This window comes from Sceloporus occidentalis, unplaced genomic scaffold (genome assembly GCF_023333645.1).
Source record: "Sceloporus occidentalis isolate IW3139 unplaced genomic scaffold, rSceOcc1.0.p SCAF_339, whole genome shotgun sequence".
Lineage (NCBI taxonomy): Eukaryota > Metazoa > Chordata > Lepidosauria > Squamata > Phrynosomatidae > Sceloporus > Sceloporus occidentalis.
In genome coordinates, this window is record NW_028317319.1 from 109302 (window position 1) to 181390 (window position 72089).

Here is a 72089-nt window from a genome sequence, read left to right on the forward strand (position 1 = left end):
TGTATTGCCCCCAGCCAGGCTTCTATTATGTTTTAATTCCCCCATTGTGTATTTATACCATCAGTCAGCCCCTTTTTAGTATAGATTTACGTAATGCCCCTAGCCAGCTCCCCTTGTGTATTAATGCCCTCACAACCTTGTGTCCCTTGTCTTCCCCCACTGTGAATGTATGCCCCCAGCCAGCAGCCCATTTGGTCTTGATTTATATAATGCCCCAGCCTTCTCCTCATTGTGTATTGTTCCCCCCATTGTTTTGAGTACTCATGGCCCCCCAGCCAGCCCCTATTTTTTTTAGAACCATAGTCATTACCTTTTTTCTCTTTCCGGCCTGCTCCGTGCTCTCCTCCACAGCACTGACCGACACATGAGCTATTGACTCTATGAGCCCGCCCCCTCCAGCGTCGCACCGTGTCTTCAAGGGGGCAGGATGAAGAGCCTCACTGAAGCAGAAGCGGCATGGCACACACAAGCCGGCTGCTTAAAGAATTTCAGAAGGCAATTGGAGGCGGGCGTGCGGCCGCATCAAATTGCGAACTTTCTGTGCTCCACTGGCCCGCCGATGGGACAGCGGAGTTGGACAGCGCTAGGGCTATGCGGGACAGCAGGACAGAGCCCCCAAATCAGTACTGTCCTGCCTAAATCGGGACAGTTAGGGGGCCTGCTATACTTTGCCCTTGGATACATCAAATGCCATGTTTCATTTATGCCCAATGTTTTTAGGCAAGGAATTTTCAAGGAATATTTTCATTGAGGGAGTCCCTGATACCTCCTGGATTCACATTTCAACAAAAAGCAGCATCTTAGGGCTAATGAATAGACTATAGAACCTTGATGCTTAACACTCAGCCAGTATCCTAATCAACCAATCTGGATGATCAACAACCCCTACAGATAACCCTGATTTAATTAACAATCTTTACAGATCAACCTTGATTTAATCAACTCACTTGTATCCAAGCAGTCCTCTTATACTACTCGAATAGATTGTAAGCGCGCAAGAGTTGGGCACAACCTTTGGTACCACTATGTGTTAATGTGTGTTATTTTAAATTATCTCACAAAATGCATTGTGTGACATTACACCCTAAATAGAAAGGGTACAATCCAACTTTATATGACATATTGTAATATCTGGAAATACTAATGAGTAGATCTCAACACTTTAGATTTTAACAATCTAACTATATATCATCAAAAACATTGGTCAATGGAAAGTAAAGATATTCTGAATAAGAAAAGCACCAATTGTCAATTGTGATACAAGAAGAAGAAGTTCTAGACTTTGTGATCCTGAGAATCTGCATGGGATCTGAGTTTGATGAAAAAACTCTAAATCTCTGGGTGTAACAATGGGAGATCCCCATCAGACTATTCAGAATTTACATAAACAAAACACACATACAGTATTGACCTAATCTTATGTATGCTAGGTTGAGCCTCACATAAATGTCTTCTATTTTGCTCTTACATTTGATAAAAATACCAAAAATATTTCTTGTTCTGATTACATGCATGTACAACAGAGCTACAAATCTTAAATAAGTTCCACTTTTTAAATATGTTTTATTTTTTTATTAGAAAATATCAGGTAGAAAAGAATTATTTTTTTCAAGACTCTCTGTGATTTTCATGCACACAATTTTGCATAAACGCAGGCACCGCACAGGGTTTGTGTGGAAGTGATACTTTTTTGCCGTCCATAACAAGATACAATGCAAACTGACCATGGGGGAAACAAGGTTTTACAAGAACCATGATGATCATCATGAAACAAAACACAACTTTAAAAAATGTTGTCATTTTCCATTCACCAATTTAAAGTAACTCCTTTCATAATGTGTGTAAAGTATGAAAAGCTTTAAAATAAAAATCCTCTCTTTTAGAATTGTGTTTAAAATAATAGAATGTACTTAATTACATAAAAAGCTTAATAATATCAATTTAACCTAGTTCTGTTTGTGCGGAAGGTTATTTAGCGCAATGGTATATATATGAGGAAAACAGACAAAGACGAGGAGCGGTGAGAAAGTTGACAGTAGCTTGTAAAGGGGATAGAGATGATATAAATTACTAAAACATTCAGAAACCACAACAGCAGAAAGTAAAAATTTGAATTTAAAACAATTGTACTGTGTTAGCATTAAAAGTTTGTTTAAAATATTCTATTTTCCATACATTAAAAGGAATAAGTAATTAAACATTTCATAATGATCCTAACTGAATACATTAATAGGACTGCAAGCAATATTTTATTTTAACAGGCAAAATAAAACTAAAATGTATTTCGGTTTCTTACAATGTGGATTAATACTGTAATTTAAAAATAACCAGAATTGTATACAACTGAAACAAAAATGAGAAGAAAAAATGTTTGATTTTAACTGGCACTTTAAATATAAAATTGGATAGAAAAATGGAATTTCATAAAAAACAGGGCACAAAAAGATTATGGTAAGCTCAACGTATAGCTCCTATTTTAAAGAACACAAACTATAAAGCAAAAGGGCAATGGAATAATGTACAAATTAGCATGAACTCAACAGAAAAAATGTTGCTATAGAAAAACAGTCCCATATGGTAGAACAATACAGTTTAGAAAAGCAAGAAAACAACAAATATATTAATACAAGCCTTTAAACTGACAGAACAGAGGACAATATAAATATTAACAGAAGGGGCAAAGATACGTCTCTTGATCCTAAAAAAGAGAGGAGGGGCAAAATGTATCCTTCTCACAGCTGTGGCTTTAAAACTGTAATACACCTTTTTTTCTGCCACCTGTGCCAGTTCCGCTGTTCTACTCCATGACAGATTGACTAGCTGTCCTGACTGGTCCTGTTTTTCAGCAGGGAGCAGTAGCTGACTTGACTCAGTGGTTTGGCCCCTCCCACTTCTCAAAGGCGCTTTCAAACAGCATTGTTTATATAGCATGGTTACTGTAGCTGACGTACATTGGTTTACTGGCCAGAGCTAGGAAAGAAAAGTAAACATATGAGTGCTGTCATTAATGGAAATAAGTATATTGTGCTTCATAGCAAAGCATCTTAAAGAGTCAAGAACCAAAGACATAACCAAGCATGGCAGTATTCATTCCATTTCTATAAGAACCCAAAAGCAAGCAATTGGCTCTGTCTATAATATAAACATTAGACTTGCGCATTCCAAAAATAAAACAAAAGAAAAAGAAGCAAAGAGCTCTGAATTTTCATTGCTTTCTCACTCTCACTTACTTATTTACATTCTCTCTCACTCACTCTTACACTCTCTCATGCTGTCTCACACTCTTACTTGCTCTCTCACACGCTCTTTCAATGTCTCTCTACCTTCTACCTTGACCGCTTTCCACAGATTCGCTTCTCCTCTCGGTTTCGCAGAGAAAGAGAAACGTTTCTGCAACTCTCTTGTCTCCATCATTCTGGGTTCTTGGAGTACTTCCGCAAAAGGCCAGATCTACAGCTCACCCCACGCGGGCAGCCTCTCCCTCGTTCCTCCAATCTGGGGAGAGGGTGTGCACGGAGGCTCCTCCGCCCTTTCGCGGAAGCGCTCCAGGAGGCCTGGTTAATGGAGCTGATATCAAGGAGTAGGAGACGATTAAAGAAGACAGAGGAAAGATAAACAAGAAGGGGCAAGAGAAGAAGAGCTGCGGAAAAATAGACAGGGAACCGAAAGTTCATAAGAACCATTAGGCCTATCTAGTCTGCCCAGTTTTCCTGCTGTAATATATGCAGAGATAGGGAGTATCCTTATGTATTGTTAGTAAGCATAAAGCAGTCTTAGTTGCCTACAAATACAGTGATGGTCGACGTGATTTACTGTGTAATGAGTGGATATCTCTACATAACCCAGATGCTATGCACAGATAATGCATAGTGTACATGCTGAACATCTGCACACTGGTAATGGACAAACACTATACGTTGATTCTTAGTGTTTTGGAAATGTTCAGAGTAATTTCAATGTATGCAATGCAGGGCCCTTAGGTTACTGATGAATTTATAAAGATGTAACTCAGTGACATTGAACCACTGAGTGAGATGATGAATCCTGACTGCATCATTAGCTGGACAAAATAAATTAAGTTATTGATAAATAATTGTTTATTTAGGAGGTACGTGGCCTAGAGGCAACAAGGCTCTATGGCTGCAACATGTCTGATGGGAGGCAACCCTCTGTTTATGGACTGGTTAAATCATTTTTTTCTTTGTGGACTTTTAGCTTGGTTCTGTTTGAAATATTAATGGAATAACAGAATTGGGTAATATAGTCAAATATATTTATTATCATCATGTTTATTTATATACTGCCAACAGGATCTGTAGCACTGTACAAGGAGGTTATACAGAAAAATGTAAATGTTTGGACAAACTGTCACAGGTGTGTAGGGCCCTACTTGCTAGAGCTATATCTGTTATATAGGCTGTTGTGCTCCCATATTTGGTTTATTACAATGCTGCAAACCTGACTCTGGGTTGACAAAATTATTATTACCTTGTGTCTCCATGCTGTCACATAGCTCTGTCTTGGCCTCCCCATTAGGTCTATAGCCTCCCTTTTGGGTAAACTTGTTGCTCATTGTGGCTGCAGTTACAACAGCCTTGAGGCTGCGCTTGCGCTTGGGGACATTCTGTTCGGGATGGAAAAGGATAACATAGACCTTGGGCATATAGAGCATCCCCAGGGATACTGAGGCACTCAAACTGACTGAAATGGTCAGTGTTGTAGTCTGGATGTGCATCTGAAAACAAGAGATTGAGTCACATTGTAAAATCCTTTAAAAAAAGCATGACTGGAGCATAAAATTCACATGAATGCATTATTTTATCATCAGCTCTGATGACAATTTAGAGGGACCAATATACATACACATAATTTTAATGATTACATGGACTCCTGAAATACAGCATTCCAGAAAAAGGCATGCTTTTCATTTTAATACTAGAAATATCAACAATTATACAGCATTAGAATTTTAAGGGGAAAAAGAGCAGGCAAAGTTAATGGTTAATGGTTAATAATATACACATGCAATGTTTTGGTCTATAGAATAAACCACTTCCACAATGACTGAAACACACTTTGGTGAGCCTGTACACAGTGAGGTATCCTGGCCCTAGGCTTACTAGACCTAGGGCAGCAGGTCCAGGGGGCATCACTTCAGCTGCAAAATGGTCCTATACAAGGGAGATGTTTGATCTCCCCCCACAGGCCTGTTTATGCAATGGAGGCACAGCCTCCATGGACTTCATTAAAAGGCCCTGCATGCCTTTAAGACACAGTGCGCCGGGATATGATGTCATACCCTGGCGCTCCATTTTTTAAAGTAGAGTGATGCCTTTTATTCTATTTGGGATGCCGACCACAAAGGGATCTGGCTGGGGATGCTGCCCTAGGTTGAGCTTAGGGCAACCCCAAAGGTAAATACTTCATTGTGTGTACAGACCTACTTGTAGTCATCATACTCATTACTGACTTATAATACGGAGGTCATGCATTAACTACACTGTGATACAACACTCTGCTACACAGTAGACAAATCCACGCACAAACTTATACTACATAACCCTTTTTTTACCTTTTCAGCTGACTGAGCAGTGCCAAAGAAAATCGGGATGAAGGCCAGCCACACAATGCAGGTGGTATACATGGTAAAACCAATCGGCTTTGCTTCATTAAAAGTCTCAGGAACACCTCGTGTTTTGATAGCATAGACAGTGCAGGTCACCATGAGAAGCATGCTGTAACCCAATAGGCAGATAAGGGACAGGTCCGAGATGTCGCACTTTAGCACCCCTCGTGCTTGCTGTGGGTCTGGTGTGCGTTGGTTCTCATAATCCACCACTGGCTGGGATGGGTTGACCAAAAACCATATAAGGACTCCCAGGAGTTGAACTGAAGAGAGGCTGGCAGTAATAACTAGCTGAGAGGATGGGCTAATATATCGAGGGGCACTGACAGACCTTTTACCTTGCTCAAAAATGCGGTAGATACGATTTGTCTTAGTGAGGAGGGCAGCATAACTGATACTCATTCCCAGACCCAAAAAAACTCTTCTCAAAGAGCATGTGCCATAGCCTGGCTCAGCCACCATGATAAAGGTATTAACGTAACACAGGAAGATGCCAGTTAGCAGGACGTAGCTCAGCTCACGGCCTGAGGCTTTTACAATCGGTGTGTCGTTGTATCGTATGAAGGTTCCAACCACTACAAGAGTTGCTATGATGCCCAGCACAGCCAACAGAAGGGGCACTACAGCCCAGGGTGAGCTCCACTCCAACTTGATTACAGGAATGGGGATACAGGAGGTGTGGTTCACGTTGGGTCGCATGTGACTTGGGCATCTCTTGCAGGTGTAAGTGTCATATTGGTACTGGTAACCATCACATCTCTCGCAGTGCCAACAGCAGTGTATACCTTTAACTACCTTCTTACGCTCACCTGGACGGCAGGGCTGGCTGCAAACAGATGTGGGAATCTGTGGGAAATGGGAGGAGGAAGGGGTACCTGGCCAGTGCATTTGATCAATCTTTTAAAGAGCAAAAGAAGAAGACAAAAGGAACAGACCATGAGTTAATTCATTAGGAAGCAAAAACACATATAAACTAGTATAATGAAATAGGAATGGGAAAGAAGATTTAGGTGAATAAAGTCATTTAAAAACAGTCTGTATATTTTAGCCCTTAATTACCTTCTATGTTCTGTGTCTCTAAACTTCTGATTCCATATAAAAGATAATAGCTATTGACATCACATAGGCTTTTAAAAGTTCAGAGGTCCCTTAATCAGATGTATATTTGATCTGAAGAAGGGGTCCATTAAACTTGTTTTATGTATTGTGTTAAAAAAGTATTTCTATCTAGACTTGTGCAAATGGACCAAAAATGATTCAGACAATTTTTTTAGTCCATTCCTTTCTGGATTATGCATTTTGTTTCCTGTCCTTTTGGGTGAGAGAAAGTGAGTGAAGTGTGAGAACAATGAAATTTTAGAGTGCTCTACTTCTTTTGTTTCATTGGGGGTTCCTCCTCATTTTCAGACATTCGTAAGGTTTAAGGAAATTGGCAAATTTTTTTACAATTCATATGAATCCAAATGCACAAGTCTATTTCTAACTAATAAAAGCACTGCCTTCCACCTTTTTTTTTTTCTTTTTTTTTTTTCAATTCTCCGTTTATTGCACGTATGATAAAATAAACACATCACAGAACATCGGACACAAAGGCACAACATCCGACCAACATGCAAATATAATACAGGTAGAAGACATCAAACGAGGTAAATGCAGGTCAGATATGAAGCGTGCGGATCGACTACACCAAATGTAGCGGGGGATGCAACAATATCGTGGAAACCATGACCTGCCTTCCACCTTTCATTGCTCAATTACCCTTTTAAATGAAGCAAAAATGGAAGAATGTTATTCTCACTCACCTTAAGATGCAGATGATCCGCCCACTGTCCAATAACCTTGTACTCAGTACTGCCATTGTGAATTTGGTACTGGTAGATTTCATAGCGCCCAGGAGCATCACCATTTTCATTAAATGTCACAGGGGTCCCTGCAATGCCTGAAAAATATTAAATAAATAGGTCATCACTGACAGGCATGATTACCAGTACGCTTATCATTGTTTATAATTTACAGTATGTTTTATTTATTTATTATATCATAAAACATCCCTAATATCATGATTGATAGTCACTACATCTATGCATACAGGGTCACTTTAATTAATAAATAGTTTTAGGAAGCAGTTACAGGCATTTAAGCTTTTCACCACTAATGGTATTTAAATGTCCCCTAAAAACTGGGAAAAAATGTCCTATTTGTCTTTAGGTGATCCATACAAATTGCATATTTGTCTGTTTATTTTTATTTAACAAAGGGATATAAAGTTATTTAAGCTATTTCACAATAATACCGTAATTTCACAAAAGGCATAGCAAGAGCTTTTGATGTAAATTTCTCATTATCTTCCACAATATATTGCAAAGAAATCATATTTTGAGCCCATGTACTTGTTACAGGACTGGGACTTCATCTGGGACTGTCAAGCAGAAATGTAAAAAAAAAATTTGATGCATTCCAGATGCAGCAAAACAGAAATAAACATAGGATTTTTGTAATAGACAAAAAAGATGTTGTTTATAGGCATAAGTTAAGAGTTATGATCTGATAAAACCTACAATGTGACATTTCCTCTTTGTCCTGATACACAGTTTGCTTCACTGATGCTGTTCAGTTAAACAAACTGCAGCATCACTAGTTTTATCTTACATATGCGAACTGGGAGGTTCATATATTTTGAATGCATTATGTGATTGCTTCATAGTTCAGAACCGGACCCTGCCAGCACCCAAACTTGTCTCTTAAACAAGCTAATGTCAAATATCACTGTAGAGAGCTTCTCTGCAGACCACGATGAGTCTGAAGGGCTCTAAATGCACAAAACAGGGGGCGTGGCCAACTGTTGGAGAAGATGGCTGCTTGAGACCTGAGCTCCGTCGGTCCCCCGGTATTATTAGCACTGAATCGCTATCATTTGCACTTATGGTGCGTAACAGGCGACAGTCCTCCACCCCGTCGGGGACTGGGGAGGGTGCCATGTCCTCGGCGGCATCCCTTCGGGAGTATTTTCGCACCCCAGCGGTGTTGGCCTCGCAGGCCCCTGACGACCACGAGGCGCCTTCACCCATGGGTTCCCACGATTCCGAGGATAGGCAGGAGGATATAGCTACGGGAGTGCCTGATGTACCTACCTGTTCCGCGGATGTTCGCCAGCTTTTTTCATCGGCTCCATGGCGCGAGGACTTTAGCAAGTTGCTGTCGGAACTGAAACAGACCGTGACCGACGCCGTGGCGGGCATTAGGGCCGACCTGGATGGGCTGGACCGTCGCCTTGCGCTCCGGGAGGCTGATTCTGCTCACCAGGCTCAGAGAACATCTGCCCTGGAGTCCTCTTCTGCCCACCATGCCTTTTATCTGGCCGAATATCGGAGGAGGTTGGAGGACCTCGACAACAGGGGCCGACTCCACAATGTGCGCATTCGGGGTCTTCCGGAGGAGACTACCCATACACCTGAGGATGTTAGGGGTCTTGTGGCCCGCCTGTTTAACAGCCTCTTGGGGAGGCCTCCCGAGGCTGTGGTCTCTTTGGATCGGGCTCACAGAGCTTTGAGACCTAGGGGTCCCCCGACAGCGCCACCGAGGGACATCATTTGTTGTGTTACCGACTTCCAGCTAAAGGAGCAGATTGTGCGGCGTGCGCGGGAGGTGGGCTCCTGGACTTTCAATGGCTCTGCGGTCACCCTATTCCAGGATGTCTCCGATATCACGCTCCAGAATCGGAGAGTGCTACGACCTCTTACGGCTGAGCTCCGGAGTCGTGGCATTCCGTACCATTGGGGTTACCCCTTCAGCCTTAATGTGCGCTCTGGAGGATCTACTTATTCGCTCCGCTTCCATCGCGAGTTGTCGGCATTCCTCCGGGACTTCCACCTACCTGCACTTCGCATCCCGGATTGGAATATGCCTGCTGTCCCGGCGGAGCGTGGTTCTGGCAGCGGAGAAGTGCTTTCTTCACGTCGAGGGGTGAGGATGCTTGACCGTGCTCCCCGCACCGGGCGTCTGAGTACTAGGGCTCCAGAGGCGACGGATCCTGAGGAGTGAGCACCCTGTGATGTGTTCCTGCTGTTCTGTCAGGTGGCGGCCGCCTCCGCGGCTCCGTTGGCAAACCTCCTGGTTGCCTACTCCTGGAACATTTCTCCCCTTACCATTGCCTTTGGACCTGGGCTCCTGCCTTGCCCCCCCCCTTTTTTTTTTTTTTTTTTTGGACCCTGCTTCGTGATTTTGATTGGGCGTCCTGCTCCCTCCTACCTCCCTTGTGGACGCTATCCTGCGTCGAGATTTCTGCACCCCCGTTGGCCGGGTCGCCGTGCGGAACTGTTTATGTTTGTTTTGGGGGGGGTTTTGGTTGTTTTCTTTTTCTCTACGGCTCGGTGGGGGGGGGGGGGTTGTTCAGGTTTACTATGCCTACATTATATTTACTACTGTTGGGCTTTTCCACTTGTGGATACCCCGGGCCTTGTGAAGTTGTGTGGAGTGTCTATGGGCTGGTTATGGGCAATTATCGTTGGGGTGCGGGGGGGGAGGGTTTCGGCACTTTTGGGTGGGGGGCGGCTTGGGTTTTCTGTTCTTGTTTATTTTCCTTTGCGCTAACTTCTTAGTATTGCCCTTTGCCCACTGATGTGCTGCCTTTATGGGACTGTAGCATTCTGCGATCGCTCACTTTTCGGTCATTACGGGTTATGCATATACTTGTGTACTGGGGGAAACATAAACAATATTTTCTTTTACATCGACCTTCTCCTGTCGGCTGTTCTCCTTCGTTTGTGTCTATGTGGCGATTAAAGTTCCGCAACCATGCCGTGATTTCATCTCATTTCGTGCATTTGGGGACATGCCCCCTTGATCGCTAATTGTGCCTTCTTTTAGTTTTGGGGGTGGGGGGTAGGGCTGCTCTGGGGGGGGGATTTGCGTTGATACTGCGATGCGTTACCTTGTATACCGGGGACCGATGGTGGGTCTCGTGTTCTCTTTGGTTACTTTTGTAGTTTTTGTTTTGTTTTTTGCCCGATTCTTTTTTCAGTTGTCACTCTGCCTCTTACCGTAGGCGTCGTGCGGTGCTGGTGGAACGCTGTGGTCCTGCTGTTTCTGGGCCTTCCAGGGTACCCTCTTCCAGCTGATGCCCTAGGTATTCATTTGGAGGGTGGGGATTGTTTCCCCCCCCCTGTATATTTGTTTGTTTGTTCAGTTGTACCTCCTACCTTTCATTGTCTTCGTCTTCCTCTCCTGGTGTTTGTCCCCCCCCCTCCCCTCCCTGTTTGTTTATCTGTCTGTCTGTGTGGTTGTAGGTTGCTTTGTGCCTACCACTTTCTTTGTTTTTGTCTTCCTCTCCTGGTGTGTTTCCCCCTCCCCCCCTTTTTTTGTTGCTGTGGTTCTCTCTCCTTTTCCTCTTCCTTTTCCCTTCTTCCTTTACCTGGGAGATCCTGACTCGCGCTTTGGGGGACGATTTACCTCCCATTGATTTCATCCTGCGCTATGACTTCTCGACCTGCCGATCTTGTTGTGCTCTCGATCAATGCCAAGGGGCTTAATGTCCCTGAGAAACGTTCAATTCTGCTTAGGGATTTAAAGCGTCAACGTGCTTCTATAGCGTTTATTCAGGAGACTCATTTTCGAGAGGGGGCTCATCCTCACCTGAGGTCACGCGATTACCCTGTTGCCTATTTCAGTAACAATCCGCACTCTAAGTCGAAAGGGGTTGCTATTTTGTTTTCTAACCATGTCCCGCTTACTGATGTCACTCATTTAGCAGACCCGGAGGGTAGATTCCTCTTTGTGAAGGGTAAGCTTGCCGATGCCTGGTACACGTTTGCAAATGTCTATGTCCCTAATACTGGGCAGCACCTGTGGCTTTCTAAAACATTTCGAGCCTTGCGCCGATTTCAGGAGGGGCTGTTAATTTTCGGTGGGGATCTCAATGTAGCTCTGTCTCCTCGTTTGGATACGTCCGCGGGGGTATCTCAGACCCCCTCTCATGTCTTAAAACGTATCCACTCTTTGCTCACGTCTGAGCAATTGGTGGATTGTTGGAGGGCCCTTCATCCTTCTGACAAAGATTTTAGTTTTTATTCTAATCCGCACAACAGGTACTCTCGCATTGACTGTCTGTTTATTACTCACTATAATCTCCCTCTCCTGCTTGCTGCTCGATATGGAGCCATTACGTGGTCTGACCATGCTCCCCTGTCCTTGACACTTAAATCCCCCCTGTCCCGGCCAACCCAGAGCTATTGGAGGTTGAACGAGTCTCTGCTTAATGATGCCCTTGCCTCGGAGGATACTGCCGAGACCTTACGCAACAATTTTTTGTCCAATGTGACTCCAGATCTGCCTCTTCCTACTATTTGGGAAGCACATAAATGTGTTGTCCGTGGTCAGCTTATTAGATTGGGGGCTGCTAAGAAGAGAGCCCATGCTCAAAAGCTTAGCGCATTATATCTGCAGATAGAGAGGTTGGAGGGGATTCATAAGGACACGATGGTGGCTGCTGACTTTACGCGTTTACTTGCGCTACGTACGGAACTCGCTGCTATCCTCAATGACCAGGCTCAGAGATCTTTCGTTCGTTTTAAGGCCCTATTTTATGAACACGGGAACAAGCCAGGGAAATATTTAGCCCGCGCTTTACGCAAGAGGAGACAACTTTCCTATATACCTAGAATTCGTTCTGCTGGAGGTATCTTGCGATACCTTCCGTCGGAAATCGCGCACGAATTTGTGGCCTTCTTTTCTAACCTCTACAATCGCTCCCCTACACACGACTCCTCTGGGGATACGGAGACTCGTAGATTGGCTATTGCTCAATATTTATCCCGATACTTACCCCGTCGTCTGCCCACTTCAGACTCTGCGCAGTTGGAGGTTCCGATTTCTCTGGACGAATTGTCTAGGGCGATTAAGCTTTCTAAATCTGGTAAGTGTCCGGGTCCAGACGGTCTCTCTCTGGCCTATTATAAAAAGTTTTTTGATATTTTGGGTCCCCAATTGGTCTCTGTGTTTAATTCTATTTTGAAGGGGGAACGCTTCCATCCCCATACTTTGGCGGCTACGATAGCTGTCATACCGAAGGAGGGTACAACCTTGTTGTAAAATAATAAACTTTGATTTACAAAAAAAAATAAATAAATGCACAAAACAGCAAATGAAAAGAAAAATAGCTGGACCATGGAGGAGGGGAGTATTCTTCTATAGTAGGGGTGTCATAAACATTGTCCATTTAAGCTAAGAGAACAGTACTATACAAAAAGTAGTTACTGTAAGTAGAAACAATACAAATAACACTTCACTGAATAATACAATGTGAAAATAATGAATATCATTTTATTAACCCCTTAAGGACAATGGGCGGTCCCATTGAAAACAATGAATTTTGAGCCCGTACATGTACGGGCTGTGTCATTAAGGGGTTAATCACCATACACTGTAGCCAAATTACAAATGATACAGCCCATCATATTCATTGCATTTGTATCTTAACAACAGATCGACAAGGGCCATGTATCTGCCTCTTCGTGTGTATCTGTAGTCTCTTCAAAATGATTTCACTTTGGGCTTCATAGCGCATAGAGGGAAGGGCTCGCAGCCTAAGGCCTGGGGGCAAGTCTAGTCAAGTGGCCCGTTGCGCCACCGAATCAGCCCACTATCCATACCTATCTTTTTCTTGATTTTCTAACACATTTTGATTTAATGTGATGGGATTGAGAGTAATCAGTACACTTAAAAAAAAAAGTCATCATACACGGGACGTCTGAAGCCACAATTTAGTGCCACTAATCCTTTTTAATGAAATATGCCAATTGAAACAGAGTAAATAACAGAAAACCTTACTTTTCCTCCCACTGGTTTCTGGGTCTAGAAAGTTTTGTCCTCTGAAGTGACTACAAATTCAGTAGGGCATTTTATCTCTGGATAACTAAAAATGTATTTATTCCTACTGAAAGTAAAGTGCCAGGAAACAGATAGCCAAATACACACCAGGACAGGCTCTGCAACAACGGCACACCAGACACACACACCAGGACAGGCTCTGCCACACTGACACCCAAACACACACAGCAGGACAGGCTCTGCCACACCGACACCCAAACACACACACCAGGACAGGCTCTGCCACACCAACACCCAAACACACACACACACCAGACTAGGCTCTGACACACGGGCACACCAGACACACACACACCAGGACAGGCTCTCCCACACCGACACCCAAACACATACAACAGGACAGGCTCTGCCACACCGACACCCAAACACACACACACCAGACCCGGCTCTGACACACTGACACACACACCAGGACAGGCTCTGCTACACTGACACCCAAAAACACATACCAGGACAGGCTCTGCAACACCGACACACCAGGACAGACGTTTGCCACACCAACACCCACATCAGTATGGGTTAATCTACAAAAAGCATAAAAAATGCTTTCCACACTGGTTTGTTTTTTGTGTGTCCCCTTGTGTATTGATGCCCCAGCCAGGTCCCCCTTTGGTTTTAATGTATCCCCCCCTACACCCGTGTGTACTGCCCCATGTGCATTGGTGTGATCACCACCTTTTTCTAGACTCACTTGCTTCTATAGGCATTCGAGATACAGCTCTCTCCTGGATCTCCTCATATCTGTCTAACCGTTCCTTCTCTGTCAACTTCTTTGGCAAGACTTCATCGCCCCTTCTACTTTCGGTTGGTGTCCCCCAAAGTTCAGTCCTTGGCCCTCTGATGTTCTCTCGTTATACTTCATCTCTTGGCAAACTAATCAACTCATTTGGCCTCCAGTATCATCTATATGCAGATGATACCCAAATCTACCTGTTTTCTCCTGATCTCTCGTGTCCCGTATTACCAATTGCTTGTCTGTTATTTCTTCATGGATGTCACAACGCTACCTGAAACTTAATCTTTTTAAAACTGAACTCATTATCTTCCCTCCCTCCATCTCCACTCCACTACCTGAATTCTCTATCACCATTAACAACACGGCTATCTCTCCTACTAACCAGGCCCGATGCCTTGGGGTCATCCTTGACTCTAACCTTTCCTTCATGCCTCACATTCAGTCCCTCGCCAGCCATATCCGCCCATTCCTCACCCAAGAATCCACCAAAACTCTGGTTCATTCACTTATCATTTCCCGTCTTGGCTACTGCAACACTCTTCTGGTTGGAATTCCATTGTCTCGACTCTCTCCTCTACAGTCTGTCCTAAATGTCACTGCTAGGCTTATCTTCCTTGCACGTTGCTCCTCTTCTGCTTCCCCACTCTGTGAAACCCTCCACTGGCTCACAATTACCTTTAGAATTAAATTTAAAATAATCCATAATCCATAATACTGTTCCTCCATACATTTCTGACCTCATTAGCAAATACTCTCCTACTCAATCCCTACGTTCTTCCCATGGGCTAAGGCGCTCCTCCTCACTTATCACCTCTTCCTTTTCCCGTCTACCAAGATTTCACTCGAGCTATCCCATATCTTTGGAATCTACTCCCAAGGAACATTCAGCATTCACCCTCCCTCCCGACATTCAAGAAACATCTCAAAACCCACTTCTTCAGAGAAGCATACCATCTTAGCTGCTAGAACTTCCTTGTCATTGATACAACCACCACACTACCTCTCACCCTTTCTCTGTGCCTTATGTTTGTCACCCCATTCCCTCAAGATTGTAAGTTTACCAGCAGGACTCTCTCCACCTAATGTATCGGTTTGTCTTAGTCTGTCAATTCTTGTCTTGTCATATCCCTTGAATTTATGTATTGTATTAAGCGCTGCGTAAACTGTTGGCGCAATATAAATAAAAGATAATAATAATAATAAGAGCCTGTCCTGGTGTGTGTGTTGGGGCGTCGGTGTGGCAAAGCCTGTCCTGGTGTGTGTGTTTGGATGTTGGTGTGGCAGAGCCTGTCCTGGTGTATGTATTTGGTCATCTGTTTCCTGGCACTTTGCTTATTGTAGGAATCAATTGAACTTTGATATTTTTACTTATCCAGAGATAAGACGCCCTCCTGAATTTGTAGTCACTTCAGAGGACAAAACTTTGTAGACCCAGAAATCAGCGAGAGGAAAAGTAAAGGTTTTGTGTTATTTACTTTATTTCAATCTGCATATCTTATTAAAGGCCATATTTTATCTCAGTGAAAAATGAGTGTAGCCCACGTATGATGAGGTTGCCCACTACAGAAAGAACTTGGACACCCCTGATGTATATGATGGTTGCATCAATTCTGTGAACTTTGTGTGCATTACTTTTCTCTAGCTGGATGGATTTGATTAGTGAACATAACACAGTGCTGCCTGCCAAGAGTGACTTTCACATACTTTACTGGGCCACTTTGCTGCACTTGCCAGGCTTCCTCTGCCTACTGACATCCCATGCATTAGGGTCTGATGCACTTCTCTGCAATCCCTATATGGATTGCAGAGAAGCAAACTTATGTTAACAGAGTTAAAACAAAACTACTGAAAATAAGCTTTGCTTGGTATTGTATTGTGATGTCTTGCACAGCCTACATTTCTGATCTTACCAGTAAAGTTGACGCTGCGAATGTATTTTAGAAGTTCAGTTCCATCAACAGGATTCATGCCTTTACAGAGACCAACAATGCCTGGGCACACGGATTTGTGCATGGCATGAAGCGCATGTGCCATTGCGTATACTGCATCTATCACAAACTGTACTTTCCCCTCCTGCTCATATGCAGATCCAACACCAATCCTCTCCTGGTCTGTATAGGAAAGGTAAAGAGAAAGGGAATTACAAAACATATTCACTATAAAAAATAAAATCATCCAGAAATTCAAATGGAAAGATTTAAATGCCAGACACAACTTAACAAAAGTAATTTAGCTGTTTCATGCCTCTTGAGAAAAATTGGAAAGTATGAGGTGGACATGACAGCTTTAAAATATGGTAAAAGAAAAATGTTATTGTCTCTGCTTTTTTGTAACTTTAATCAAAATACGTCTTTTCCATAATTAAATCATTTTTTTTTTAAATATCTGTTGTCACAGAAGGCTCTGTGCTTTGAGCTCTCCTGGAAGGGCCTAGGGGCCAGCCTTCTCTCTACAGACTATGGGCCCTGGCCTTAGAAGGGGTCTGTTTTTGGAGAGGTGGTACTCACTAGTGCACTTCTTTCCATGGCCCCCTCTCCTTAGTGAAATTCGACTCAACCTGCAATGGAAATTGTCCTCCCAGAATTCAGCAAACCAAACATTCCTCCTGTTATTGTCTAGAGTCCGGGTGGAAAAATAACGATCAAAGCCTAACAAAGAAAGTAATATATGAATTAAAAGGCAAAGAAAGAAAAAGTAGCAGAAAAAGAAAAGTGCTGGAGGATAGAAAAATAGCATGGCAGTAGGTTTTATACCTTTAACTGATGCCCTCTTCGGTAAGATAGTGACAGCTCCCTCTGCAACCTCTTCCTGCTGTAGTACAGGGGAGATCTTGGAACCCCAACTGTCAGAGCCAACCCACATAAAGTGTCCAGTCAGATTAGCTCGTCTTGCTGCTGCAAGTACGCCCCTGGGGAGGTGGAAAACAAGATTAATTAAGTGAAATGATAGAAGGTTAATATGTAAGCAAAGATAGAGGAAGTTGGAGAAATTCATTGTTTATCTGGAGCAGACCAAAAAACTTTTTTTTCTCTCTCTTTCTTATCTCTCTTTTTCTTCCCCACTCTACCTCATTCTTATGTATTTTCCTTGTTTTTGCTCCCTGTAACCCTTTTTATTTCTCTCCTTTCCCGTTCCCTCTCTCTTTGTTTTTCTTTCTCTATTTTTTCTTTCCCTTTATTTTTTTTTTAATTTCTTCCCCTTCTTTCTTCTCTCTCTCTCTATTCCTTCTTTTTTAGCACTTGTTTTTTTTATTTCTCCATTGAATTCTCTCCTTTCTGTCGTCTTTCTCCTCTGCCTTTTACATCATTTTCAACTCTCCCTATTACTTTTTTCCTTATGTCTCTCCATCTCCCTATTTTCTTTTTATTTCTCTCACATCTCCTAGTGGGAATGCTGTCTAGACATCCACTTCTGGGTTTTTTATGATCCTGGGGATCTCAGTTTGCACGATTGCTGTACAGTGGAACCTCCAGATTGCTGTACAGGGGAACAATACTTGTGATGCCTCCTGTGACATCGCAGGTGTTCCCCTGTACAGCAATCGTAGGAATCCCATGGAGAGGCTTTGATAGGTGTTTGTGGCCCCATGACAGCTTTGTCATTGGGGCTGCAGCATACACAAACTGTTTCCTAATTGTATGATCAGTCAGTGAAAGATTATGGCAGGAGACCCAATCAGAATCTTTACAGATCCCTCAAGTCCCTGCAGCATGAAGAGGATTACATCACTTCATTTCAGTCCCCTTTAAATAATCATGCTCACAAATTTTAGCCCCATCGTTCAGAGAGGAGACCAGGTAAAAAAGGCCCTATGACCTTTACCTGATATCATCTTCACTGGCAAATATGATGACTGCTCTGGCATTGGATGTCTCCAGTAGACGACGGATTATCTTGTCAAATTCCACCGTTTTGGGCTCCCGTGGGATCTTAACTGACTGTGCTACACACACACTACCTGCAGATGCAATACAAATCATTAAAATACTCTGTATTTACCTCAGCTTGATAAAATCTACCATGCACATTGATGGACAAAACCTGGTAATTGACCAATAGGGTAAACTAACAGTCCAATTGCCAAGGCACTATAATGCAAACTGTTACATATGCTAAAATGCTGTATGATCTAATGCTGTCAAACTGTCAGAAAATACATGTATCCTCACCATCCTCTCTGGATTTCTGGATAAATGCCTCCACTCCACTTTCACCATAGCTGCCCTCAGATGCCAATGTGGACACATAACTCCACTTCAAGGCCTTCACAATATCTACCATGGCTTGAGCCTGATATGTATCAGATGGGACCACACGAGAGAAGAAATCATACCGACTGTTGTCACTTAGGTCTGGGGCTGTTGAAGCATAACTCACCTGGGGTATCTGCAGAAAGAGAGATTGTACTTGTTGTAAAATAGCACAAGTAAAAGGGTACATAAAAAATTAAGGACTAGAAGAGGAAAGACTGGCCCAAACCATGCAATAACATTACCAAAGACAACCTGAACACAGGCTGCATATTTAAATACCTAAAAACTAGACTTGCGCATTCGTCTTCGGGCGAACATGAAAACGAGCACGAAGAGGCCGTTTTTTTGTTCGTTCCGAAGACACGCCGAAGAGAATACAGTGCCGGCAAAACGTAGGAGAAGACGAAGACTCACAACCACGAAGAATCGAAGATTCTTCGTGATCGTCTTCGTTTTTGCCGCGCAGCCGCCAAAATTTCAAACAGGAGTGAGCTGATCTCGTCTGTCCAATCAGCTCACTCTTGTGACGTCACGCTAAGGGTCTCGTCCAATGCCTGTGCTGCTGTTTTTTGAATTCTGAAGGCGCCTTTATAAGACCAGAGCTTGCCTGAGAGATCCATTCATTTTTCGCTGTGACTGCTTTGGCAACACTGCTGTGCTGCATCCGAGCGTTACAGAGAGAGATTGTTCTGTTCTGTGTGAGATTGGTAAGCCTTAGCCTGCCATTTCTCACAGTGTACTTCATCCTCACTTCAGTGCTACTTAATATAATTAATAATAATAATTTGATTAATTTATTTTTTTTTATTTAATTTGTCATCAACTGTAGTGTAAGTGCTGTTGAGTTGACAGTGCACCCAGTGCCTCAGTGGCACTGGGGTGCCCTTGCCCTGGGCTGGCACTAGTGCCTATTGCCTGTCCTGCTTAAATAAATTAAATAGAATTTATAAATAATAATTTAATAGAATCTATAATTTAATAGTTCATTATTATATATATATATATTTGTCAGTCATATATATATATATATTCTATAGTATACTAGTGTAGAGTGTACTGTAGACATTCATCTACTAGTGTCTAATTTAAAATCAGTAATATTAATTAATATAATTAATAATTGAATTCATTATAAAATTATATATATATTTGTCAGTTATAGTTAGTAATAGTATACTAGTGTAGAGTGTACTGTAGACATTCAAGACATCTACTAGTGTCTAATCTAAAATCAGTAATATCAATAATTCTATAATTCTTTCTTGTCTTAATAGTTAATTAAATTAGCTATAAATAAAAGTAATAATATTAAATAATTACTACTAGCGTATAGTTCAGCTAATCTTATTAGTACTGGTGCTGCAGCTCTATAGTTTGTGCTTTGTTTTAGCAACAGCAAGAGACCAAGTCAATTTTTCTTAATTAATCTTTCATTTTATTTCATTTGTTTTGCTCACCTCAGTCCATCAGTGAAGTGAACTTGTTGGGCTAGTGAGTGCAGCCGCATAAGTGCTGTGTTTTTTTTTGATCAGCAAGCAGTGACGTTAACTGTTTTGCAAAGATTTTCTCATTTATTTTACATTTTATTTCAATTTTATTAAAAGTACCCTTAGTGTTTTGCTCACCTCAGTCCATCAGTGAAGTGAACTTGTTGGGCTAGTGAGTGCAGCCAGCAGTGAAGCTAACTGTTTTGCTGTGACATTTTATTTTATTTCTAATTCTTTTCAAGAAAAATTGACTGTGACGAGCTGTACTAAGCAAAGCTTCAAGCTACTAGCTGTAGTACTAAAATAATTCTAATCTTCTTTAATCTTAATCTATAATATATTATAAATAATATATAACAATATAAATTCTAATTCATAATCTATAATATAAGTAATTCTAATTCTAAATTCTAATTCATAATCTATATTCTTCTATCTATAATACATAATATATAAGTAAATTATTTCTAATCTATTAATATTATATAACTTAATATTAATTAATAAATCATATACTGAATCTGATTTAACCTCACTTTAGCTTAGTGGGTTTGAGAGCGTCTGCCTAGAGGTAGACTTATAGTAAGGAAATATAGCTTTAGGCTAGCATAGTAGTAGGCTAAGCTCTTAGGCCCGTGTAAATTCAAATTAAAAATAAAATACTGCTAGTTATTAAATAGTTAATCTTGAGTTAATAATTTAAATAACTTTAGCACTTTGGCAGATTGCACACAGCACAGTGCAGTAGTGCATAGTTTTACTTTTTAAGCAGTAGCACTGAAGAGAACTTCCTCTAATTTTTTGTCTTTAATTCGTTTTTCCTTTTTTTTTATTTTTATTTTTGTTTATTTTTTTTATAGTTTTTTAAACACTACACTACACTACACACACAACACAAAATTTGAAATGGATCCTCCTTTTGGGACTAAGGAGGGACAAGCTCCATCTACCACCGCCACCACCAGCACCACCACCAGCACCACCACCAGTTCTAAGATGCAGCCTTTGCGTCAGTCTAGTCGGCCAAGTAGGCCAAGCTCTCGCTTATCATTTGGGGAAGCATTGCTTGAAGGATCATCAAGTAAAGGAAAGGCACCAAAAGCAGGCAGTAGTAGTGCGGCTAGGCCCACAAGCTCTATGGTTTTTTACGGAAAGCCTAAAGCACCAGAAGCACGTTCAAAGTTAAAGGGTAGCACAAGTAGTACCAGCCCAGTGACTAAAAAGAAGTGCCTTTTGACCCAAGCAGCATCTTCCCCATCCACCAGCAGCATGCAAGGTACCAAGCAGAGCCAAATTAGCAGCAAGACTCAGAGGGGTCCCAAACCAAAGCGATCTCATTCTTTTGTAGGGAAAACCACCACCACCACCACCCCCACCTCTACCGCCTCTACCACCACTAGTGCTGCGCCTACTGTTCCCACTGGTACCGCCACGCCATGTCCTCCTAGTACCTCTAGCAAGCCACCAAGTCCTTACAAAATTTTTGTAAAGACAGTTAGAGAGAGGGCTACACATAGTGGAACTCCACCTAGCGAGGTAGCAGAGGAGCCTGAGACTGAGAGGCCAAGTGCAGAGTCTATTCTTCCTGCTCGCACTACTACTAGTCACGAGTCTCACGACGATATCAGTCTTAGCTCCAGCCTAGCAGGAATTCCATTCGATCTGGCTAATGAAGAGCTAGACTATGAGCCAGAGGAAGTAGAGGAGATGAGTGGTCAGGAATCAGATTCCTCAGGGAGCAGTGTCCAAATGACTAGTGCACAATTTTCCCCTGAGCCTCCACCTTCTCCGCTACGATCATCACCACCACCACCACCACCAGCAGCAAAACCTAGCAAATCTAAAGCAATTAGCAGTCCCACTATGGCCAGTACTGTTACCACCAGTCCCACCACCACTAGTTCTGCCTCTGTTCATCCACCCCGAGCAGTAGGAGCAGCACCCAAGGCACACTCCAAGGCTATGCGCGCCCCAATTTGGGAGCACTTTGAAAATGTTGAAGAAGGGCGCTATGGAAAGTGCAAACATTGTGGGAAGCTAATAAGCAGAGGGAAAGTGTCTGGCCATTTTACCAGTGCTAGCATGAAGCATCACCTCAGCACTCAACACAACGCTGTGCTATTGGGGAAAGATGCAGAGGGAAAACTTAGTGCAGGCAGCATAGCTGGTGGCCGTGGAAAAACCCCAACAGCTTCTTCTTCTGAGCCAATAGCAGCAGCAGCAGCAGCAGCAACTAGTGCTGGCAGCCAGAGACCAAGGCAGGTTGGAGCACTGCATGTCCAGCCCACCCTGGAACAATTTGTGGCATTCCAATCCAAAAGGTCAATGCCCAAACAGCAGGCCAATAAAGTAACGCGACTGATTGGTCAGTTCATTGCTGTTGGAGGGGCATCCTTCTCTATGATCGAAGGGGAGCCTTTCAAACAATTGATGGCGGCTGTGGCTCCACAATATACAGTTCCGTCACGTTCCACTTTCAGCAGGAACATTGTCCCCTCATTGTATCGGTCCTGTGTTGCAGCAGTGAAAGAGGAGCTTTCCAAGGCTGCTGGTCAGTCTGTTCATTTCACTACAGATTTGTGGAGTGCACCTAGCGGCCAGCATGCCTTTCTTTCTTTGACAGCACACTGGTGGCAGCCCGGTGTGTCTAAGGAAGCTGCTGCAGCAGGCTACCGATCTTTCCTTCTCCATGCAGAAGTGATGGATGAAAAGCACACTTCCCAAAACATTCTGCATGCGATGAGGAAAATGTTTAGCCTTTGGGTGGGAGCAGAGGCGGGCACCAATGTTGAAGTTGGTTTTGTGGTAACTGACGGAGGTGCCAATATGGTGAAAGCGCTGCGAGATGGTCATATTGTTGGTGTGCGCTGTGCAGCCCACATCATCCATCTTGTAGTGAAGGCAGCAATGTCAGAAGGAACTAATGTGGCAGCAGTAGTTCTGTCCCGCTGGAGAAAGATCGCTGGGCACTTTCACCATAGTGTTAAGGCTAGCCAACTTTTGAGGGAAGAGCAAGAGAGGTCAGGTCTTCCCGTACACTGCCTACGTCAGGATGTCAGTACACGGTGGAACTCCACGTTAGACATGCTCGAGAGGATTTTGGAGCAGCAGAGGGCAATCCATAATCTTGCCTCAGAGCACAATATTGGGATTACCTCTCCATTGAATAGGGAGGATTGGACAGTGATCGCCCAGCTAGTGGCAGTCCTTAAACCATTCAGGGATGCCACAGAAAATTTAAGCTCAAACACTGCCAGTCTGGCCCAGGTAATCCCAGTGTTCTCCCATCTAGGCAGCAAGATGGATGTGTTCCTTGGAAACCGTGAGGCTGTTCAAGGTGGCACTCTACATCCTGACATAGCAGCCATAGTCAGGAAGCTGAAGGATCTGCTAAAAGTACACCTTCGCAAACGAATGGAAGAGAGTCCCGAAATGATGCTAGCGTGCCTTTGCGATCCAAGAATTAAGGGAAAGCTAGCTTTGAAATTTAATGTTCTCAGTAGCTACCGGGAGCAATTGGTCAACAAGGTGCGTGACTGGCAGCGTAAAATGGGAATGCTGTCCGAGGAGGGAGAGGTGCAGGAGGAGGAAGAGATGATGTGGTCTGCTACTCCTAGCAGCAGCATCAGCAGCAGTGCCACAAGCAGCACAACACAGCTGAGTGGAGCAGCTGCGTTTTGGGAAGAGGCACTTGGGAGTATAGTTGGACCATCTGACAGAGCTAGCAGCAGAAAGGAGAGTAGTGCTGCTGAAATGGTCAAACTTTACCTCTGTGAAGTTCCTTCTGCGCCTAATGTTGATCCTCTTAGCTACTGGGATGAAAAGAAGAGTGTGTGGCCTGCACTCTCATGGGTTGCGCAGCAGCTACTATCATGTCCGCCAACCACTGTTCAAAGTGAGCGCGTGTTTTCTATGACTGGAAACATACTGAGTCCACAGCGCTCACGCATGGCACCTCATCTGATGGAGCAGATTGCCTTCCTTAAATTCAATCTGCCCAAGTTGGGTTACCCAGCTCTTAGCTTGGAAAGTTAATTTTTTTTATCTGTAATGTTTAAGGTAGTTTCTCCCCCTGGTTGCACGTGTTTGCGGTGTGGCAATGTCTGCTACCTCCGCCGGTGTAGCCAATTTACGCTAGGGCCTAGTGTCTGAGTTCTGGAAGTCCGCTCCCAAACGCCATGGACTGACAGACTTTCATGCTTTGCCCTGGGGTGAAACAGGTGAGCGGGTCGTCAATTGCCCACTCATTCACCTTTTTCCTTTTCCAACGGTGCTGCTGGTGGTGGTGCCAGCATCTTTTGCCAGTTCGCTTCCTGGCTGAAATCATGCCTCAAATGTCCCTAATGGAGAGGGTAGTTTCTCCCCCTGGTTGCACTTGCTGCGGTGTGGCAATGCCTGCTACCTCCGCCGGTGTAGCCAATTTACGCTAGGGCCTAGTGTCTGAGTTCTGGAAGTCTGCTCCCAAACGCCAAGGACTGACAGTCTTTGGATGCTTTGCCCTGGGGTGAAACAGGTGAGCGGGTCGTCAATTGCCCACTCATTCGCCTTTTCCAATGCTGCTGCTGCTGCTGCTGGTGGTGCCAGCGTCTCTTCTCTGCCAGTTCGCTTTCTGGCTAGTGTCATGCCTTAAATGTCCCTAATGGAAAGGGTAGTTTCTCCCCCCCTGGTTGCACTTGCTGCGGTGTGGCAACGCCTGCTACCTCCGCCAATGTAGCCAGCTTACGCCAGGGCCTAGTGTCTGAGCTCTGGAAGTCTGCTGCCAAACGTCTAGGACTGACAGTGTTTGGATGCTTTGCTCTGGGGTGGAACAGGTGAGCGGGTCGCCAATTGCCCACTCATTCGCCTTACCCAATTCTGCTGCTGCTGCTGCTGCTGGTGGTGGTGCCAGCGTCTCTTCTCTGCCAGTTCGCTTCCTGGCTAGTGTCATGCCTTAAATGTCCCTAATGGTAAGGGCAGTTTCTCCCCTGTGGCTGCGTCTGTTTGCGGTGTGGCAACGCCTGCTACCTCCGCCGGAGTGGCCAGCTTACGCTAGGGCCTAGTGTCTGAGCTCTGGAAGTCTGCTGCCAAACGTCTAGGACTGACAGTGTTTGGGTGCTTTGCCCTGGGGTGAAACAGGTGAGTGGGTCGCCAATTGCCCACTCATTCGCCTTTCCCATTTTTCAATGCTGCTGCTGGTGGTGGTGGTGCCAGCATCTCTTCTCTGCCAGTTCGCTTCCTGGCTAGAGTCATGCCCAAAATGTCCCTAGTGGTAAGGGCAGTTTCTCCCCTCTGGCTGCGTCTGTTTGCGGTGTGGCAATGCCTGCTACCTCCGCCGGAGTGGCCAGCTTATGCTAGGGCCTTGTGTCTGAGCTCTGGAAGTCCGCTGCCAAACGTCTAGGACTGACAGTGTTTGGGTGCTTTGCCCTGGGGTGAAACAGGTGAGTGGGTCGCCAATTGCCCACTCATTCGCCTTTCCCAATTCTGCTGCTGCTGCTGGTGGTGGTGCCAGCGTCTCTTCGATGCCAGTTCGCTTCCTGGCTAGTGTCATGCCTCAAATGTCCCTAATGGTAAGGGCAGTTTCTCCCCCCTGGCTGCGTCTGTTTGCGGTGTGGCAACGCCTGCTACCTCCGCCGGAGTGGCCAGCTTACGCTAGGGCCTTGTGTCTGAGCTCTGGAAGTCCGCTGCCAAACGTCTAGGACTGACAGTGTTTGGATGCTTTGCTCTGGGGTGAAACAGGTGAGTGGGTCGCCAATTGCCCACTCATTCGCCTTTCCCATTTCCTTTTCCATTTCCATTTCATTATTTTCCTTCTGATACACAACCAACCAAACATAACACACACAATAACACAAATAACACAGTGACATAACACATAACACACATAACACATATAACACAGTGACAAGTGACAACACACATAACACACATAACACATACACGTACAATGCAAAAATCACAAGGACCTTTCCTCTTGTTATTTGTCCTGGCCTTCATTTCTACACTCACTAGCATTAACGCTATAACTCACACTTCATACTATAACATTTTTCCATCCACATACCTGCCAACAGACCCAACTTTTTCAGGGACAGTCCTGCTTTTTTCCAGTCCTGTCCCATCTAATTTAGCTAAACTAGGTATGCAAATACACGTTGGTAGTTATAGCTCGGTAGGTAGCACTAGTATAAACATTAAATAAATATAATAAAGTACTAAATAATAAATCTAACTTTAAAATACATTTAAAAACCCATTAAAATTAAATTATTATTTAGACATAATACATCTTTAACCAAAGCAGTGCACTGCTACTAATCTTAAACATAACCGTACATTAACCCTAAGCTATTTTTTAGTTCTTGTCCAACATTTTTCCATCCGCATACCTGCCAACACACCCAAGATTTTGGTGGACAGTCCTGCTTTTTTCCAGTCCTGTCCAGTAAAAGTTGGGTTGTTGCAAAGTATGCCATTGTAAATAGGTAGCAAATGTTAGGCATGTATTACAAGTGGTCCAAAATCAATTTAAAAATGTAAAATAATCCCTATTCTTTTATTAAACATCTATGGATGTGTGATTGTGTATGATAAACGGAGGCCAAGTTCCTTGGAGCATTTGTCTCTAGGTCATTTTGTGTACAGTACACCTCAGTACATGTGTGCAACTCTATTGGTCGTTTCGGCAGGGGGCTGGCCTGCCATCAACGAATGAAGTGCGTTCTGTAATTCACTAGTTGATGCCAGACCAGCCCCCTGCCGAAACGACCAATAGAGTTGCACACACGTTCCTTCACGGCAGCTGCTGCTGCTCCGATGTGTTGTTAACCCCGTATTAACCCCTGCAAGGCAACCGGGAAGGAAACGAAGATTAAACGAGCACGAAGAATGTCCGCGAATATTCGCCCGAAGAGAAGACAGGAACGGGCGAATATTCGCGGAATACAAAGGTTTTTTCCCCCCCCGAAGACGAGCACGAAGACGAACACGAAGAGCCCCCTGGTGCCCAAGTCTACTAAAAACTAACTTAAAAATACGTTTTCCTCTGTTTCTTTTGCCATGAAGTGGTTAAATAAACCACATAACATATTGTGATATTTTATGGAAAAGCCCATGTTACTTTTCAACTATTCTTTAGACTAATCACCTAACAGAAATTACAGATCTAACACTAGCTTCACAATTCATTTTGAAAGTAACCTTAATATAGCCTCTAAGCAAAAAAAAATGCAGATAACAGATCTGCATAAATTGTGCACATGACACACCACTGTCCTTATTTTAATTACAGCTTCAATACTAACACTAATGCCTCATACTAAACAGTGGCGTATATCATGTATCAGTTTTTTTGTGGTTTTTTTTTTAACAGTGAAGCAAAATCTAACAGTACTCTTCACACCAGAGATCTCTATAATTATTCTAGTCTTAACACATTTGCACAGATATTTTAATAGTTGCATTAACCTTGAGATAACATTGTTGTTGTTCTTATGGACACGGATAAATGTGGAACATTTTACATCTATTTTTTTATGTTCCTAAGAGCGAAAAACTCACTAAGTTATATAAATACAGAAAAAAATTAAGATTTTGCAAGTTGGAACATGGACAAGAGGCATAGAAGCAGGGGCGAAAAGTTTTTTTTTCCAGAACATGGCAGGGGAAGACAGGGTCTTCCAGGATACAGGCAGGGGGCTAGGACAACCCATAACAGGGCTGGAAAATAGGCTGGTTATGGCCAGAGAAAATAGCAGAATCTCTCTTCTCTGTCTTCCTTCTTCATCCGCATCTCTGCCGACATGACCTGCTGGTGAACCCCCGCAAGAGCGCTCGTGCTTTCGGTGACATCCTCCAATCCAGGGAGGATGGGTATTTACTAGGCGGTCATGTCCATGGAGATATGGATGAAGAAAGAAGATGGAAGAAAGAAGAGAGAAGAACAAAGAGATGAAGAAGATGCTAGAGAAGAAGTGGAGCTGCAAGACACGGAAACTGATGCGGTCAGTGGAAAAGGTTATTGAGACATTCGGAGAGCCTGAGAGAGAGTAAATGAGAATTAGAGTGTGAGTGAATATGAATGAGAGTGTGAAAGAATGGGAGTGAATGAGCCCAATAAATTTGAATGAAAATGTATCCAAAACCACATCAGTTGTAAAACTGAGACTAACATTGAACTTGATTATGATTCACATTGCCACAAACACTGTTAACAGATAAGAATGACTACAACTATAGTCCAAAAAAGTAAGATTATGCAAACTCAAAGAAATTTTTTTCCTTAATGCGATTATATGATGTGCGCAGTGTGTGTGTACAAGCACCTAAAATTGATATTTTTGGCCTTACATTTTAGATCATCAAATCTTCTGACTGACCTGAACTAAGACGTGACTAAAGAACCAATTAAACACTGCCCTTACCAGGGACATTTAACCCTTTTAATGGTGACTTTTAAGCACACAGCAACACCTGCACAACTTACACACTGCTAAGCGCGCATAAACCTTACTTACAAGTCCCAGCACAACTATCAAATGCATTGTAGATGTGTTCAAGCAGTAATGAGATAGACAGATGACCCTTGTGATGAAAAACAGTTTATTTCGGTTACCCTTCATGAATCCTACTCTCTTCGTCTAGTTTTTACTCTCTGCTGTCTTTTCGCTTCTTACTGTCCACCCCCATGTCTCCACACATTTATATACCGTATTTGCTCAATTATAAGATGGCCCTGATTAAAAGACGACCCCCCAAATCTGAATATTAATTTAGGAAAAAAAGAAAAAGCCTGAATATAAGACGACCCTATAGGAAAAAAGTTTTACCAGTAAATGTTAATGCATGTAAACTATTTTTTTTTTATAAAAGCTATGATTGAGAAAAATATTTTGGTTTTATTTCCTTCTATTTTCCAACCTGCCCCCCCAGTTATGCACATCTGCCCCAGAAATGCCTTATACCCCCTATATGCCACTGTGCCCCATGATATGCCTTTTAACCCTATATGCCACTGTGCCCCATGATATGCCTTTTGACCCCCTATGTGCCACTCTGCCTCCAGAAATGCCTAATACCCCTATATGTCACTCTGGCATTAAGGGGGTTAAAAGGCATATTATGGGGCAGGTTTAAGGCATTTCAGGAGGCAGAGTGGCGTATAGAGAGTTAAAAAGGCATTTCTGGAGGCAGAGTGGCATTAAGGGGGTTAAAAGGCATTTCAGAGAACACTCTGCCTCCAGAAATGCCTTATGCCCCCCATTTAAAACATCTTCTGGATGATAACACCCCATACAGCGCTAACACATCATAATCTTTAATAGGTGTGCAAGAGAAAGAGCATCCGCAACATACAGTTCCCGTCCTTGTTTATATATCACGGTCAGGTGGTAACACTGAAGCTTGAGCATCATTCTCTGAATGCATGCCGACGCTGTGTGCAGGGGTTTTCTCAGTATGAGAGAGGCTGATGATCGGTCTCAACAGTTACTGCGAGGCCATAGATATAATCTTGGAATTTCACACAAGTGAAAACCAGGCTCAACAATTCCTTTTCAATTTGTGCATAGCGTTGTTCAGTCTCAGTAACGGCTTGTGAGACGAATGCCACCGGCCTGCCATCTTGAAGACAGCACCAAGACCATGCTGCGAAGCCTCAGCATACAAAATTACCGGCTTGTGCACATCAAAATACTGCAGGACAGGTGGACTTGTCAGATGTTCTTTCAGTGTGTCTACAGCAGCGGCATGTTGTGCAGTCCAACACCAGTCAACATCTTGCCGTGGGAGCTGACAGAGGGGAGATGTTATCAAGATCAAGATATCATCCACAACTATTTCACATGGTTCTCCAGTAAAGAGGTGTTTCCATACATCTCTGAAAGACTTCACTTCCAATCAAAATCCCATTTGGCATCTGTAAGAACTTGTATCTGCCAAATGGGGTCATCAATGTTGTGAGTGTTGATGATTCCTAATCCAGAGGGATTTGCCAGAATGTACACTTAGCATCTAATGTGCTGAAGACCTTTGCCTGTGCCATATCAGCGATCACTTGCTCTACAGTCTTTAATGGGGGATGAGGCCTCAGGAGGGCCTTATTAAGGTGCACAGGATCAACACATATGCATACTGTGCCATCCTTTTTGACTGCAACAGCCATGGCAGACACCCAAGGGGTAGCCTCCTCCACTGGTGAGATGATGCCCAGTCTAGTCATCCTTTCCAACTCTTGGGCAACCTTGTCTTTCATAGCCAGTGGGATCCGTCGGGGTGTGCAGACAGTGGGATACACTGATTCATTCAGGCTCATTTGATACATGACAGGAAGTTTACCAATATTGTCAGTACGAAATAGGTCCTGATAATTCGTTTTTTCAGGAGCCTGTTGTAGCACAGTGTGTACTTTTTGGCTGAGTTGGAAAAGATTTAGTCGCATGCTGTCTGGTAAGACTAGCAGGCTTTTAACATTTCTATCAACTATGTGGAATAAAAACTGGCCCTCTGAAAAAAACAGAGTGGCAGTGCCCAGTGTCTGAATTGCTTGACCACCATTAGCTTTTAGGTTTACTTTGTTTGACTGATCAATTTGGGCGTTGGGGTCAATGCACTGCAATGTAGATGACGACATTGCATTTAGCACCAGTGTCCATTTTCAGCTTGACCTTCTTGTTACATGTCGTTGAGAGTGTTGTGAATATTTCTCCTTTATTTGCAATTAAGTCCACACTTTCACAATGAAAACAATCTTGCTGCTCATCACCTTTCACTTCATTTATTCTGTGCACATTTTTTCTTAGTTCCACTAGAGAGCATCACCCTTGCACCTGGGTTTTGAGCTTTGGACCTGCAGCACTTTGCAAATTGGTTCCATTTGTTGCATGAGTTACATTTGTTGAAGGCTGGTCGCTTGTTGCGTTCAGTAGCATTCTCACCATTGCAGTTGCTGCACTGATTTTGTTGTGCTGTGCCACAAACACTTCTGCCTCTCTTTTGAGTTCCTTAGTGGCCCTTTCAGAACACTCAAACGACATACATATTGTGATGGCTGATTCCAGTGTCAAATCTTTTTCTCTTAATAGCACAGACTGCATCATTGTGACTACCACGGACAATTCTGTAATGTATTAGTTCATCTGTGAGTGCACCAAAATAATTTTTTAGCCAGCAGCCTCAAAGTGGCCACATAAGATTGAATTTCAGGTTTTTGAGCCATCATGTTGAATGCATGTCTGTCCGTTATCACATTCCATTCTGGTAAGCATCAAATTTCTTGATTAATATATCAGGATCCTCTTTGTCCTTATCCTCTTGAAAGTGAAATGATTCATATTTATCTAGTGCATCTGAACCAGCCAAGTTGAGAAGAGTGTAAGCTTGTACCTTTTTGATTTGTCTGTTAGTCCTGCTTTGGTGTACACTTCCCATTCTCTCTTCAGCCAGGTGTTAGCAATGTCATTAGCAAAGAAAATCTGTTCTATGCTCCTTAGATTTTGAGCCATAGTGTGTTAGTTCTTGAGGATTGACCAATGAAGTTCTCAATGGGATTAAGGCCTGGGGAGTTTCCTGGCCATGGACCCAAAATTTCGATGTTTTGTTCCCCGAGCCACTTAGTTATCACTTTTGCCTTACAGCAAGGTGCTCCATCATGCTGGAAAATGCATTATTCGTCACCAAACTGTTCTTGGATGGTTGGGAGACGTTGCTCTTGAAGGATGTGTTGGTACCTTCTTTATTCTTTATTCATGGCGGGATTGGTGGCGCCCCAATCCCGCAGCTGAATCAACTTTAGGAGACAGTCCTGGCGCTTGCTTTTTGGTACTTTTGGGGCAGTGCTGAAATGAAGTGGAAATTATTTTTTGGGATTAAGTTCATTTTCATGGCAAAGAGGGACTTTGCATTTGATTGCAATTCATCTGATCACTGTTCATAACATTCTGAAGAATGCTATCATCTAAATTGAGGCAGCAGACTTTGTGAAAATTAATATTCCTGTGATTCTCAAAACTTCTGGCAACGACTGTACATATGACCCCTATTTAACAAAATGCTCATCAGGCACCAGTTACACTGTTGAAATAAAAGTTTAAAATGTTTAATATGCTAAAAGAAAAATGTGGCATTAGCTAATGCTTATAGATGCAGCATTTTTGGGCAGATGTGTATTATGTGTAATTTACTGTGCAAACATCTTCTTCTATACAAACTGTCAAATACCCATACCTGTGAGCTCTTCGGGTTTGACCCGGAGATTGCCGGCTGAGCGTAGAGCTCTACACGCTGCCCGGCTTTCGCGCAGACCTTCCCCGGCTGTCAGAGATCACGGGGAACTCTGATCTCTGACAGCCGGGGAAGGTCTGTGCGAAGGCCGGGCAGCGTGTAGAGCTCTACGCTCAGCCGGCAATCTCCGGGTCAAACCCGAAGAGTTCACAGGTATGGGTATTTGACAGTTTATATATTTTATAGTGAAAAATTGGACCCTACCCAAGCATTTCCTTGGGCCCTGCTCAACGCTCCCTTGCATGCAAATACTCCCTCCGCTACCACACCAAAAAATATATATTTGCCACACTGACTGCAGATCAGGGGAAGACAGTGAAAGTCAATCCTTTTGACTGCACCGTGACATTGAGAGGTCCTCTCCCCTGTAATCATCCCCAGAGTCCCTTTGTCCCCTCATTCAATAAACCATACCGGTCTTTTACTTACATCCTGTAGTTCAGGTATAGATCAAATAAACAACACATGGAAACAGCACATGCAACTGCATAAGACAAAAAAAACTTGTATTTGTAGGTATACATAAATAATGTATGGAAACATAGCATTGCAGATATAAACCAACAGAACACACAAACCCACCATTGCAGGTATAGATCAACTGGAAACCTCATGTAAACTCAGCACTGAAGGTATAGATCAAATAACACACGGAAACAGCTCTCCAGGTATTGATCAACTGAATAAGACATACAAATCCTATATTTGCAGGTAAATAAATAATGTATGGAAACATAGCAGATACAGATCAACAGAATAACACAAAACCCAGCTTTGCAGGTATATATCAATCGGAAATTACATATAAACTGCATTAAAGGTATAGATACCCCCCTAAATTACAGGCATAGATCACAGGTCGCACACCGCAAAGCCAACCCTGGCGTCCACATTGCCCACACAGAACCTGACCAGTACCCAAATTACACATACATCTTTGTCACCAAACAGCCAAATGAGTCAACATTGTCCCCATTTATTCTTTCACACAAATTATTTACACATATTCAAAAAAAAGGGCGTAGGGGAAATGGCGGTTAATATGGGTAAGCACTACAGCACTTTTAAGATGTCTTTTTGATTGTCTGGACTATTTATTTATTAATTGAAATTATTAGTCCTTTACATGTCTACAGAATCAATAGGTGCACTCCATAGTGAGTAATAGGCAATAATATTTGAATGATTCAGCACTTTATGATTCATTTACTGTTTACATGTACCTGAGACACTTTGTGTATATATAACCATAGTTCCTCCATATGCTCTGATTATTTTCCTAGAAACCTCTGTTGTCTTTATTATGAAATACTATATATGTCTTTATTTTTTATATTCTTTTGTGCAATAAAATAATATATTTTTATAAGGGCTTGTGTAGAACTCTTTTTATACAAGGTATACAAGTTTATAGGAGTTTCCCTGGTTTGTAGGATGAGATCCTTATATACACCACAATATTTGTAACATTACGCTATTTGTGGAAGGTGTTGTAGGATTCTTGTGTGTTACATATTCATTAATGCATCCACACATTAATCCATTCATTCTCTCTCTCATATGACTCTTTATTTCAGTATTCTTGCCACCCTCCTTTCTCCCTATCTGCCCCCTCTCCCTCCCTATCTACCCTATCTGCCCCGCTCCCTCCCTATCTACCCTATCTATTCCCTCTCCCTCCCTATCTATCCTCTCTCCCTCCCTATCTACCCTATCTATCCCCTCTCCCTCCCTATCTATCCTATCTACCCTCTGGGCCCCCTGCCGACGCCACTGAATCCTGGAGGGAAAAGAGTTGCATTGCACAGTGTGCGAGCTCCACAGTGTAAAGCTGCAGGCCCGTGTTAGGCGGCTGTCAGGTCGGATAGACATCTGCTTGACTGGGCACCCCCCTTACCCAGGTCGGACTGCCCCATCCCCTCCACCCCCTTTAGGTATGCTACTGTTGCTAGTAGAAAGCATCTTCTATATAAAAAGAACATGGCAACATGGCTTAGGTTTGCAAAGTTGTATCTGAACAGACCACAAGAGCTCTGGAACACTGTTCTTTGTACAGACAAGACCAAAGTGGAGATGTTTGGCCATAATGCACGTTTGGCGAAAACCAAACACAGCATTTCAGCACAAACACCTCATACCAACTGTAAAGCACAGTGGTGCAGGGGTGGTGATTTAGGCTTGTTTTGCAGCCACAGGACCTGGGAACCTTGCTGTCATTGTGTCTACCATGAACTCCTCTGTATATCAAAGTATTCTAGAGTCAAATGTGAAACTATCTGTCCGACAGCTAAAGCTTTGCTGAAATTGGGTCATGCAACAGGACAATGATCACAACGACACCAGTATACCTACAAACGAACCAGTCAAAGTCCAGACCTCAACTCAATTGAAATGCTGTGGTGGGACCAGGCCCCGACTGGCCATCGGGCACACCGGGCATTTGCCTGGTGGGCCGGGCAGCGGCAGGGCCAGGTTGACTTAGGGGCTGATGGAGCTCCAGGCCCCTACCTTAAAATAGGCCCAGTCAGGACCGGACTGACTGGGCCTATGCGGCCTCTACGGCCGCATTAACGCAGGGCATAAGCCCGCCGCAACTGCGACCGGGTCCGCCACTCTAAGGGGCCGGGAAGCCCCCACCAGGGCCGGCCTTACGGGTGTGCGACCGCACAGGGTTTAAATTAAAACATCGGGGGGGGTTGTTGTTTGTTTGTTTTTTTACTTTATTTAACATCCTCCATGTTAAATAAAGTTTTTGTTAACTTTATTTAACATGGAGGATGTTAAATAAAGTTAAAAAAAACAAAACAATGTTTTAATTTAAGCCCTGTGCGGCCGCAGACCCTTACGGCTGGCCCTGGTGGGGGCTTCCCGGCCCCTTAGAGTGGCGGACCCGGTCGCAGTTGCGGCGGGCTTAAGAGGCCCTACGTTAATACGGCCGTAGAGACTGCATAGGCCCAGTCAGTCCGGTCCTGACTGGGCCTATTTTAAGGTAGGGGCCTGGAGTTGCAGCTCCATCAGCCCCTAAGTCAACCCGGCCCTGCCGCGGGCCCGGTCTCAGTTGCTGCTTGCTCCGGCAACAAGGTAAGTAGGGTGAGGGAGGGGGGTGCAGTGAGAAGGGGCAGAGAGGTTAGATAGTGAGAAATGGGGAGAGGGGATAGATAGTGAGAGGGGGGTACATATTGAGAAGTGTGGAAGGGGGAACATAGTGAGAAGGGGCAGATAAGATGGGGAGAGGGGGTAGTGTGAATGCATATGAGAATGAATGAATAAATGTGTGGATGAATTGTGTGAATGCGTATGACAATTAATGAATTCATGTGTGGATGAATTGCTTGAATGATTTGTGAGACTGCATTAATGAATGTGTTAATGATTTGTGTGAATGAGGGAGTAAATGCAAAGATGGTACATAAAGGGTGGGCTTCAACAATAAATAAATAAATAAAAATGGGCTGCTCGGGCTTAAATGCCCGGGCCTATTTTTTGTCCCAGTCCGGGCCTGGGTGGGACCTTAAGAGAGCTGTGCATAAACAAATGCCTGCAAATCTCAATGAACTAAAGCAACGTTGTAAATTAGAGTGGCCCACAATTCCTCCACAATTATGTGAGAGACTGATAAAGTCATAATGCAAAGTGAGTAAACAGAAGTAAAATCTAAATAAAATCAATATTTAATGTGACCACCATTTTCCTTCAAAACAGCATAAATTTTTCTAGATACACTTGCAAAAAGTCAGGGATTTTGTAGGCAGATACCATATTGGCCTGATTATAGGCCGCACTGCTCCCCCTAATTTGTATCGGCCAACGTGATTGAGCGATTATCCCTTTCATTTAGCCCTACTGCAGGCAAGCTGCAGGGTTAGGATCCAGGTCCCCCACAGTAATATTAACGTTCAATAGACTTTATACGATGTCAAGCTTGGTACAACATATTAACAGTAATTTTAATAATGTTATCGAATGTTAAAAGCAGTAATGTTTTTAAAACCAATCTCAATGTTAACTTTAAGGTATTTGTCATTATGTGAATGCATTACATGGTGGACTTTTATCTGTTGAAGTGCATTACCTCTCCTTGAGAAAGGTCTCAGATAGCCTACCTAGACTATTTAGACGAGGGAAGTGTGAACTGGGAGTGATTTGATACACAATAGTTCTTGGGTGGGAGTGGATAGGCTTCTGGAAAAAGGTATGAAAACACGCTAACACTTAGCATTGATCCCCAATTACAGGCTACCCAGGAATTTGTTCTGGATGCTGGCATGTACAGTATATTAATCATATGAAAACCATAAAGTAAAACTGTGCACATAACAACAGATTCCATAAGATATTCATACTCTTTTTCCTTGGGGTCTACCATAAGGTTATACTCTATACAGGGGACCGCCCTATAAATGTGCAAGTTTACACAACTTCTCATGCCAGGTTACCAAACCTCATAACAGCAAACAACATCAATCAGTTATGTCACCAGCACTGAACAGATGAGAACTGAAAATAGAATGCTAACACAATTATGTTTTCCACGGCAATACATTCTAGCATTGTAATATAATAAAAAATCTATGTAAAACTTTATATTCATCCATCAGCTTCTTAGGAGATAAGATGCTTTCTTAGCTTATTAAAACGCCAATTGTTCATAAAATAAAGGGCATCTATTTTCGTGTTTTTATGTTACAAACATTTTGTTCTATTTAATGACTGCAGCCTAGTAATACACACATGAATTCAGCTGGTTTTGTATTGTTCATTACGTTATAAGTGTAATGGACTTAGTACTAAAGCAAAATAAACTTTTGACACCCTCTGTTGTTCCCATTGGCATCATCTCATAGAGTTTAGCATTGTACATCAAAACTTTTTTGGTCCATATTAGGGCTGCAACTAATGATTATTTTCATACGTGATTAGTTGGACGATAATTTGTTTGATTAATCGGATAAAAAAATTTAATTTTTTCATTTATGTAAAATAATGTAATAAACAAACAGGATGTTAAAAACAAACAGCATTCTGTCCCCCCCCAGTTATGCAGATTTGAGCCCAGGCTTGCCACACTGCCTCCCAGATATGCCTTGTACCCCCTGTATGCCTTATACCCTCAGATATGCCTTATATCCTCTATATGCCTTATGCCCCCCCTGATATGCCACTGTGCCCTCTGATATGCCACTCTGCCCCCCCCAGATATGCCTTATACCCCCAGATATGCATTATTTCCCCCATATGCCAGTGCCCTCTGATATGCTTTATAACCCAGATATGCCACTCTGCCCCCGAATATGCCTTATACCCCTTAATTGCCACTGTGCCCCCCTGATATACCTTATAACCCCCAATATGCCACTCTGCCCCCGGATATGCCTTATGGCCCCAGATATGCCCCTCTGCCCCCCCTGATATGCCTTATAACCCATATATGACACACAGCCCGCCTGATATGCCCTATACCACCAAATATGCCCCCCCCAGACTTTCTCCCCGTGCTCCAGACTCCTTGGTGTCAAGTAGGGTTAGCCAGTGAACGTCTGCACGATGCTCGTAAACAACCTCTGCTGGTGGCCGGCACTTTCGATGGAGCTTCTATGAGCGAGCACCGGAAGGTCAGGTGACGCCAGTGCTCCATCAAAGAAGCCCCAGTGGAAGTGCCAGCAGTAGTGGAGGATGTCTGCGCGCATCACACAGACGCCCACCAGCTGACAGAGAGGAAACGCTGCAGGGGAGCCTCCTCTCTGGCACCATTGGCGTCGGCAGGGGGGCCAGAGGGGGCCATGGCCCCCCCTACATCATGCTGTGCCCCCCCCGTGTGCCCCCCCAACTGAAACCCCGTCTTTTTTTTTTTTTTAATAGACGCGGAGGAGAGAGAGAGGCGCCGAACGGTCACTGAGGAATAAGTTTTCAGAAACCGTTCGGCGCCTCTCACTCTTCTCCGCGAGGCCTCTGCCTTGGTCGCAGTGGCGGCATTTCAAGTTGAGCGCCGGTATATGATGTCATATCCGGCGCTCAACAGTGAAGCCGCGCACACTGCGGCAGAGACAGGGACTTCGCGATCCCACCGCTGGACTTCTACAAGCCCAAGGTAAGTGATTGGGAGGGAGAGGGGATAGATAGGATTGATTGGGAGGGGGAGGGGATAGATAGTATTGATTGGGAGGGGGTAGATAGGATAGATTGGGAGGGAGAGGGGATAGATAGGATAAATTGGGAGGGAGAGGGGATAGATAGGATAGATTGGGAGGGAGAGGGGATAGGATAGATTGGGAGGGAGAGGGGATAGATAGGATTGATTGGGAGGGAGAGGGGGTAGATAGGATAGATTGGGAGGGAGAGGGGGTAGATAGGATAGATTGGGAGGGGGAGGGGTAGATAGATAGATTGGGAGGGAGAGGGGGTAGATAGGATAGGGAGAGGGGGTAGATAAGATAGATAAGGAGGGAGAGGTGGTAGGGAGGGAGGGAGAGGGGTTAGATAGGGTAGGGACAGAGAGGGGTTAGATAGGGTAGATTGGGTGGGAGAGGGGGTAGATAGGATAGATTGGGTGGGAGAGGGGGTAGATAGGATAGAGAGGGAGGGAGAGGGGGTATATAGGGAGGGAGAGGTGGTAGATAGGGTAGGGAGAGGGGGTAGATAGGAGAGATTGGGAGGGAGAGGGGGTAGATAGGGAGGGAGAGGGGGTAGATAGGGTAGGGACAGAGAGGGGTTAGATAGGGTAGATAGGGAGGGAGAAAGGAGGGTGGCAAGAATATTGAAATAAAGAGTCAGAATGAAAGAGAGAATGAATGGATTAATGTGTGGATGCATTAATGAATATGTGTAAATAATAATAATAATGTGTGAAAGAATAAATGATTGTGTGAATTAGTGAGTGACTGTAAAAGTATTTGTGAATTATAGGTGTATTATTGATTTGTCAAAAAAGAAAAGATGGTATAAGCAGGGTGTTTAGGCAATGGGGACAAAGATGGCACAGATAGTGTGTTTATGGGACAAACATGGCGTACGTTCAGCTGTTTAGGGATAAAGTTGACTCATGCTGGGGCTGTTTGGCGACAAAGATGGCACGTCCTATGTATGTGTAATTTGGGTGCTGGTCAGGTTCTATTTGGGCAGTGTGGAGGCCAGGGTTGGCTTTGGTGTTTGTGACCAGTGACCTATGCCTGTAATTTAGGGGGTTTATCTATACCTTTAATGCAGAGTTTATATGTAATTTCCAATTGATATATACCTGCAATGCTGGGTTTTGTGTTAATCTGTTGATCTGTATCGGCTATATTTCCATACATTATTTATGTTTACCTGCAAATATAGGATTTGTATGTCTTATTCAGTTGATCAATACCTGGAGTGCTGTTTCCATGTGTTGTTTATTTGATCTATACCTTCAGTGCTGAGTGTACATGTGATTTCCAGTTGATATATACCTGCAATGCTGGGTTTGTGTGTTCTGTTGGTTTATACCTGCAATGCTAAAGAGCTGTATGGTTTAGTGAATGAGGGGACAAAGGGACTCTGGGGATGATTACAGGGGAGAGGACCTCTCAATGTCACGGTGCAGGACTGACTCTCACGGTCTTCCTCTGATCTGCAGTCAGTGTGGCAAATATTTTTTTTTGTTATGGTAGCGGAGGGAGTGATTGCATGCAAGGGAGCGTTGAGCGGGGCCCAAGGAAATGCATGAGTAGGGTCCAATTTTTTCACTATAAAATATATTGGCAGCAGGTTCTAATATTTATATATATATTGGCAGCAGGGGCAAATATTTATATATGTTTTGGCAGCAGGGGCTAATATTTATTTATATATTGGCAGCAGGGTCTAATATTTATTTTTATATTGACAGCAGTGTTTAATATTTATATATATTGGCAGCAACGTCTAATATTTATATATATTGGCTGCAGGGGCTAATATTAATATATATAGGAAGCAGGGACTAATACTATATATATATCGGCAGCAGGGTCTAATATTAATATATATCGACAACAGGGGCTAATATTAATATATATTAATATATATCGGCAGCAGGGGCTAAATTATATTGGCAGCAGGAGCTAATATATATTGGCAGCAGGAGCTAATATTAACATATATTGGCAGTGTCAGGCCCGGCCGGGAGCACCTACCTCGCTGCGGGGGCCGCCGCCTCGGAGCGCGATCCCCACCGGCAGACCTCCTCGCGACGCAGAGTATCGGGTCCGGCGTCGCGGGAGACGTCGGGCAGGAGGTCTAATCCTGCCCGCGGACCTCCCGATCACGGCGCGGCACGGCCTCGTGGCAGGCCGCGCTCCCGGACTCCCGGTCTGCGGGCACGAAGTGCCGAGCACGAGCCGCGCACCCGGAGAGGAGGGGGGTGGGGCTTAACCCCGTTTATGCAACCTCCCTCTCCCACAGCCACCAGAGGGAGGGGGAGGAGATAGACCCAGCTCTGTCTCCCTACACTCAGGTGTAGCAAGGGGGAGGGAGACAAGCACTTTGGGAGGTAGGAGTACAGGTGATAGGGGGTGGGAGCCTCATTACCTGCCCCTATATAAACTCCCCAAACCTCTACACCAGTGCTTCTTTGTTAAGCTTCAAGTGCTTGCTTATCCCGACCTCTAGTACTCGTGTCCTTGGTATCCTGACCTTTTTGGCTTTCGTATTCCGTTTATGCTGTCTGCTGCCTGCCTTGACCTTTGGACCGTGACCTCGACTATTCTCCTGGATTTGCCCCTCTTTGTGCTACGCTCCTGGACTCTGTATAGTGGTGCCTGCGCCACGCTCCGCACCCCTCACCTGACAAAACAAAGAAGCCATTATGGAGCCTGCAGGCGCTGCTGATGCGCTCCACACCTTGACCCAACAGATGGCAGCTATGGCCCAAAACATGATGGACCTACAGGAGAATCAACTCCTGCTCCGCCAACAGTTCCAAGTCGTCCAAGGGGCCATACCCCAACCACCCCCTGAAGGGGTTCTCCCTGGACCCGTGGGGGAACCATTAGCGGAAGGGGCAGGAGTCTTCCCTGAACCCCCTGTTCGGTTGCCTGCTGTCTTCGACGGAGACCGCACCAAGTATCAGGCGTTCGTGTCCTCGTGTGAACTGTTGTTTGCCTTAAAGCCTCGCACTTATGCTACGGACTATGTCAAGGTGCGTTCGGCTATCTCCCTCCTGTCCAATGGCCCCATGATCTGGGCCCATCACCTATTGCTCACGCAACACCCTGCATTGGAGACCTGGGTACTGTTCCGCCAGGCCATGGACGGTTTATATGCAGACCCCCACAGAAGGGGGACTGCTGAGAACCTCCTCCACAACCTCCGGCAAGGTCGCAAGCCGGTGGAGGACTACGTTTCGGAGTTCCGGAGCCTGGCCACAGAGACCCGGTGGAACGAACCTGCTCTGCTCCACCAGTTCCGCCTCGGGTTGGCGGAGTCCCTCAAGGATGAATTAGCCCGGGTGGATCCCCCGGCCACCCTGGATGCCCTGATTCACGCAGTCACCCTATTGGACCGCCGTCTCCGGGAACGTCGCATAGAGCGGGGTCCTCCTCCTCTCTCTCGTCCAGGCTTCCCCAACCGTCCTCCAACTGCGACTCCGAGTCCTTCCTCCAATGATGCTGTGGAACCCATGCAAATCGGGGTGGCAAGAGGACCCCTGTCGACAGCCGAAAGAACCAAACGGAGGAACGAGAACCTCTGCATGTATTGCGGGAAGCCGGGGCACTTGGTTCGTGTATGCCCCCTAGCACCGCCTCGAGGTAAGGCCACGTCTTTACGTACCTCTTTATGTCTCAACGGGACTCCCTCTCACCTCTCCGTTCCTGTGTTATTGCAGTGGGGCGATAAGTCCGTACCCCTACGCGCCATCCTGGATTCCGGGGCCAGCGAAAGCTTTCTGGACACTGACCTAGCCCATCGCCTTCACACCCCCACACGTCTCAGGGACCCACCTCTCGAAGTCCGGCTGGTGGACGGGAGACCGATATCATCAGGGCCGGTGACCTCCGAGACTATCCCTCTCCGCCTTACCATCGGAACGTCACATCACTAGACGGTGGTCCTCAACCTTGTCCACACTCCCACGTACCCCCTCATCCTGGGTCTTCCCTGGCTCTGTAAACACGATCCAGCAATAAAGTGGTCGTCAGGAAAAGTCACGTTTTGTTCGACCTTTTGTGTGCAACATTGTATCGCGAGGGCTGCGCTCTCCCTTATCGAGCCTTCGTCGACTCCTTCAGCTGGGGCTTCTATGCTACCCGCCCCATACCGTGGTTTTGCCTCCGTTTTTGACCCTAAGGAAGCTGAACGTCTTCCTCCACACAGACCGTACGACTGTCCTATCGATCTCCTCCCGGGGGCTCCCATACCGTTCAGTCGTATCTTTCCCCTCTCGGAACCCGAACTCAAGATCCTCAAGGAGTACATCGAGGACAACCTGAGGAGAGGCTTCATCCGACCTTCCACTTCCCCGGCCGGTGCCGGGATCTTCTTCATAGGGAAAAAAGATGGAGGACTACGACCTTGTGTCGATTACAGGGAATTGAACCACATCACCATCAAAAACAAGTATCCCCTGCCTCTGATTCCCGAACTCATGGACCGCCTACGGGAGGCGCAAGTGTACTCCAAGCTTGATCTACTGGGCGCCTATAACCTGGTTCGCATCCGGAAGGGGGACGAATGGAAGACAGCTTTTCGGACCAGATACGGACATTACGAGTACCGGGTCATGCCGTTTGGTCTCTGTAATTCACCAGCCACCTTTCAGCGGTTCCTCAACGACTTGTTCAGGGACGTGCTGGACTCATGTGTTGTGGTCTATTTGGACGACATCCTCGTCTACTCATCCTCACTCGCAGAACACCGAAAGCACATGGCACTGGTGCTGACTCGGCTCCACCAGAACCACCTCTATGCCAAGCTCTCCAAGTGCACCTTCGAAACCACCAGGGTGGAGTTCCTGGGGTTCATAATCACCCCGGGGAAGATAGAGATGGACCCCAGGAAGGTGATGGCGATCCAGCATTGGCCTGTCCCGAACTCGGTCAAGGCCGTCCAAAGATTCATTGGTTTCGCCAACTTCTACAGGCGGTTTATCAAGGGGTTCTCTCGCCTGGTCCTCCCCATCACCAGTCTCACCAAGAAACATACCAAGTTTCGGTGGACACTACCCGCACAAAAGGCGTTTGACATGCTGAAACAGCAGTTCACCACAGCCCCCATCCTCGTGCTCCCAAATCCTCTGAAGGCCTACTGGTTGGAAGTGGATGCCTCGGAGTCAGCTGTGGGGGCCGTTCTCTCACAGCGCCACGGAGCCCAAGACCTCCTCCATCCGGTCTCATATTTCTCCAAACGACTCTCCCCGGCTGAGAGCAACTACAACGTGGGGGACCGGGAACTCCTCGCCATCAAGATGGCCTTGGAGGAGTGGCGGCACCTGTTGGAGGGAGCACAATACCCCATCACCGTGTTCACCGACCATCGCAACTTGGAATATCTTCGTACAGCCAAGAGACTCTGCCCTCGGCAAGCCCGATGGGCGCTGTTTTTCACTCGCTTTCAACTCCATATCACCTACAGACCCGGGACAAAGAACACCAAGGCCGACGCCCTATCCAGACTGTACGACCCGGTGGAGGAACCAGTCTCGTCACAAGACGGGATCCTACAGTCAGCCCACTTCTTGGGCATACAGACGTCCCTCATGGACGACCTCCGTCGACACAGCCGAACCCTCCACTCCGAACCAGAGACAGTGTCTTGCAAGGCCTCTCAGGGCCTGTTCCTGAAAGACGGGTTGGTGTATGTACCCCTCCTCGCGAGACACGCAGTTCTCCGCGCAGTCCATGACCTTCCCTCCTCCGGTCATGGAGGACACCGTCAGACCCGAGACCTCGCCCGACGATACTTTTGGTGGCCGACTATGTCCAAAGACATCGAGCAGTACGTCCACTCATGTTCAGTGTGCGCCCGATCCAAGAAACCCACCACCAAAACAGCAGGCCTCCTGCAACCCCTCACCATCCCCGAGCGACCATGGACAGACATCACCGTGGATTTCATCGTGGACCTACCACCCTCACAAGGCCACAACACAGTCATGGTGGTGGTCGATCGTCTCACAAAGATGGCACATTTCGTCCCCACCACTGCATTACCCACGGCGGCCAAGACGGCCGACCTGTTTTTGCAGGCCATATACAGACTACATGGGACTCCCCACACAGTATTGTCAGACCGGGGGACCCAGTTCACGTCCCGATTCTGGAAAGCGTTCTGTAAGGGTTTGGGAGTCCATCGCTGTTTGTCCTCCGCATATCACCCCCGTACCAATGGCCAAACGGAACGGGTGAACCAAATACTGGAACAATACTTGCGCTGCTACGTCTCGCACCTTCAAGACGATTGGCTCGCCTTGCTACCATTGGCGGAGTTCTCATACAACAACCACCTACAACGGTCTATAGGGATGTCTCCCTTTCAAGCGGTTTACGGGTACAACCCGTCCTTCCTCTTCGACCTTCCATCCACCGAGGGGGTCCCTCCGGCCCGGGACCGTATCCAGCTACTACAACAAACCGTCCCAGTCCTCAGAGCTGCACTGCAGAAAGCCCAAGAACACCACAAGAAACAATTCGACAAACACCATCGGCCGCATGCCCCTCTTCAAGTGGGCGACAAGGTGTGGCTCTCCTCCAAATACATACCCACTCGGACACCCTCCAAGAAGTTGGGTCCCACCTATCTAGGACCCTTTCTCATCACCGATTTGATCGGTCCGGCTGCCGTCAAGCTCAAGCTCCCTGACTCCTGGGGTATTCACCCAACGTTCCACGTCTCCTTGGTGAAGAGATGGGTCCCTCCTCTGGACGCTGGGGGAAGCAGCATTCCTCCTCCTCCGGTTCTGGTGGACGACGACCAAGAATACGAGGTGGAGAGCATCCTTGACTCCCGCATCCGCAGGGGTCGTTTTGAGTACCTGGTTCTGTGGAAGGGATACGGCCCGGAGGAACGGTCATGGGAACCCCTGGCCAACGTTCACGCCCCTGCTAAGATCCGATCCTTCCATCGCTCCCATCCTGGTCGTCCTGTTCCCCGTCGCGCCCCGGGGTCGCGTGTACGAGGGGGGGTATGTCAGGCCCGGCCGGGAGCACCTACCTCGCTGCGGGGGCCGCCGCCTCGGAGCGCGATCCCCACCGGCAGACCTCCTCGCGACGTGGCCGCGCAGAGTATCGGGTCCGGCGTCGCGGGAGACGTCGGGCAGGAGGTCTAATCCTGCCCGCGGACCTCCCGATCACAGCGCAGCACGGCCTCGTGGCAGGCCGCGCTCCCGGACTCCCGGTCTGCGGGCACGAAGTGCCGAGCACGAGCACCCGGAGAGGAGGGGGGCGGGGCTTAACCCCGTTTATGCAACCTCCCTCTCCCACAGCCACCAGAGGGAGGGGGAGGAGATAGACCCAGCTCTGTCTCCCTACACTCAGGTGTAGCAAGGGGGAGGGAGACAAGCACTTTGGGAGGTAGGAGTACAGGTGATAGGGGGTGGGAGCCTCATTACCTGCCCCTATATAAACTCCCCAAACCTCTACACCAGTGCTTCTTTGTTAAGCTTCAAGTGCTTGCTTATCCCGACCTCTAGTACTCGTGTCCTTGGTATCCTGACCTTTTTGGCTTTCGTATTCCGTTTATGCTGTCTGCTGCCTGCCTTGACCTTTGGACCGTGACCTCGACTATTCTCCTGGATTTGCCCCTCTTTGTGCTACGCTCCTGGACTCTGTATAGTGGTGCCTGCGCCACGCTCCGCACCCCTCACCTGACAGGCAGCAGGGGCTAATATTAATATTTATTGGCTGCAGGGGCTAATTATATATATTGCCTGCAGGGACTAATAATATATATTGGCAGTAGGGGCTAATATTAATATATATTGGCAGCAGGATCAAATATTAATATATATCGGCAGCAGGGTATAATATAAGTATATATCCGCAGCAGGGGCTAATATCAATATATATCCGCAGCAGGGGTTAATATATATTGGAAGCAGGGTGTAATATTTCTATATATCGCCAGCAGGGTCTAATATTTATATATATTGTCAGCAGGGGCTAATATTAAAGAATGAAAAATAACTGCCAGTTTAGCTGTTATTTTGAAATCATATTTCAATCACGGTCTTTACTTCAAAGAGATAAGTGCATATTATGTAGTTAAAAATGCACGTCTAACGTGTATGTGTATATATATATATATTAGTGTATATGTACAGTTTTATAATTGGCCCCCCTACTGTGCCTGGCCCACCATGTGCCCCCCCTAAATATGAAAGCTGGAGACGCCACTGGCACCCGGCGAATGTTGCGCAATGTGCGCAGACAACCTCTGCTGTGCTAGCCGATACTTCTGCGGGGCTTCTATGGTGGAGCACCAGAAGGCCACGTCACGCTGGTGCTCCATCATAGCCGCTCCGGCCGAAGTGGAGGACAGTAGCGGAGGATGCTTGGGTGCATCGCACAGACACCCCCCACCAGCTGCCAGAGAGGAGGATCCGGGTCCCCTGCAGCGCTGCGGGGGATCTGGATCTTAGTGTTATTACAAGAAATATCTTATAGTGTTATTGTATTTTTAAGAGCATTTTCTCTGGAAAAAACTAGGGATGCACCGAAATGAAAATTCTGGACCGAAACCCAAAAATTCAGGAGTCACTTGGCTGAAACAGAACCAAAACCAAAAATGACCCCCCCTTAAAAAAAAAAAAAAAATAACGACACTTTTATTAAGAGTAAGTAACACACCAAGATGGGACAAAAAATGCAATAACAATATTAATATATATATATATGATTGTTAACAGCAATCACACTGCTATCATGCCCTGGCAACCAGTACATGCTAGAACTTGGGCATGATAGGAGTGTGATTTCAATAACAATATTACTTATATGATTGTTATTGTTATTGAAATCATATAAGTAATATTGTTATTGAAATCACACTCCTATCATGCAAAGTCAGCCAGTACATACTGGAATCTAAGTATGCCTGGGAGTGTGATTGCTGTTAACAATTGTCCAATTTTGGTGTTACTTACTTTTAATAAAAATGGTTAACACACCAAAAAAAATCAATAACAATATATGTCTAACAGCAATCAGGCTCCTATCATGCCCAGGCAGCCAGCACATGCTAGAACCTGTGCATCATAGGAGTGTGATTACAGGCTCCCTATGCCATGCCACCCCTCCCACACACTCATTCATTTACAGATACTCATACACTCTCCCCTACCCCCTTACCTTAACTGCACATTTCTCACTCACAGACTACTGCAGGGGCCCTGCTACTTCCACTCGAACAACTTCTTTGCTGCCATGTGATTGTCTGATTAGATATTTTTGTTAACAAGCAATTGAACAGGTGTACCTAATAAAGTGGCCAATGAGTGTATATGCACAATGGGCACAGTGACCACTCCCAAAGCATACTCTGCTTCTATGAAATCTGCTATCGGCCCTAGCCCAGGAACTTTCGGAGACCTCCCTAAGCTCAACTCCTCCTCTAATGACATCCTCCTGCTCAAACAGAGCTAGCAATGTTTACATTAACTCTGGTTTAAAAAGTAGCTGCAGCTTTATTTCACTATTCACTCTTTTTGTGGGAGCAACAATGGCATATAAAAAAAACCCTCTGTGACAATGGCTGATTTTATTTTTTGTCTCATTCATGACAATGGCTGTTTTAAAATTTCTGGAGTGCTCATGTTTAGCTGTAGTTTTCTTCTCTCTTCTTTACTGAGCTCACACAAATTATATCATGGCGTTTTTTTTTTGTTTTTTTCAGAAAAAGAGGGGCTTTCTTTAGATGTCATTATTTTGATTGTATCATATAATTTACTAAAACAAAAGTATAAAATATGGGGATAAAAGTACTTTTTCTTACTTTTACTTTAACATTTTTTTTACTCATCTATAAAAGCTAAATAACAAACCTGCTAAATAGATTCTACTATTTGTCTTAAGATTTTATGGGGGGGATTGCAAATTGTAGGGCAATAATTACAAGTAGCATTTCAAAACCATTATTTCAAAATCTGGTAATTAGGCTCCCATGTGCTATAGATATATACCTGTGTGCGCTTCATAGTGTCTCCCTGAATGGCAGACATAAAATTTGGTCACCCTAAGTGTGACACAGCTGATGTCCTGGGAAAGGAGGGGTATGTATGTTTGTATGTATGTGAACATGAATGTATGTGTTAAAATGTATAAATCTGTGTAAGTATCTTTACATATGTGTGTGCCATACAAGCTGGGGCTTGTTATGCCCATAAGCATTTTGGTGTGCGGATCTGCTATTTAATTTTTTGTATACATTTGCAGAAGAAGTTGTGAGAAAAAGCAGCTTCTATTAAATTATTGTATAAACTCTTTATTTATATGCATTTGATTTTCATGTGTGCCCTCTAGGTATCTTTTACTTCTTCTTTTAAAATACATCAGGTTTTTTTTAATTTAATAATGCATTTTTCCCTACGTGATTTTAACCGTTTTAAGAATTATGCAGCATGAACCGAAATGTCCTGTTCAAGTTAAAGGTTTCCATTATAAATATCAGACATTAATGATTAGATGTGAATTCATTTGTAATTTGCAAACCAATACTTTTACATTATTTACAAGTATGCTTGTGAATATACACATACATTACATTACATTTATTTATAAAGCGCCGTCAAATTCCGCAGCACATACAAATAAACATACATAAATACTTGCATTTGGTCTCTTGACAAATCTAAGATTGTTAGAAATTACTTTTTTGTTTTTTAGAATATTGGAAGAAGCTATTTTATTTTGTCCTGCTTGTTTTAGGTGTTGTTATATTGCTGCCTCCTGTTTGGAGGGAAGGCATTCTAACTTCAATGGGAACACTTTCCTGCCTCCGACTGGCTGCTTCAAGCAGCCAATCAGTGAAGTGTAACATTAGATCACAAAGGAGGGGTTGCACTGTACCTCTGGAGTAACAATTTATACTAAAGGTAAGTAGTTTAGTTCATGAATACAAATGAATGTACTTACAAGGTACTTTAATAAGCATTAATTGTTAGGAAGGCTACCTGGGACACTACACTGTTACACTAAATTATTTAATTCAAACAGCAGCAAGCTCAGGGGTGCAGTAAGGCAGGTTCCATGGGTGCCTGATACCCAGGTGCCCGGTAACCGACACGCCCAGTGGGAGTCACATAATGTGCGTTATGTACTACTGTGATAGTATGCAACAGCAATGTTGCAGTTCTCACAGATAGTGTGAGCTGCAGTGAAGACAGGGCTCCATACAAAGTAAGAGGGAGAAGGCCAGGGAAAAGTGTGTGAGCTGCATAGATAATGATAGTGTGTATATGTATGAATGTGTACGTGCATTGTGTTATAGTAAGTGAGTGTATGTGTGCAAAAATTAGTGTGTGTTACTGTATGGTGTTTGAGTGTGGGGGGGGAGAAACACTGCACACAAGGCCAGCCTTAGGGGTGTGCGACCTGTGCGGCCGCAGAGGGCGCCATGGCAACAGGGGCGCCTGCCCGGGACTTAAATTAAAACATTGTGGGGGGTTTTTTGTTTTGTTTTTAACTTTATTTAACATCCTCCATGTTAAATAAAGTTTTTTTTTACTTTATTTAACATGGAAGATGTTAAATAAAGTTAAAACAAAACAAAAAAAAACAATGTTTTAATTTAAGTTAAAGGTGAGGTTTTAAGCAACCACTCTGCGCCCCTCACTCTCCGTGACTCCGTTGCGGTGCAGGCGTTTCATGCTGAGCGCCGGAATATGATGCCATATTCCAGCGCACAGCTGTGAAGCGCGCACCGCGGCAGAGCGGGAAGACGGACACCTCGTGCTCCCACCGCAGGGCTCTGGCAACAAGGTAAGTAGGGAGAGGGGGTAAATAGTGAGAAGGGGCAGGGGGGGCAGTGAGAAGGGGCAGAGGGGGAAGGCAGTGAGAAGGGGCAGTGGTGGTAGATAGTGATGAAGGGGGAGAGGGGATAGATAGTGAGGGGAGTTTTGTTACAAGATTTTTTCCTTTCTTTTTTTGGGATGGGGGGTGCCAGAGGAGTAGTCCGCACAGGGCACCAGAACACCTAAGGCCAGCTCTGACTGCACACTGGTGCCACTAACCTTAGGTTCCCCTGTCAGCAAGCTACAGGAAGCAACAGACAACTGGAGCACCATGACTATAGATTTTTTAACCATGACATTAACATTTTTTGTACCATTTTCTGTTGAAACTTTTGTCATATTACCGGTAGGTTATCTGGTATTGCAGGAAGAGCAAGTTAATGGACCAAAATATTCCTTTAATTCTTGTATCTATATCCAGCTAGAAATATTCTACCAAGACACAGAACATCATTCAGCACATGATAAACTTGATGTTACATAATATTTCTAATACAATGTTAATTATATGTGTCTTACAAATGTCACTACATAATGTTAATCATTTTAGCTTCACTGTATATATGTATACATGTTATTTGCATGCAATTCTGTCTCATGTTATCTTCTTGCCTTTTCCCTCTCTATTAATTATTTAATATTGGCTTTTTACGTAGCATTATAGCTTCCTAAGAGCTTCTCAAGAAAATCTAATTCTATAAGCACTTTAGAGTAATATAGAGGGGACACTATAGAGGGAACAATAAAAAAAGAGATAGGCAAATAGCTGAGGATAGATAATGCAAGTGATATGGAGAGAGTAAGATGGAAATGTGAATGAATACCAAAAACGTCAGCAGCAAAGGACAGAGTAACAGACAAAATGAGAGAAAGATCAACCCCCACTTTGTGTTGAAAATACTAAGATAACCATTAAAATCCTATTAAGTCCATTAGCATTGAGTTCCTGCCCATACAAAACAACAGAGAATAGAATGGTTTAGCAAATAAAAATGACAAATGTAATAACTATACACCTCCCTCTGCACCATATAATCCACTTATACTAAAATAATATATTCAAATTATCTCTAATTATTGTTATTTGAAAGTAGACTTGTGCCAATGGACCAAAAAATGCCCGCTTATCCTCGGTATCAGCTCCTTTATTCAGGTGATTCAGGGTGGAGCTTCTGCGCACACCCTCTTCCTGATTGGAGAAGCGGGGAGAAGCTGTCCCTGTGGTGCCTGCCATGACTCTGCCCTTTTGCGGAAGTATTCCAAGAAGCCAGAATATTGCAGACGGATTCATAGAGAAAGAGAGGCGCAGAAATGCTTCTTTTTCTCTGTGAATTCATCTGCAATATTCTGGCCTTTTTGCCAAAAGGGCACAGCAATGGCGGACACCACAGGAACAGCCTTCCCAAGTTCCACCAATCGGAGAGAGGGTCTGCATGGAGGCATTTGCAGAGGTACCTGGTTAATTGAGCTGATACCAGGGAGAAGCGGATGAAGACATAAGAAAGAAGACAGAAAGAGAAGGAGGCAGGGAACACAAAAGAAGTTGGTGGAAAAGGTAGGGAGACATTGATAAAGAGCGTGAAAGAGATTGTGAGATAGAGTGAGTGTGTAAGAGCAACAAAAGCAACAAAAATTTGGAGCTGTCTGTTTTGTTTTCTTATGTTTTGTTGGGGGTCCCCAAATTTTTTATCTCATACAGATTAATGAAATTGACAAATGTTGTTAAAATGAAAATGTATACAAATCTGATTACGCAAGTCTATTTGAAAGTATCTCAAAATAAAATATATGAATCCTAAAAGGCAGTTCCATATTTTGTGTGTTACTGTAAGTGATTTTATTAAAGCTATATACTGTTCTGTATACCATAAAATTTGCAAACTATTGCCATTTTCAATACACTTGAACAAAAAGTGAATTACTTAAAAGGAATGAAATGCTGAACCTCAAAATACTTACCTGTACCAGCAGCTGAAAGCACAGTTATAAGCATTATGCGTGCTGACATCAGCTGGCCCATTGTCAGTTAGTGTTGACGTCAGCATGTCAACTGATGTGCATCAGGTCTCCCACAACTTAGTTTAGTAAAGGGGGGAGACAGATTATATTATTATTATTATTTATTGTTTTATATAGCGCCATCAAATTCATATAGACTACATACCCCTGCTTATTTCTTCTCTAGTAGCTTTGATTATTATATTCATACATACATGGGTGTCCGCACAAAATGTTAGCCCTGCCCAAGAGGTTGGACATAGGCTGGATGTCCAATGGGGCGTGGTATCATCAGAATCAGATGTAGTGATGGCAATGCTAATCTTGTTGATCATCATGATTAATGCTGTTGTAGCCTCACCTGTACAGTACACAGACACATTTGTCTATTTATATTTATTATTCCCGTTCTGGGCTAGCTTTGTACATGGATCAAACACTGCTTCACAAGCTCAGCAATGCAGTGCGCAGCAACGTCACTACACATGACGTCTAGCTGTGGCTCCTCTCTGATATTCAGCTGAATCATGAGATTCTAATTTCGTGGTCATGCTCTGCCAGATCTGGGGCTTGAAATAGATTTATCCCTGATGTTGTTTTTCAAAATGCCCTTATCTTTTTTAGATCAATGGGAGAAATTTAAGTAAAAAATCTTCCTACTCTTGCTCCCCCCAGGACGCCCATATAAATATATCTGGTTTATTTGCATTATATATTCAGCCATGCATATCCACCCTATTTCCACTTTGACTGTCTTATAGTTATAATATAAATTCATAAAAATAATTATTGATTCTTACAAAAGTGTAATACTTTTGATAGGTACTCACCTTAAAAAGTCTTAAGATATTAGCTACCATGATGGAGACAGAGCTGGACGATGCTCCAATAACCCCCACCACCCTCTCAGGTTGAGCAATGATAGGATTCCCACCACTCAGGCAACGTACTTCTGCCCTGTCTTTATCTATAAGTGGTTGGACAAAGCTTAGGGACTGCTCTAGAGCATGGGTATCCCTGGAACAAGTGTCCAAAATCCTAGCTCCTAGTGTGATGTTGAGGAGAAGATCAGGATCTGCATTAATGCGGTCAAGAGCATAAAGCATGGCTTCTAAACGGTGGATCCCCTTCTCCTTTTTGAGTTCTCCACATGCTTTGCCATCACTGCCTCTTCCATGGACAGGAAAAAGACCCCCTAAGATGAGGTCTCCATCTATTCTCACAGAGTTCATATGTGGTGAACCTTTGGGTTTGGACAAACAGCTCCAAGAACCAAGAATAACCAGCATACATGATGTCCTCATTAGCAGTAGCACATCCATGGTTCCTGCTCTCCCAAATGAAATCCCTCTTCCTTTAAATTCCAATCCACACTATTATCTTCATGAGGCCACTGTTCTTGTTGGACATGGATCATGGGCAGTCTGAAATGTCAGCAGAGCTTAATCCGGAAGTAGAGTGAAAATAGTATCTGAAAAACATGTTAAGAAAATGTGAGGTGTGCATTTGAGTAAGACTTGAAAAATGTGTCAAAGAGAAAGTACAAAAGCAGAACCTAATGCAAATGGAAAGACAACACTATAGATTTATCTTCCGATATCCTGCTTGTTGAAGATCATTTTAATCAACACACTTAGTGTAACCTTTCCTCCATGTTTTTTTCTGATCTCTCAATCTAATTTATTGTTGTCATATTATTTAGAGTTCTTTTAGTCTTTTTTAATTGGCTCTTTATCTATCATAAATGAGTTCCAAATATGTATTTTTTCTTGTTTCTTTACATCTAAAAATAACTTACATGAAAATTACACCGCTCCTGCTACTCTCTTTAGTATCTGGATTTTCCTTTCTTTCCCTCTGGCTCTCATTACACATAATACTTGTGAATACAGGGAAGGGACAGCTGCCAGTTTCTGCCCTGTGGCCACTGATTACAGTCCTGAACAATTAGGAAGATGCATAAGTTACCATTTGCTTTAGCCGGGGCACAAAATAAGATGGAAGTGCTTTGACAGCACGGCCAATGTAAGCCATGAAAGTACTGTTCTGCACAGTTATAAAAGGTGGGGGCTACTGAAAAGGAAAATGCTTAAATACCTTAACATACTTTGTTGAGGAGAGTTTCGGTAAGACTGTAGTAGAAATGATGGCTAGAGAAAGAGAGATGCGTTGGCAGTGGGGTCAGTAGAGCAATAAAAAGGAGTTATAAGAACTTACATTCCCTCACTTATGATATATCCTACATAAGCTTTTTTTCTGAATATTGCTGAGCAAGTTATATGCAAATATTTCCATTTCACTGCAAAAGTTTAGATTAATGAAATATTGAACACTAGCAATAAAAACTGTAAGTAAACAAAATCAATGTGAATAAAAATAAACTACAATCTAAATTATCATTTGAAGCTGCAGTAAATATATAATTTGGATGTGACAATTTCAATTATTTTTAATCTGGGAACATTACATTTGTCTGATTAAAGGGTTAAGTAGTTAAGGGTTAGGCAAGAAACTATTGCTTCCTGGAAATTACAGTGCAATCATCAGGGTATGTTTAGAGAAAAATCAGTAAACCAATGTGAGAAGGTATCCTTTAAGTAGAAATCTGCACACATATATCTTTCTAGAGAAAGAAATATATTTATGTGTTTTTGTGGTATAAGTGCTTCTATATATGGAACATGGTGTGAGAATTTACATGTATGTGCCTATAAATATAGCTGTAATAGATGTGTAACTGAATCAGTGAATGTTGAGTTTACTGTATATTTCCAAATATTTATCTGTTTTGGATTTCTAATAATTATTATATGATTTGCACCAGTATATTTCTAGACATACACTATAAACCATATATTATTGCATTTGCATATGAACCACTAAAATACTACGGTTATTGGTATATACAACCAAATACAACTACAAACAAGTGTAGTGTAAAATCCATGGTCAGTTACAATTTTTTCTGTATTCACAGCTTCATTAAATTAATAATACAACAGACTAAAATCTACAGTAATATGACAGATCTCTTCAATTTAAGAATTATATTATAATATTTTTCAAGGTTTTCCACCCATTAGATTAGATATACTAGACACAGAACTCATTAGAATGGTTATTTGGAAGTCAATAGAATCATTCCAATAATATCTGGTATTTCACAGTAATGTATATAAAATTGCATCTTGATCAAGAAAAAAAGGAGTCAAAAGGTTCAACTAGAAAAGGCATATAACTGCAAAAACAACTGCTGAGTCAAGAAATGTGCTTTGGTACGTATAGAGTAAACAGCTTAATTGAGCTATAGTGGATTTTTGCCCAAGAATGAAGCCCATTTACAGTTATGTATGCCAACCGGAAAAATGTGCTGGGTTCCTGGGTATAAATGATGTGCATTGGTTGAAGTATGAATCTTTCTACTGATTTATACTGTACCACTGCAAGAGGATGAATCCTGTGAGATCACATGGGCAGGCAAAATGATTAGAAAGGCTCTTGAGTTTATGAATGAATGAAGTGTTTCATTGGTGAATAAGTGGGCAGTCTTTGAGATAGTTTAAGGATGTAGAGAGAGTATAGCAGTATATAGCATCTCAGAAGAGCAGCAGATACAAAGACCCGTTCTTTCTAAGGGGTGAACACCCCCTAAGAGTTTAGTACATGTTGTACAGTTCCCTTTCCTTTATACAGTTCCATTATATTCTATATGACATCTACTTAAACACTAGAAGAAGATTGAACAGATAGGGTAGGGACTGGAGGAGGTGAACACAACAGTTTGAACCCAGATTCTTAAAAAGTGGGAAGATGTCTGTAGATAAATAAGTGCAGATTTCCTGTTTAGGAAACAGGTTTTTGGACATGATTACAATGGTATGGAATAAAGAACTCACTTTGATACCATATTAATCTCAGTTTCATTCAGTGCCTACAGGAGGAGAAATTAATGTGCAGATGCTGTAAGCACCATTTAGAAGGCTGAGAATTCTTTATCACATATGAGTCTAGTCTTCCACAACTAGAAATTGTGTGTCATACATTACTGTTAGAATACTGTTCAAAGTATGCCCCAATTGTGGCCTAGTTGGGTCAATACCACAGTAAGTTCTAAATAAGTACTTCTAAAAGCCCCAGTTTATTATTATATCACACACCCTATTTTGGCAATCTATTAAAGGGCCACTCCAGTCCTCATATGCACTTTAATACATTTGATAGCCGAGAGCTCACTTTTGTCGCTTTGCCCATGCCCCCAGCTATTTTCCATGCAGGAGATGTGTTAAGCCAAACACATCTCCTGCCACATGATACACTAACCAACAGTCAGCTTTGGTGCTGGCTCAGACAATGTCAACTGTGGCTAGTCTAATGATACGCAAATGCAAATCCATGAAACTGTTTTTATCAACAGCAACCAATCGTATTGTTCCAAAGCTGCTTGATGAAAATCACTGCATTATTGACTGTAACAGGATCTAAGCAAATGTCTGTTACAGGTGCTACCTCAGAAAGATTAACAGTGAGTTACACAGGTAAGCAATAATTACAACTAAAGAATAGTTCATTCTAATATCATGGACAACAATAAACTGTCAACAGACGGCCCATGGCACAGTTTGCTAATCTGCCGCAAATAAAGGCAAGTGCTAATATGTAATAAAAATACATCTTATCCCAGTAGATGTGAACAGCTAGTGCACCTTGTATTGTAAATCATGAAAGATAACTCTCACTAATTTGATACTTTTCTTAAAGTAATTTAGACTCATATAATGACAGCCACAGTGGCACTTAACAAAACCCTAAAAATCACACACATATGCACTCTAATATCAAAGCAGTTACATGGTACAATTTATCCCTGCTTGCAAGCACAAGGCCTCCCCATGAATTAATATGTAAATCAAAACAAAAAAGAGGACTGATAAATGACTGGTTGGTGGATAGTAGGTTATGAGGTGGGTTAATAAAACAGTATACTAATATTGTACCTGCACCAGTTTTATTGATCCTGTTAACTGAAGATACAGTGTTTTGAAGTCCAAGCCTTGAAATCATGGCAACACACATCAGGCTCCACATTATGTGCCAGTTAGTTTCAGACATGGGACATTGAATATGTGTTCATTCTTTAGGACAGTTACTCAAGTTGTGAATCATGTGTGCATCATTTAATGCCTGTGAATAAAATTGGAATCTATTAAAATCTAAAAGCTGTATGTGTCACAAACTGCATATTTGCAGTCTGGGTGAGTCTGTCCATAATAGTATAAATGAATTAAATATAAATCAGGGAATGTCTGTCTGTTTTATAGGCAGGAGGTTTCCATAACCTGAGCTTCTTCTGATTCTGATAGCGTTAGATTCTGATCTTAAATCAATGTACATTAGAAAGCCAATAGTTTTGAAAAATCTGATATTGCAATAGTTGACAACAGGACAGCAGGAGCATCTGATGGGGGAGTAATGTTGTATACAATAACATATAAATCTGTATATATTATTTTTGTCAGCTGTGAGACTGATTAGTAAGGGTTGCTCCCAGAATGCAATGCAAGGTTCTGCTTTTACACTTCAATAAAATGTATGGAAAACCAAGAGAAATCATCACATCTTGCAACATGTCAATACTATATTGTCCTAGTGTGTTATATACTGTCTCACTTGTATGTCACAAAGATAAGCAGCAACATGTGTGCCACAAAAAGTGGTGGGCTATTTTGCCACCAGAAAAACATATAACTTCGGCAATTCATAATATATGCCACTATGAGCATAATTACAGTCACACAAAAAAAATCCAAAGCAAAAACTAAACAGTTGTTACTATAAAAATAAGATCTCCATTTTTATCTTACTACATGCAGAGAAATTCACCTTTTTGTCCCATGTTGCTTTGCATGTATATCTGATTCTACACCCCAGAGTGTCCAATAAGTTCCCCATTTATTTGAAACCAATTTATATATTTTTTATATAATATATTTTATAATTTAGCAATATATGTCTCTGAATATTTGCAGACAGGAATACATTTTAACAGTACATAAAAACATATTTCAATATACGATTAGAAAGCTTAACCTGCATATCTGGGTTTAGGCCCACAACTGCAGTGTCTAAATCCTGGCCCATCTGAAAATAGTTAAATTTATTTTTGCAGTTTCTCATAGGATCTAGCCAACTAGCATGACAGTTAGGTATATCCTTCAACCCTACTATAATATGCCACTAATCTGCACTCATCCTGAAACAGAAATACACAACAGTTATCAAAGAATGCACTTTATGCAGATCAGAATATATATATATATATATACCAGAACTGTCTGACCCTATCCCTGTACTAGTCTACCATATATTCAGTACATGGTTAATCCATTAGCTTGTTACTGTAACATTCAACCATAAAATCAATAGTATTATATTTTCTAAAAAAAATTACACAGTGGATTGAACAAGGTACCTTACATTTACTGAACTAAACCCTGAATCTGTCCTGTAGAATCTGCATTCAATGGTGTACCATATATTATATTTAACTCAAGACCAATTATTATGTCAGTTTCATGTGAAAATTGGATTTGTACCTGCATGAAAGAATTTCTAAAATCAAAGCCCAGATTAATCTCTTGAAACCAATATATTTTCATCCAGAGCACTTGTCTTAATAATATAATTTAAAGCAATTTCGAGTATTCAATGGTTAATTGGAGTTATCCTAAAAATATTGTTATCATTCAACCTTCTATTCTAAAATAGATTTTTAATTAACCACACTATCTCAATGCCTGTAAATCTATATCTCTTGGTTGTTTTCATTCTCTACTGCAAGAGAGAAAGCCTGATTTTAATCAAGACTTCTCACTGCCAGCCACAGACTGGAGCTGTCTGCCCTAAAGATGTTAAATGGGTGCAATTCAGAGGAACAGATGAAAATATTTAACACACAGGAAAACATAGAAGAGGGAGGGGGGTTAAAAATATGAGAGTGAATGAGAGCTCGAGAACGGATTGATACAGCACGAAGGGAATAAAAAGGGAGCAATGGTTCCAATGGAATTATATGCAAATGAGAAACCATAGAACAATAAGAGTACAAAAAAGGATACAGGGCAGAGGCTTTAAGTGAAATATCAATGGAATTCCTATATGTCTGTATAGATATAGATATAGATATATATATATATATATATATATATATATATATATATATATATATATAGATATCTATATATATATATATACACACACACACAGATGGATTGAGTGAGACACTCCAGTGGCACAATAAAGAAACAAAGACTAAAGCAGAAGAAAATGCTTTAACAATGGAATAATACATAACTGATAAAGATATAATTTGCATGCTAGGCAAAGCTCTACGTTACTTCTATATGCCTCTGTTACACACACACGTAATCCAATAACTCATGATATTGATGAAAATTGCGTGTTAATATAAATAAGATAGACAAACAGAATATATATACTTATGGCCAGCTACTCCACTGCAAAACATGATTACAGTACGTGGTTGAAGAACAAACCCTTTTTCGCATCAAATAACACTCCTGCATTTTTTACCACTTTGGCTGCATTTATCCATTAACAAATGCAGCTCCTGAGAATTTTATTGCTGCTTTCCCCCTCACACACGCACACACTTGCTTACCATCGCACTCCCCCCCCCCCCCCCATTCGTTTGCAGGTTGTAAAGTAGGCATGGATAATGGAATAATAATGTAGTATAGGTATCTGTCATACACGCTGTCTGTTCGATGATTAAAAGTGTTCATTTGGATAGCGCAACCCTTCCTATTTGTCACATTGACGAATGTAGATTCCGGCCAGGCTATCGGTTCTCTTACATGATGACATCATATTTGAGTTCATCTCTTCTGTAGCATCATATAAACTTACCTTGATTTATTATGACACTTAGTCTTCTGTTGTTCTATTTTAGACTTATGTTGGCAGCCCACTATCCTACTGAAGTAATAGCATAGTAGAAATCCCGGGGACACCAACTGCCTTGAGAAGATGAATTGAAATGATGCCAGTGATGCCGTCCACGGCTCCCGGTGCTGAAGTCTGTAGTTGAGGATTGATCTATGAGGTAGCGTCGTTGTCCCAGAAGTCTTCGGAAGGCTGCAGCTCTGTGTTATGGGCTGCCCTGAACGGAATGGTGAGATGTGGTACTGCTGTCCAAAAGAACCACTGCTCAAATGTTCAGCTATATAACCTATACTTACAGGCATGGAAAATGGTTAAATAAACTGTCCACAGCCATCTAAGGTTCCAGCCTATGCTGCTAAGAAGCAGTGGAGGTTCTCTTGAAATCCCGCCACCCCCACCCCGCCCCAGGAGAAGGAGGTTGTCTACAAACCAACACTGCTCCCTCTGTGATCTCGAATCACCCACCCCTCCTTCTCTTCCTCTAAGAAGGCAGATCCTTTGCTCCCATCCTTCAGATTCCAGTACTCATACACCCCCGTTTCTTCACCCCCATCTTGTCTTATTGCTCCCTGTACCTAGGTAATAGGATTAAGGGGCTGTGCAAGTGGCCTGTACCGACTAGATATCGCTCACAGCAGTTGCCACAACCGCGTCCTGTGGTCGTAGGGAATCCCCGTGCAGATGAGATGCAAAGACTGTGCCATAAAGGAAATTAATTTTAGATGAGGCAATGAGGAAGCACGTAGTACCAGGAAAGTGCGGGTACTCCACAGTCTCGCCTCCCGTTGTAGACAGTACTTGCTATCTGCAGTAAGCCACACTGCTCCCTTTTACTCATATCACAGATTCCAACTGCCCCTTTCACCTGCAGCAGACACAAAAAACCTGCACTGAGCTCATCACGCACAAAATTTCCCTGATGATGACAGAAGGATCAGGACCCCTGAGATACAGGTCACAGGCACACATATAGCTGGGGTAGAATGTACAGTGTGGGCGGTAGAGAGAATTACAGGTTTCTCTTGGGAGATGTAAGTAGAGGCTTCTCTATGTCTGCTTATCTAAGACTAGCAGGATAACAGTGTAAAATGCTAGAGGGATTGAAATGAGGTCACACTGTACTATTTGGGGTTTAAGGAATAGATGTAAGCATTTTTTTGCTGAACAATATACTGTATGTTATGCTCCATACATAATGAATTTGCATCTATCTATATATATCTAGTACACAAAAAGCATGCACAAATACACATGAATGTACATCAAATACCATGATATTCATACAGATTTTGCCAGCTTTAGTGCTAGCACCCCCCTCATTCACACTGACACTGTGACATGATTACACAGCAAAGGTAATGTGCACGCTGTGGAAACACCAACCACCGTTTCACACATCATTAAATTTCTTCACGGATCAATGGGGCAGCAACAGTATCGGTGGTCTCCACAAAAAATGCTAATCCTGCTGCCCTACAGTGCAATTACACATTAGCAATCGCACAGCAGTTACACATATGTCGGCGTTAGCAGGGCACAAAAGTGTGTTATTACTAAAGTTTGATGAACATACAATGTGCGCTGTAGTAATTGCCCTCTCTTTAAATGCATCTCTAATTAAGGACACCAGCACATAAAAAACAGGAGCCAGATTCCCAGCAACAGCTCTAATGAAAGCTGTACGTACAGCTTACGTACCATGTGCATTATAATATTCCCTGCCCTTGTGGTTTGTTCAGATGCAACTTTACAATCCCAAGCTGTGCTGCCATGTTCTTTTTCTAATTGTCTTTTTCTAATTGTCTTTTTCTAATTGTGCTTTCATGAACATTAACATTTAACGTGCTAACTGAGGCCTGTAGAGTCTGAGCTGTAGCTCTTGGCTTTTTTTTGCAATTTCTGACCTTGGGGTGAATTTGCTGGGATGTCCACTTCTAGGAAGGTTAGCAACTGTCTTGAATGTTTACCACTTTTGAATAATCTTTTTCACTGTAGAATGATGGACTTTAAATTGTTTGGAAATGGCCTTATAACCCTTCCCAGATCGATGGGAAGCAACAATTGCTTCTCCAATATCATTGCTGATGTCTTTCCTCCTTGACATTGTGTTGATACACACCTGAATGCTCCAGATCATCAAACTGCTAAAACTTTGGCTTTTAAAGAGGTGGCCACACTTGCTGATGATGAATTAATCAAGGGCACTTGATTAGCAGCACTTGTCTGCTACTTAGCATCTTAATTCCTATGGAAGTAACATAGTTCATAAGGTTGAAAAAAGACCAAAGTCCATCAAGTTCAACCTATATACATATTGTGTCCCTACTGTGTTGATGCAGAGGAAGGCAAAAAAACCCTTATGAAGCAGATGCCAATTGCCCCATACCAGGGGGAAAATTCCTTCCCGACTCCAAATATGGCAATCAGAATAAATCCCTGGATCAACGTTCTGTCCCTATTAATCTAATATCCATAACTTGTAATATTATTGCTTTCAAGAAACACGTCCAGGCTCCTTTTGAACTCTTTTATTGAGTTTACCATAACCACTTCCTCTGGCAGAGAGTTCCATAATCTCACCGCTCTTACTGTAAAGAACCCCCGTCTGTGCTGGTGTAGAAACCTTCTTTCCTCCAACCGTAGAGGATGTCCCCTTGTTATAGATACAGTCCTGGGTATAAATAGGTCCTGGGAGTGATCTCTGTACTGTCCCCTTATATATTTATACATAGTTATTAAATCCCCCCTAAGCCGTCTTTTTTCCAAACTAAATAACCCTAATTCTGATAATCTTTCTGGGTACTGTAGTCCTCCCATTCCCCTTATTACTCTGGTTGCCCGTCTTTGAACCCTCTCCAGCTCCACTATATCTTTCTTGTACACTGGTGCCCAGTACTGTACACAGTATTCCATGTGTGGTCTGACTAGTGACTTGTACAGTGGTAGAATTATTTCCTTGTCGTGGGCATCTATGCCCCTTTTGATGCACCCCATGATTTTATTTGCCTTAGCAGCAGCTGCCTGACACTGGTCGCTACAGGTAAATTTACTGTTAACTAAAACTCCTAAGTCCTTTTCCATGTCAGTCGTCCCCAGTGTTTTCCCATTTAATACATATTCCCAGCCTGGATTTTTCTTCCCCATGTGCATAACCTTACATTTATCTGTGTTGAACCTCATCTGCCACATCCCAGCCCAAGCCTCCAACCTATGCAGATCCATTTGTAATCGTGCACTGTCCTCTATTGTGTTAACCACGTTACAGAGCTTGGTATCGTCTGCAAAGATTGATACTTTACTATACAATCCCTCTACAAGGTCATTAATAAATATATTAAAAAGAATAGGACCCAAAACTGACCCCTGTGGTACCCCACTAGCAACAGTAACCCACTCAGAGTATGTACCATTAATAACCACCCTCTGTTTCCTATCACTGAGACAGTTACTTACCCACATACACACATTCTCCCCCAGCCCAAGCATTCTCATTTTATGTACCAGCCTTTTATGTGGCACCGTATCAAAGTACGTAAGGGTATACTTAGTTTCACACACATGGCTTCTCCATTTTGGCTTTATTTTTGTTGAATAAATCATAACTAGGTGTAATATGCCATGTGTTCTTGTTCACCTGAGGTTGTACGTACCCAGTTTTAGACTTGCTAAGAAACAGATGATTGTTATTATGTTCTCATTTGTAAAACCCTAGAATTCAAAGAGGGAATTTAAATCTAAAGAGTTCAAATATAAATAAATTAGGAGAAAAGATTGAGGACACTGGAAGAGGGAAGTTTCGAAAGGGTAAAGAAAAGGTGCAAAAAAAAGGAGCATAATCAACAGGGTACAACAAGGTAAAAGGAAGAACTAAACAGAGAGGCGTTGGAAGTATGTTACAAGAAAATAAGAGAGTGTTATAGTGGCAGTGAGAAGTCAAACAAGCATAAGCACTGAACCATCCACAGACAGCACTTGAAGTGTGTGGGTTCTTTTTGTGCTGCACTGATGACTACACATGCCATGCTAACAATGTTCTCTTATACCTACTATACAATGAGGTTTCAAACACAGGATCACCAGGGCTAATTAAAGGGAAACTTCCACTAATTATACAGTGCCAGAGGCATAAAATGGAGAGAGGGAGAGTAGAGACAGGAAAGCAGAGCAGACTGATTGATAGATGATTTAGTTGGTGGGGGTGGAGGGGCTGAGAAAGGATCCTTAACACATTCAATTTTAAAGGCACCTGTATTAGATTAGATTTTATCGACCCTGAGAGATAGTTTTATGCAATGTACCCGTTGCATTAAATATTCATTAGGTGAGAAAGGAAGAAGGAAAAAATGAAAGTGCATGAAAATCAGAAGGCAGTGGGGAGCGTGTGTGTTAGAGACAAAGAAAAACAACTGAGAGGGAAATGGGGACAGATCAGATGGTGTATGTGCATGTGGTAGTGAAAGGAAACTGAGCGGGAGTGTGAAATATGAAAAGAGAGGGTAAAAGTGGAGTGTATATGTAAATACAGGGACGGATTGAGTTTCTGATGGGGCACTCACACTAAAACAACACGCTAAGAAACACACACATAATCACTCACACTTACATATCCATACACACACTAGCATACTGTCAGGGTCCATCCAGGCTGCGGAGCTGCATATCTCTGTTTTTCCCTGCCTTGCCTCAGTTCCCATGTTTTGCTGTGGTCCACTCCTGGATTTCCGTATGCTCTGTCCTGAACCTCTGATTCCTTGATTCCAGTCTGCTCTTTGCTTCAGCTCCTGTTTCCTTTATAAGGTGTGTCCCACCCGTTTGTTCTGTTTGTATCAGTCTGCAGTCTAAGGTATGTCCTTCTCGGTTCTGTGTTTGGTTTCAATGTTTAGTTTATCAGTACTTTCGTATGCAGGGCTTAGCGTTAGGACCCACGGTTATTGGAGTACTTTGGCGTAGTGGTGGGCTAAGTATACTATGGCCATAAGATGTGACGGAATCTCCAATTGTTATCTTTTAGTCCTAGGCTAGTTCCTGTATCCATGTCCGTCTGTCTCGTATGTACCTTTGCCCTTCTTCCCTGAATCATCTGAGGATTCTGGTTCCTCTCTCCTCTCCCCTTGTCCCAGTTGAGATGTCCTATCCTTGCTTAAAGGAGAAGCATCCGAGGATTCTGGCTCCTCACTCCTTCCCCAGTTTTCCTTGCCTTGTTCCCTGTCCTTTGTTGTGCCCTGTATCATGTATGGTTATGTTCCTTGCCTGGTCTCCCTATTCCTTGCTTGTTATGTTTCTTCTATAACCTCTGCTTGGCTTCCACTCTCCCAGCCTGCAGCATCCTGCACATGATTCCAGTGCTATGTTTCATGCCTGCTCCAGGGTGCCTGCAGGATATCTCCAAGTTTTGCTCGTTTTGTCAGATCCAAGTTTAGTGTGGATTTCCGCATCCAGCCAAGTTTAGTTCTGCTCTGTTCTGGACTACATCCGCTGCTATGTCAGGGTGCTGGTATGTGGCTGCACAACCCTAGGTGCTCAACACCCGGGTGAGTGCGGTCGCCCTGCACCAGGCCCTGTCCTGAGACTCCGCTCCTGCACCGTAACTCCTGAACACAATCTTTGGGCGCTCTGGGTGTTTACAGTCGTCTGTATGGACCCATTTCCGTGACACATACCCAAGACACACTAACACACAAACTAATATATCCAGACACAAGGGCCCTTTCAAATTATTTTGAACCAGCACAGGGAGACAGGAACCTATGGGGGTCACGGTACATCACGTGACCCCACAGTGAAACGGAGGCCATGAGCAGCCGGACATGTAATGTAATGTATGTATGTTTGTTTATATATATATATATATATGTATGTATGTGAGCTTAAATGTGTAATTTTGTGTGAGAGAGAGCATGGATGTGAAATTCTGTGTGTGTGCGCATGGATATGTAATTGTGTGTGTGTGAGCATGTCTTTGTTTAAGTGTGTGAGCATGGATGTGTTATTGTGTGTGTTTAGCATGGATGTGCTATCCTGTCAAACTAATTTAATTGCATTCTACGAAGACGTAAACAGAAGTGTAGATCAGGGTGTTGCAGTGGATGTAATCTACTTGGATTTTGCCAAGGCGTTTGACACGGTTCCACACAATAGGTTAGTATTCAAACCGAAGGAAATTGATCTAGATGCAAATTCTTTGGTAGAACATTGGCTTAGAGATAGAGAACAGAGGGGGGCGTGGCCTGCTCGCAGACAAGATGGACGCGTGAGTCCGGAGCTCTGGTACACCCGGCCCGTTATTCAGCTTTTATTTCGCCTCTATCTGCAAGATGGGCAAAACTAATAAACAGCACAACACCCCGAAATCCTCGGGATCCAGAGACAGGGGCTCGCTAGCCTCGGTGCGCTCTTACTTTGCCGCCTCTTCGGACCAGGATTCCCGGGACTCTTGTCCTCGGCCGCCATCTCCATCTGCCAGCCTGGACAGTGAGGTGACCGGTGAAAGTGCCCAGAGGACGCAACCGACCTCTCCTGATGCGGCGGACCGCTCCTGCAGAGAGAGGCTCGACCTCCTTCCGACTAAAGCGGACATCTCTGACATTGTCGACCGAGCGACTAAGGGGATTCGCTCCAGTCTCACCACCATACAGTCAGACATCCGCCATATTGGTGAGCGCGTGGCGGCGCTCGAGGAGGAACAACCGCGAGTTCACGCTACTGTGGACTCCCTGACCCTCCACCTTCAAGAACAGTCGGGCATCATCCGACACCTGTCTAGGAGATTGGAGGACCTTGACAACAGGGGTCGAAGAAACAACCTCCGGGTTCGTGGTCTGGCCGAATCGGTGGCCCACGAGGATCTGCCTACCACCCTTCGAGCTATTTTCAACAAGATCCTGAATCGGGATGACATGGTACCTATTGGCTTTGACAGAGTTCATCGGGCTCTCTGACAGAGGCCTCCTGACTCTCAACCCCCTCGTGATGTGGTTTGCTGCCTGCAGGATTTTCCCCTGAAGGAGGACATTGTTCGGGCGTTTCGTGCTCGCCCTACCTTTACGTGGGAGTCCCACAACATCTCCGTCTTCCAGGACTTGTCGCCTGCCACGCTCCAGAAGAGGCGCGCGCTTCAGCCACTCACCAAAGCTCTCCGTGCGGCAAGTATCCCCTATCAGTGGGGCTTTCCTTTTGCCCTGATGGTGAGACGGGGCGCCAACACACTTGTGGTCCGCCAACCTGGAGACGTTCCCCGCCTTCACTGAGGCCCTGGGCCTCCCACATTGTGAGATCCCTGCCTGGGAATACTCCTTTATCCCTCCGGCCAGTCTCTCAGACCCGTCCAGGGTATGGTCCCCGAGACCACAGCGACACAAACGTCGACGTCGCCCAGAGGACGCTTCGACCTAATGACGGCACACACCAGCTAGCTGCCTTTCTCCTAGACTCCACGACCTGGTGTCCGCTACTTTCCATCTCCCCCCTGCCGAGCCGACCGCTACTGATACACCCGTGGGAGATTCCGGTTGCCGAGAGGCCTCGGCCCTTGCCTTCTCCCCCCACCGGGCTGCTGAGCTCGTACGCTCTCACGCGGTGTGGTTTTTGCAGACTGCTTTTTCGGGACTACTACGATCGCTGTTTTACAGGACTAGTGACGGTACCTTAAATGGGGGTCCCGGGTGGGAGTGGGGGGTCGGGCGCTCAGTCCCACTGTCCTGTGGGATATCTTGATGTGGCGGGTGGTCGGGTGTCTCGGTCGGTGGAACCCCTGTGGGTTCCTATGTTCCTCTTTGCCCTATTGGCGATGTGTTTGTACCATACCTGCCCTATTCTGCGTGGTACTCCTTCTATGTTATGTTTTGATTTGCTCTGTTATGTTATGTTTTGTTTTTTTGTTGGGTCGATGCTCTATATATACATTCAGCTATACGCACATCTGATTGCTCTCCTCATTTCTCTGGTTTGCCTCCTTCTGCCTTTTCGTTGCCATGGTGCGCTGAGACCATGGGGATTGCTGGGACTGTGGTTGTGATGTACCCCTCACTCCTCCTTAATGTGGGGTTCCCTACCGCTATGCCCTCCTTGCGTTTCGGGGTCGGGTGTACCTCGTAGTCCTTGGTGACTTACCTTTTCTCCGTCGCTCTCGTGATCTCCTTGCTTGTGTTGTAGGAGTTCCTCCTACCTTTTCACCCCCCAGAGCCGTCCTGTCTCTCTCCCTCGGAGGAGTGGAGTACAGGTATTTGACCTACTGTTAGGTCGCTAGGCTCATTACTTGATGCTTCGGCATCCAGGGTCTTTTGTGGTACCTGTTGTGCCACCATCTGATTCTATTTGTTTTGGTTACTTATGTTTTTGTTGTATGTGGTTTTATTTTTATTTTTGCGCTGCCATGGCACTGACGGCTCACTCTGCCCTCTCCAAATCTCCCATAGATGATACCTGACATAGTCCACTTCACCTCTCATAATGTGAGAGGCCTTAACATGCCCCAGCAAAGATCTAAATTGCTTCACAATCTTCATTTATCCAAGACGCATGTCGCGTTTTTACAAGAGACCCATTTCCGGTCCTCACGGGAATTTAAACTTACAAACCATCATTATTCCCATGTGTTCCTCTCCAGCTCCCCTGACTCCAAAACCAAAGGAGTAGCCATTGTACTGCATAAACTACTTTCCTTTCGCCTGTTGGATATTTGGAGGGATGCGGAGGGCAGAGCCATCTTCCTGAAAGGGTTTCTGGTAGACTTGGGCACCAGGGGGCTCTTCGTGTTCGTCTTCGTGCTCGTCTTCGGGGAAAAAATCTTCGTATTCCGCGAATATTCGCCCGTTCCTGTCTTCTCTTCGGGCGAATATTCGTTTTTTCTTCGTTTTTTCCGGTTAAGGGGTTAATACGGGGTTAACGCAGCTCTGGCGCCAGTACTTTAAATGTGTGTATCAGCAACTCCATTGGTCGCCAGCAGGGGGCCTCCTGCTGTCGACCAATGATCACAGTACCATATATAGCTAATATATTCTCGGGCAGAATATTCTGCTACTCAGTGTAAAACCAACAGAGGGCAGCATTCTGTCCGATGCTATATTAGCCATATGTGGCAGTGTGTTAATTTTCATTTATTAATTATTTAAATAAAATATATTTCCATGATCCGCTGGTCTCCCCACTGCAACAGTTAAATGTCCGCACTCACGGACATTAATTTTGTCGAATTTACAAACTCTTTTTTTCTATTTATTTTGGGTTTTTTTGTATTAAACTGTTAGACGAAAGGATCATGGGAATAAATGCAAATGAGCACACGGCCCCATATGGCTTATATATCTTTGGACAGAATGCTGCCCTCTGTTGGTTTTACATTAAGTAGCATATGTTTGAAATCCAAAGTTATTCTGCTACTCAACGTAAAACCAACAGAGGGCAGCATTCTGTCCGAAGATATATTAGCCATATGTGGCAGTGTGTTCATTTTCATTTATTAATTATTTAAATAAAATATATTTCCATGATCCGCTGGTCTCCCCGCTGCAACAGTTAAATGTCCGCACTCGCGGACATTAATTTTGTCGAACTTCCAAACTCTTTTTTTCTATTTATTTAGGGTTTTTTTTGTATTAAACTGTTAGACTATGGCTAATATATCTTTGGACAGAATGCTGCCCTCTGTTGGTTTTACGTCGAGTAGCAGAATAACTTTGGATTTCAAACATATGCTACTTAATGTAAAACCAACAGAGGGCAGCATTCTGTCCAAAGATATATAAGCCATATGGGGCGGTGTGCTCATTTGCATTTATTCCCATGATCCTTTCGTCTAACAGTTTAATACAAAAAAACCCCAAAATAAATAGAAAAAAAGAGTTTGGAAGTTCGACAAAATTAATGTCTGCGAGTGCGGACATTTAACTGTTGCAGCGGGGAGACCAGCGGATCATGGGGATATATTTTATTTAAATAATTAATAAATGAAAATGAACACACTGCCACATATGGCTAATATATCTTCGGACAGAATGCTGCCCTCTGTTTGTTTTACGTTGAGTAGCAGAATAACTTTGGATTTCAAGCATATGCTACTTAATGTAAAACCAACAGAGGGCAGCATTCTGTCCGAAGTTATAGTAAGCTATTTATACTAAGTTAAATGTCCGTACCGGCGACTTTGTTGGTCGCTGGCACTGACATTTAACTGACACAGTGGGGAGACCACTGGTGTCCCTGCTGTGTCAGTTAAATGTCCGTACCAGTGACTTTGTTGGTCACTGGCACGGACTTTTAAGTTAACTGGTGCAGCAGGGTCCCAGGTTGCTTTTTTTTTCTGCCTAGCAACTAGTGGTAAGGGGCCGTGCGAGTGAGCCTATTGGTCGCTTGCACAGCCCTTTACCCTACAGATTTCTGCTCCCATTATCCAACGCAGCATTGCAGGGGTTAACGGGAGCGGAAATCAGGAATTAAAAAGGCTGTGCAAGTGAGCCTATTGGTCACCTGCAGGGTCTTCCTCTGGCATCAACCAATTGTTTGATGCCAGAGGAAGACCCTGCAGGTGACCAATAGGCTCACTCACACTGCCCTGTAACCCCTGACGACGAACCTTCTGATTTCCACTTCAGTCAACTCCCGCGATGCTGTGAAGATAAGGTAAATTAGATGGGGGAGGGACCGGGTAGATTAGTAGACGAAGGCGAAGATTCTTCGTGTGTGAGTCTTCGTCTTCGCCTACGTTTTACCTGCACTGTCTTCTCTTCTTCATGTCTTCGGAACGAACACGAAAACGCACTCTTCGTGTTCGTTTTCATGTTCGCCCGAAGACGAATGCACAAGTCTAGTTTCTGGGCAACCACAAGGTCACGCTCGGGAATGTCTATGCGCCCAATCGTGGACAACACCTCTTTCTCTGCAATATGTTATCTAAATTTGCGGATTTTCAGGAAGGTCTAGTCATCTTTGGCGGTGATTTCAATATGATATTGGACCCTCTTAAGGATTCCTCTGCGCAATCCTCGCACATTCCATTCAAACACATTAAGCGAGTGAAAAGGGCCCTACATACCAACCAACTGGTGGATGTCTGGCGCTCGCAACACCCTAATACAAAAGATTACTCATACTACTCTACAGTCCACAACAGATACACCCGTATAGACATGCTTTTTCTTTCCCATCATCACTTACTACATTTACACTCGTCTAGCATTGATGTCCGCTCCCTGAGTGACCATGCCCCGGTCCACCTCTCTCTCACATTGTCTCAGCCTTGTCATAAACCTTGGAGTTGGAGACTCAATGACAATATCCTAGACAACCCTTCCTTTTTAGCGGATCTTTCGGACCACCTTAAGAACTATTTTCAGGATAATATCTCTGACGAAATTCCCTTTCCTACAGTATGGGAAGCACACAAAGCCTTCATTAGGGGAATTTTCATAAATCTGGGGGCCACCCTTAAAAAGCTACGACTCGCTGACATCACTGCCCTTACTAGCCGAATTCTTCGCTTGGAGCTATCCCACAAAGCCACGTTAGATGCTGCCACTTTATTGCAACTGCAGGCCCTTAGGGAGCAGTTGGCGTCCCTCTTGGATAGTCGGGTGAAACGGTCCTATTTATTGACAAAAAACTGTTCTATGAGCTAGGCGATAAGCCGGGTAAGCTGTTGGCTAGAGCTCTTCGGGTCCAGAGGTCGGCCTCGTTCATCCCTAAAATCAGGGGTCCTGATGGCCGTCTTCAGCATGAGTCCCATAGGATAGCCCGCTGCTTTCTTGACTATAATCAAGCCCTCTATAATTTGCCGTCCTCGGACTTGACTCAGTCTCGTTCTTTGGCTTCAATGAACTCATATCTTCGTAGCCACTTCTCTCGTCGGTTGGATGAGGAGGCTTTAACAGCTTTAAATTCCCCTATAACATGTGATGAGGTGAAGGCCGCGCTAAAACTTACCCCTAAGGGCAAGAGCCCAGGGTAAGGG

General features: G+C 43.8%; 1 protein-coding gene across 1 annotated transcript; it reads right to left on the bottom strand.

Moving 5' to 3' along the window:
- Positions 1-2920: 2920 nt before the first annotated feature.
- Positions 2921-53469, bottom strand: LOC149274283 (metabotropic glutamate receptor 4-like). The gene is made up of 10 exons (XM_089505682.1): positions 53014-53469; positions 18416-18632; positions 18069-18204; positions 17000-17154; positions 16754-16894; positions 16157-16357; positions 7429-7565; positions 5573-6523; positions 4489-4735; positions 2921-2970 (listed from the first exon to the last, which is right to left on the bottom strand). Exons 1-10 carry the CDS (start codon positions 53413-53415, stop codon positions 2921-2923), a joined length of 2637 nt encoding a protein of 878 aa, XP_089361808.1. The 5' UTR covers positions 53416-53469.
- Positions 53470-72089: the final 18620 nt, after the last annotated feature.

What these genes read in the sequence shown, in the direction of transcription:
- LOC149274283 (XM_089505682.1), bottom strand. Translation starts at nt 53,415, where the DNA reads ATGAACTCTGTGAGAATAGATGGAGACCTCATCTTAGGGGGTCTTTTT. An exon ending in CCAGAAATCCAGAGAGGATG is followed by an intron (nt 18,205 to 18,415) that starts GTGAGGATACAT and finishes TTGCATCTGCAG; the next exon opens with GTAGTGTGTGTGTAGCACAG. An exon ending in GAAGAGGGCATCAGTTAAAG is followed by an intron (nt 16,895 to 16,999) that starts GTATAAAACCTA and finishes TTTCTTTGTTAG; the next exon opens with GCTTTGATCGTTATTTTTCC.